General features: G+C 34.0%; 5 protein-coding genes across 25 annotated transcripts; 1 reads left to right on the forward strand and 4 right to left on the reverse strand.

Annotated features, from left to right (window-relative positions):
• Positions 1 to 13,705: 13,705 nt before the first annotated feature.
• LOC112295030 (uncharacterized) lies at positions 13,706 to 16,129 on the reverse strand. The gene is made up of 3 exons (XM_024546131.3): positions 15,374 to 16,129; positions 14,363 to 14,796; positions 13,706 to 14,008 (listed from the first exon to the last, which is right to left on the reverse strand). The coding sequence occupies exons 1-3, from the start codon at positions 15,836 to 15,838 to the stop codon at positions 13,861 to 13,863; spliced, it is 1,047 nt and encodes a 348-aa protein (XP_024401899.1). The 5' UTR covers positions 15,839 to 16,129; the 3' UTR covers positions 13,706 to 13,860.
• Positions 16,130 to 17,969: 1,840 nt separating this feature from the next.
• Positions 17,970 to 20,585, reverse strand: LOC112295031 (uncharacterized). 12 transcript variants are annotated; one of them, XM_073540693.2, is made up of 7 exons: positions 20,364 to 20,585; positions 20,087 to 20,198; positions 19,802 to 19,992; positions 19,590 to 19,665; positions 19,246 to 19,342; positions 18,662 to 18,946; positions 17,970 to 18,576 (listed from the first exon to the last, which is right to left on the reverse strand). In XM_073540693.2, the coding sequence occupies exons 1-3, from the start codon at positions 20,502 to 20,504 to the stop codon at positions 19,925 to 19,927; spliced, it is 321 nt and encodes a 106-aa protein (XP_073396794.1). In that variant the 5' UTR covers positions 20,505 to 20,585; the 3' UTR covers positions 17,970 to 18,576; positions 18,662 to 18,946; positions 19,246 to 19,342; positions 19,590 to 19,665; positions 19,802 to 19,924. The 12 variants fall into 12 exon arrangements, with proteins under 12 accessions (XP_073396794.1, XP_073396791.1, XP_073396793.1 ...); XM_073540690.2 differs by lacking the exons at positions 19,246 to 19,342; positions 19,590 to 19,665 and adding an exon at positions 19,107 to 19,245; XM_073540692.2 differs by lacking the exon at positions 19,590 to 19,665.
• Positions 20,586 to 21,472: 887 nt separating this feature from the next.
• LOC112295029 (putative xyloglucan 6-xylosyltransferase 5) lies at positions 21,473 to 24,049 on the reverse strand. Its single transcript, XM_024546130.3, has 2 exons — positions 22,550 to 24,049; positions 21,473 to 22,443 (listed from the first exon to the last, which is right to left on the reverse strand). Exons 1-2 carry the CDS (start codon positions 23,451 to 23,453, stop codon positions 21,944 to 21,946), a joined length of 1,404 nt encoding a protein of 467 aa, XP_024401898.1. The 5' UTR covers positions 23,454 to 24,049; the 3' UTR covers positions 21,473 to 21,943.
• Positions 24,050 to 28,795: 4,746 nt separating this feature from the next.
• LOC112295574 (conserved oligomeric Golgi complex subunit 1) lies at positions 28,796 to 34,005 on the reverse strand. 2 transcript variants are annotated; one of them, XM_090244500.1, is made up of 6 exons: positions 31,545 to 34,005; positions 31,191 to 31,385; positions 30,613 to 30,902; positions 30,240 to 30,422; positions 29,923 to 30,083; positions 28,796 to 29,472 (listed from the first exon to the last, which is right to left on the reverse strand). In XM_090244500.1, exons 1-5 carry the CDS (start codon positions 33,819 to 33,821, stop codon positions 30,035 to 30,037), a joined length of 2,994 nt encoding a protein of 997 aa, XP_090100626.1. In that variant the 5' UTR covers positions 33,822 to 34,005; the 3' UTR covers positions 28,796 to 29,472; positions 29,923 to 30,034. The 2 variants fall into 2 exon arrangements, with proteins under 2 accessions (XP_090100626.1, XP_073396796.2); XM_073540695.2 differs by having other exon boundaries at positions 29,923 to 30,089; positions 31,545 to 33,971.
• Positions 34,006 to 36,251: 2,246 nt separating this feature from the next.
• Positions 36,252 to 45,577, forward strand: LOC112295131 (uncharacterized). 9 transcript variants are annotated; one of them, XM_024546345.3, is made up of 23 exons: positions 36,255 to 36,782; positions 36,986 to 37,258; positions 37,485 to 37,549; positions 37,801 to 37,888; positions 38,048 to 38,133; positions 38,244 to 38,382; positions 38,604 to 38,704; positions 38,871 to 38,985; positions 39,178 to 39,240; positions 39,378 to 39,485; positions 39,813 to 39,889; positions 40,053 to 40,113; positions 40,299 to 40,440; positions 40,633 to 40,779; positions 40,948 to 41,854; positions 42,312 to 42,381; positions 42,562 to 42,780; positions 43,091 to 43,336; positions 43,492 to 43,722; positions 43,888 to 43,995; positions 44,151 to 44,288; positions 44,423 to 44,627; positions 44,802 to 44,999. In XM_024546345.3, exons 2-22 carry the CDS (start codon positions 37,130 to 37,132, stop codon positions 44,588 to 44,590), a joined length of 3,408 nt encoding a protein of 1,135 aa, XP_024402113.1. In that variant the 5' UTR covers positions 36,255 to 36,782; positions 36,986 to 37,129; the 3' UTR covers positions 44,591 to 44,627; positions 44,802 to 44,999. The 9 variants fall into 9 exon arrangements, with proteins under 9 accessions (XP_090100456.1, XP_024402113.1, XP_024402109.1 ...); XM_024546341.3 differs by having other exon boundaries at positions 36,258 to 36,782; positions 44,416 to 44,627; positions 44,802 to 45,577; XM_024546343.3 differs by having other exon boundaries at positions 36,258 to 36,782; positions 43,492 to 43,699; positions 43,883 to 43,995; positions 44,407 to 44,627; positions 44,802 to 45,577.
• Positions 45,578 to 71,796: the final 26,219 nt, after the last annotated feature.

Below are 71,796 nucleotides of genomic sequence, written 5' to 3' on the forward strand. Positions count from 1 at the left end.
CTATAGACATGTATAAAGACAAAGCAGCATCTATGAAGTTTTTAAGAAGCTTTCTACAAGATATTATCATATTTATTTACTTTGACTTATTTCTACCTATTCTTATTATCTAGATAATTATCAAGATAAATATGTATGTTTGTGGCAACATAGGATCTTTAGATTGTAAAAATTCTTTTTTCAACTTATATATATTTTAAATTTAGATATATAGTGATGGCTCTTTTTGAGAGTTTAGATATTTTGAATTTTTATGAAGTCCTTTTTTGAAGTTGCCTATGCTTATTGTACAACTTTCCATCATTGAGAGATCATCCACATAAAGTGATAAAAATTACTATATCTCATATGGTTCATATGTATAAATTTTAGTCACTTATTTTTTGATAAAAATCTAAATTTTTTAGAAATAAATCTATCTTTTCATATCATACATATCGCTTTTTCATTCCATATAATGCCTTTTGTAATCTACACACTTTTTTTTTTAGTACTTCAAAATCTTAAGGCTGAATAATGTAAACTACTTCTTTTAAGTTTCTATGTAAGAAACTATTACAAACATATTTATTTATCCCAATAGTTTCTTATATGATTAGGTAGAAGTAGGTAAATATAGATTAATTTCATAAAGTCTTCTAGAAAAGCTTTCTAAAAGCTTCATAGATATAGTTTTGACTTTAGGTGTATTTGTAGGTTAAAAACTTTGCCAATAAATTAACCATGTATTGGTAGCTTGTGTAATAAGTTAACTCTATATATTAGCTTGTGGAACAAGCTAACTATGTGGCACATACATAAATACCTTGCCTTACAAGTTAAGACATGTGGCTAGCAAAGTCAACACATGTTGGAGGTCCTATAGAATATCACCACATAGCTCTTAGTTAGAGAGTATATATGGGAGTAAGAGTAAAGCCTTCTTTACTCTTGTCAATGCCTTTCTATCTTAGTCTTATTTCAAGACTTTTTAGTTTTTTATTTTTATTTTTGGCAATATCCATTCTAGTTTAATATTACGTCATCTTTTGAATGACTTTTTAGTTCTCTTCAATGACTCAAGAGTGTATTGAGGATTTTCTTTCTTCAAGATTCATATCCTTGACAGTTTGACAAGAGTACTAATATAATGTTATTATCTTCTTTTAGGGGTGAGTGAATTATCTCACTTCTATTGTTGTATTTTGAAGGTTACAAACTATCCATCTTTAAACAAAAAATCTTGTTTTTTAATATTGATCTTTTTTTTAAAGAGAGCGGATTACCCCTTTTTGTGGAAATTTTTATTAAGGGTTGTAGATTACTTCTTTTAATTTAATTTTTTGGATTCATTTGAGTTGTCTATAGAAAAAAAGATTATGGATGCTATTCTTAGCAAAAGTAAGAATAGATTTGCAACTATTGCGGATCTTCATGAGCTTGTCAATACTCTTAAGACAAAAATTTCATGCATCATCAATGTCAACTATGAGAGTACTACTTCTATATCTATGGAAGAAGTCTAGAGTCTACATCGAGAAGTTGTGCACTTGAGGGAAACAAGTCGATCAGCCTCACAACCAAATTCAGGAGGTCTTGTTTTTACAAGCTTAAAAAAGGTAAGATTTAGTATGCTCGAGAAGTTTCATAGAATAAGATCAAAATTTTGAGGGTTTTTACAACAAGTTAAGTTCTACTTAAGATTACCTTGTTTTGAATATGTGGATGGATTTATTCAAGTTAGCTTCATAGGCACACTTCTATCTAGAAAAGATTTTTCTTGGTTTGTGCCTTTGATGGAAAAGAATTCACGACTTCTTTATAATTTAAATTCATTCTTAGAAGTATTTATGGTCACATTTGGAGAGAATGATTGGTAATAAGTAGTAAAAATCAAACTCTTATTTTTACGACAAGGATCACAATCAACCACCACATATGCTATTGAATTCCAAAACCTCACTTATTAGATGGACTTGAATGATAAATTACTTATTAATTAATTGTGATATGGATTAAAAGATAGCATCAAAGATTTTTTATTAACAATGCCAAAAGTAGAATCTTTTAAATAATTTATTACTCAAGCCATTGCATATGATAATTGATAATTTAAAAGGCATCAAGAACAAAGACTTGGCTAGAGAGGAACAAGTCAAGTAATGGCAGTAGCTCCTAAGTATTCTAAAACATATTCATCAAGGCCAGAATCAATGCAAATTGATATGATACGTTTTAAACCTCTCACGAAGCAGGAAAAGACTTGATGTTGCCTAGAGGCTTTGTGTTTATATTGTGGAGAAGCTAAGCATATTATTCAATATTGTCCAAAGAAGCAACGTAATTACAAAATGAGGAGCACAATTACCAAAGAAGATAATGTGTCAAAAAACAAGTTTTTTCAGCTACAATAGGGACCATGCGGCTGTAATCATGTATAACACCTAGTAAAGGTCTTATTCTCTTTTCAAATCCCTCACCTTATTTTATAATAGATGTATTTTTATGACCTAAAAATCACAAAGTCTTTGCTTTATTAGATTCAGAAGCCTCAATCTATTTTATAAACAAAGATTTTGTCAAAAATAAAAAAAATAACTTGAGTCAAGAAAATTAAATCCATACATGTAGAAGTCATAGATGGTCGTTTGTTGTCTTCTAGAAGTATTACCTATGAAACTTTTTCTTTAGAAGTAGTAATAAAAGATCATAACAACGTAGTAGTATTTAATGTAATAAGATCTTGTAATCTGATTATTTTAGGATTATCATAGCTAAAAAAATATAATCCTTAAATAGATTGGATTTCTCATAATCTTAAATTTTTTGGTAGTATAATCCAAGATTACATTAGTGAAATAGAAGTACATAAGTCTAGTACATCCAAACCTTTACTAGTAGATGCGAGAGCTTATATGCGTGTTGCAAAAGAAAGACCATCTTTTGTTATATATGCTACGTCCATTTTTAATGGTAGAAAAACGTCAAGTGGTATTCCTAGCCAATATCAAGAATTTTAAGACGTTTATGAAAAAAAAATATAAATATTCTTCCAGAGCATTGATCTTATGATTATTCAATTGATCTGCAAAAAAGAGCTCAACTACCATTCGGACCAATCTATAGCTTATTGCAGAATGAGTTGGCTACATTAAAGGAATATATTGATGAAAACTTGGCAAAGAACTTCATATGCCATTCTAAATCTCTAGTTGAGGCTCCTATCTTATTTGTGAAGAAGAAAGGCGGAACTTTCCAGATGTGTGTAGATTGTTAAGGACTCAATAAGATTACTATAAAAAATAGATATCTTTTGCGTTTGATTTTAGGACTACTTGACCAATTCAATCAAGCAAAGATCTATACCCAAATAGATCTACGATGAGCATAAAATTTAATTTGTATCAAAGGAGATAAATAGATGACTGCTTTTTGAATTAGGTATGGACATTTTGAATATAATGTCATGCTTTTTGGACTCACGAATGCATCGGCTTCTTTTCAACATCTTATGAATAATATTTTTTGTAAATTTTTGGATGATTTTATTGTTTGCTATTTAAACGACATTCTAATCTACTCTAAGAATACAAAAGAACTTGACAAATGAACTTCATGTTTGTCGTATGTTACAAAAACTTAGAGATGCAGGATTATATGCCAAGTTAAAAAAGTGTGTATTCCACACTACTCAAGTTGACTTTTTAGGGTACATCATTTCTAACAAAGGCCTTATGATGGATCCCAAGAAGGTCCAAACTATTATAGATTAGAAGATTCCAAGAACAGAACAAGATGTGCAATGCTATTTGAACTTTGTCAATTATTATCAAATCTTTATCAAAAACTTTTCTCAAGTTACAGCTCCACTTACACATTTGACTTATAAAGACAAACTTGAGTGGAATAAAGGAATCAAAGCATCATTTGTCACTTTAAAGAAAGAATTTACTTCTGTATTGATTTTGTATTGCGTCGACTTTTCTAAGGTATTCTTTATGGAAACAAATGCATTAGACTTTGCCTAATGTGCAATATTATAACAAATGGAAGCAGATGAAAAATTTCATCTAATAGCTTTTTATTCCAAGAAATTTTCAATAGCAGAGATTAATTATGAGATCCACGATAAAGAACTTCTTGCAATTCACGATTTATTTCAAGAATCGCCTCATTATCTAGAAGGCACTTCAAATCCAGTTATAGTATATTTTGATCACAAGAATTTTGAGTATTTCATGTCAGCTTGTATTTTGAATTGTCGCCAAGTCCGTTAGAGCATGTTATTATCAAGATTTGATTTTAAGATTATATATTGACTTGTAAAACAACAAGGTTTATTAGATACTCTTTTTAAATGCTCTTATCTTATATCAAAAGAAAGAGACATATCTTTTGATCAACAAAAAATAATCTTCTTGAAGCTAGAGCATTTTCATCTTCAAACAATGAAATCAACATTGACTATTGATTTGACTTTTGTCAAACAAATTCAATCAAGTATGTCCTCTGATCCTCTTATTTATGATATCAAGAATCTTTCTTCTAAGTCTCATGATATTTCCAAGTTCAAGTTCAAGAACAACCTTCTCTATTTTGAAAGACGTCTATATATTCTAGAAAGAGAAGCATGTTTATGTATTCTTCAAGCACGTCATGACTTTCTAGTAGTAGGAAATTTTGAATATAACAAGACTTTAGAACTTATATCTAAAGATTTTTGATGGCCGCAAATATAGAAGGCGGTGAAAGACTTTGTTTAATCATGTGACATTTGTTCAAGATTAAAAGCTCTTCGTCATCGATCCTACAGACTTTTCCAACCATTGCCTATACTTGAACAACTATGATCTTCCATTTCTATGGATTTTATTATAGATCTTCCAAGTTCAAATTCATATGACTCTATATTCATAATTGTAGATTGCTTCATCAAAATAGCACATTTTGTACCATGTACAAAATCTGTTTGAAGTGAAGAAATAGCTAAGCTTTTTATTGACAATAACTATTACTATCATGGATTACTAAAGGATATTATATCAAATAGGGAGACTCAATTTGTATCAAGATTTTTGAGAACTCTATTCAAGATTATAAAGGTGAATATAAAGCTCTCTTTGACTTTTCATCCTCAAACTTGTAGGTAAACAGAATGGGTGAATCAAATTTTGGAGCATTATTTGAGGTGAACTATCAACTATCATTAAGATGATTGGACAACTCTTTTGCCAATGACAAAGTTTGCATACAATAATTTGGTACATTCTTCTATTCAACAAATATTTTTTTTTGCCAATTATGATAATCATCCATGACTTGATACTTTTGATTTTTCAAAAGTTAATAATCTTATAACAAAAGATTTAGCAAATCATTTATCAGAGTTACATGCAACAATGAAGATACAATTAAAGAAAGCTCAAGAACAACAAAAGGCCAATATGGATGCCTATTGTAAGGAGCAACCATAATTCAATGTGGGTGACAAGGTATGGTTACTTTGTCACAATATCAAGACTACTGGTCCTTGTGATAAGTTGGATTAACATAGGTTGGAACCTTTTCCTATTTCTAAAAAAATCAATCTTATTGCTTATCAATTACATCTACCAAAGTCTATGAAGATCTACCCTATATTTCACATGTCCCTTCTTGAGTTATATAAGATACTGAATATCTTGGGAAGAAAAAAAATGCCACATCTTCCTATAGAAAAGGATAATAATCAAGAGTTCAAAGTGGAAAAAGTTTTAGACTCAAGGCGGCATGAAAATAGGTTGAAATATCTTGTTCATTGGTGCGGATGTGATATTAGTGAATGCACATAGGAGCAATCAAAGAATCTTGCAAATGCAACAAAGAAAGTTGAAGCCTTTCATCAATGACATCCATCAAAACCAAGATGAAGAATTGTAAAGTTCTATTAAAGATGATGACCGCTCCTCGTGGAACTTGTCCCTAGAAGGAAGGGAGGTAATATCATGAACATATACATTTACTTCAATAGTTACTTATATGATTAGGTAGAAGTAGGTAAATATAGAATAATTTCATAAAGTCTTCTAGAGAAGCTTTTTAGAAGCTTTGTAGATGCGGTTGTGACTTTAGATGTATTAATAAGTTAGAAACTTAGCCAACAAGTTAACCACGTATTGGTAGCTTGTATAATAAGTTAACTCTATATAGTAGCTTATGGAATAAGCTAACTATGTCACACATATATAGATAACTTACCTTGCAAGTTAAGACATATGATTAGCAAAGTCAACACATGGTAGAGATCCTATAGAATATCACCACATATCTCTTAGTTAGAAAGTATATGTGGAGGCAAGAGTGAAGCTTTCTTCACTCTTGTCAATGTCGTTTTAATCCTTAGTCTTGTTTCAAGACTTTTTAGTGTTCTTGTTTTTGACAATAGCCATTCTAGTTTAATATTACATCATCTTTTAAGTGACTTTCTGATTCTCTTCACTGACACAAAAGTGTATTGAGGATTTTCTTTCTTTAAGATTCATGTCCTTGACAAAAAGCTATTTTAATATCCATATGACAGAATTGCTAATTTTTTTGACTAGCAATAAAAACCATTGTCTTTATTGATGTTCATTTTAGTATTGGAAGAAAAGTTTCTTCATAATCTATGCCTTCTTTTTCTTCAAAACCTTATATGAATGATTGTACTTTGTATTTTTATAATATTCTATATGAGTTCAATTTAGCCTCATACATCCACTTTGTAGTAATTATAGACTTATTTGGTGGTAAGGGCATTAAAATTATGTACTATTTTTATAAATGGAGTTGGTATCTTCAATCATAGCAAACATCCATTTAAATTGAGTTGCGGTTTTGTTGAATAAAGTGGATTTTATTTGCAACAAAGTTAAGAATCTTACAAAATATTCCTTAAGCCAACCAAGATGGCATGTATGTTTTTCAATGGTGTGGTTGTTGATTTTGCCCTTGCAAGATTACTAGGTTGGATAAGATGAAAGAACTATGTTGTGTCTAAATTAGATGTTCAAAAAGATACATATTAATCAAAAAAATCCATAGTAGTTATGGTGGGCCAAAGTATATTCTTCATGTTGTGGTTTTCGTAGACTACAATGTTTGAAAGTGATACAATATTGGACAAAAAAAAATGGTTGATTGATATACTAAGATTATTATCAATATCCAAGTCTGACTACTATGTATTCTTATTGTCTAAAAAATAGCATAAAGAGGCTTGAAATGTTTGTATAGGTGTTGCCAATAATCGAATAATTATTTTTCAAAGTAAAAATATAGTAGACAATATTTGTTCTTCTTTTGTAGACTCCAAAAATTTAGATCTTTTTTAGTAGTTTTCAAGAAAAAAGAGTTAAAAAAATAATAATATATTTTTATAATTAGATAAATATATTAACAAAGATGTATCAACAAGAAGAATCTAAAAGAAGATATATAAAGAAATAAAATAAATATCAAAAAGAAATGACAAAATCATAGTAAGAAAGTATATATATTCAAGAACAAATTGGAATGACTATTACTAAAGACTAAAAATCTAGAGACTCTTACTCTTGAAACTAGATAAGAACTAAAAAGGAGTTTTTAAGAGTGAAGAAGGCTTTATTTTTATTTCTATATATACTATCTACCTAAGAGTTATATGGAAATGTTCTATAGGACTTCCAACTTATGTCAAATTTAAAAAATACATGTCTTAACATTCAAGGTAAGTTTCTTATATGTATGCCATATTATTAGCTAACAAGCTACTAATACGTATGACATGTGGCTAATTTTTTGGCCAAGTTTTTAACCTACTAATCTCTATAGACATGTATAAAGGTAAAATTACATCTATGAAGCTTTTAAAAAGCTTTTCTATAAGATATTATCAAACTAATGTATTTTTATCTATTTCTATCTATTTATATTACTTAAATAACTATTAGAGTAAATATGTTCATGACAAGATGTGGAGATAGTGCAACAAGGATTCATTGATAGTGCCAATGGATTTGGCTTGGCATTAACATGCACTTTGGTGAGTAATAAGAAAGAAGCAAATAGTAAGGTTAGTAAAGATTGTTTATAATTGAACTAAGAAATAGAATGGCCATTTGATTTTAATAATATGTAGTCTAAAATAGATTCAATATTGTCAAGGTTAAAAAAAAAAAATATTGAATGCAATATCTTTGTATATTATATTTTTTTTTCAAAAAGAAAAAAATAGATGCAATAAGCTTTGAAATAGTCATCATATTCAATTATATTTTCAAAGTTAGATCTAGATTGATTTTTTTTTTATTATGTATTCTAATATGCACATAGGATTAGCAATCAAAAACTTTGAGATAATATATTTTTGGCTTGACTCTAGTAAAAGCTTTCCCTAGAAGCAAGTGGTATTCTTTTACTTTAGTTGGAGTTTGATTGATTAAATAAAATATTTTTTTAGCTAATTCAATCTATAAGAAGCTGGATACTTTTTCAAATAATAGCATGCATCTTATTTTTTTTTAATATTGTCCAATTTTGTCACTCAGCAATACCATTTTGTTGAGGTGTATAAACTTATATAATCTGCCTTACTTTCCTATGAGATTTACAAAATATTTTAAAAGTACTTAAGATAAACTCCCTACTATTATTTATTTGTATAGATCTAATTTTGTGACTACTTTGTTTCTATATTATTTTTTAAAATTCAATAAACTTACTAATTATTTGTTGTTTCTTCTTAAGAAAGTAAATCCAATTTTTTTTTATGCAATCATCTACAAATATAAAGAAGTACCTACTTTTTGATAGAGAAATCACAAGCAATGGACTACAAAGATTGAAATAGATTAATTCCAACAACTTATTTGATCTTAATGCTTCACCTTTTGAAAATAGTTGTCTTATTTTTTTTACTTTGAACATAGTAACAACATGCTAATTTTTCCACTTCAAAGTTTGATAGTTCATAAATCAAGTCTTTTGAGTTTAATATAATTATTATTAAAAAACTAACATGATCAAAAAAATAGTGCCATAAGTAGGAGAGATAATTTGTATTAATTGAGCTTGATTTTTATTCAACTTAAAAATTATTTTTTATATTGAAAGTAGCTTCATGCTTCAAAATTTTAAGCCTATTTTTTAGGATTAACTTGTATAATTTTGACAATAGATCCTAATATTCAATAATAACAAATTGTCGTAGATTATTTTTGATTAATATAATATATTTATCCTTCATAAAAATAAAAATAAAATTATTGCTTTTAACATATTGCTATATAGATAGAAGATTTTTTTTTAATCCTAAAACATACAAAATATTTTTGAGGCTATTTATTTCTTTAGTAGAATCAAATAGAGTAATATTTTTTTAACCTTATATAGTATGTACTTTTTTATTTGCTATGGCTATCGATATATAATCTCTGTTCTTTTCTAATAACAAGAATACTTTCTAATTTCCAAATAAATATTTTACGATACGATTACCTATTATCAAATATTTATTATAGAAAGATACTATTGATAATATTTTCAATACAATCTAAATATTATCTAGAGTGGGATATTGTTCACCAAATATATCTTCCATATAATTTGCTCTTGATGAATAGTATCTAGAAGAAAGTGTTTTAATGGCTTGACAATGCATTGTTAAATAACAAGGTTTTTTACAATAATCACAAACTTGATTCTCTTGTGATTCAAATCTTTTTTGATGAAGTTGTTATAATGCCAAAGCTTTTAGATCCAAATACTAAGCATTATCAATTTTCCAAAGCATATTTAATTCTAAAAACCAAGGCTTCTTCATGAGGATTAGATAGTAAATTAATTTTAGTTTCTTCTATGTGTAGTATGCTAGCCAAGCTAACTAAGGTAGAAATGACCTTCTTTGCCTTTAGTATCCTTATAAAAGTTTCAAATCTAGTAAGCAATTTTTTTAGGATTTTATGAACTATCATTGTGTCTAAAGGTAACTCATCTATATTTTGAAAATTGATAATCAATTCATAATTAATTCATAAGCATATTATATGAAAGAGACAATCATATCATCAAACATTTTTAGATTTTTTTACTTATCTAGAATAACCATAGTATCAGCAATAATATATATTAAATACACATTTATTAAAAAAAATAATCTTATTTTAAGATCTGGGATGTCATATATATAAGGTTTTACCATTTTTGTAAAAAATAACCTAAGAAAATCCACTCCTCTAGTTTTTTTTATCTCTAAAGTTGATTTCTTTCTTGTGAGGTTGAAAATTTTGCTATGACTATTATAACATATATAAAGCTCTTTGGTATTTCGTTCCTTAATGTTCTTTTTTTATTCATGATTTTCTTCTCTACATCATTTTTTGATTGTTGAATATCATGAATTCTAGAAGAGTTTCTACTATTAGTCTATATTTTCTTTGGATGTAGTATTGATGTAGGCTTAAGTATTGAATTAATTATATTCCAAATGTCTTTTTTCTTGAGAACACTTCAAATCATGCTTTCTTGAAAATACTTCAAATCAGTTCTAAATAGCATCTTCAAGGCTACAATTACAAAGTCCATTATTCCTATATGTGCGAGACTTGTTATAACTCTACTAACTATTCTTGCAATTTATATAATATGCTATTGAATTCAAGAAGAATACTTTCATATGAAAAAAAAAAAAAAAAAAAAAAAAAAAAAAAAAACTATACAAACTACTTTGAGTCTATTTAGTTCTTAGATGGCCTATTCTAATACCATGATACAAAAAAAATAAAAAATAAAAAATAAAAAATAAATACTATCACAATAAAATGATTGCCATCAAAGATACACTATTAGAAAGTATTATTATAGATACACATCTCAAATAAATATTTTAATATAATCATTGCATCTTATACAACCATATTTAGATCTATAACAATCAACAAATTTAAATTGATATCCTATCACAAGGATGTATCATAAGATTTCTTAACAATTTATTCTTCTACACTACCATACATTGATGTATTCATCCATTCATATGTAGAAGTACAATGTTCAAAGTCCATAATATGTAAAAGTGGAAGAATTAATGTATTTTATTACTGGACTACAACAACACTACTAAAACTTCCATGAGAAATGTCTTTAAATCTCTCCACACAATACTATCAATGAACCTAATTCCATCATTAATATACCCATCATACTACTATATGGATTATATCCATTATGATAGATAATACTAGATGCAAGGTGTAATAAATCAACTCACAAATTGAATAAAAATTCTAAAGGCAACTAATACTATAGTAGATGTTGGAACATCATATGAAAGCTTAATATGGTGATTCTTGTGTTGGTCAATGTACAAGTTTACTAATTGGTATAATATGGATGTCCACTCCAAGATATCCAATTCCACATGTCCTCTGTCTCTCTCGTTTTCTTTCTATATCTATTTATTTGTGATTGTATCTATTTGTTTCTATCTATATCATTTTATTTTTATTTTTTTCATTGACAAGAGATATATCAATCTACATGGTGTCGTAGGATTATTTGAAGTCTTATCATTGGCTCTCTATTGCTACAGACGCTTCCATCTCCTAGATGCAATTAAATATTGATTTTTGAGTCTTATTTTTCTTCTCCTTATTTATTTTCATGTAAAAAAAGTGCTAACTTAGGATAAGCAGAAGTGAGCTTCTTCAATTTCATTTGCTCCTTTGCTTTTTTACTTTGTTTATTTTTTACTTATAGAATTTGTTATCTATTTGTTTGTATCAATAATTCTTTGGAAGTATATATATATATATATATATATATATATATGAAGTATTGCTAAAATCACCACAAATTTTTTTTACTACCACCACAATTTGCCATCCATCACCCATTATCATAGTTTTTGTTCTTTCAATCAAAATTTGCCAACAACTACATATTATTATGGTTTTTGTTCCTACTACCACAATCTGCTATCCACCACATATTACCATAGTTTTAGCTATTGCTACTACAATCTTATTGTTATATTATAATGCAGCTATAAGATTGTCATAGTAATAATAAATAATGATAATATTGATATTTTTAAAAGAAACTTAAGAATAGTTTTTAATGAAAATTATCTTCAAAAATTAAAAATTGATATTCAAAGAAGATCAATTATAAACCAAAATTGAAACCAGACCCTAAGACACAAAACCATGCACCAATGGCAATTTTTAGGTTTATTTGTTGATCAAAGATTGGAATATAAGATCAAATTGAAAAAAACTTCTTTAGTCATTAGTTTTAGGTGATGGGAATTTGTAATAACTTTATAAGAGCTTTACAAAGTCATAGTTGCTTTGCAACAACTTTGATTTTGTAAAATAAAAAGGATTTACATTTTTAAGCATTTTATGTAAATTGTAGTGGTTTTCTAACTAAGAATTTGAAGATTTGTGATTATAATTGTCTTAAATTTGTCTTGTAAGTTAAAACTTGATTAGATGAATAAATTAAAGGTTATCAAAATCAAGTGGGATGAAGTCTTGGAAATTGGATTTTATAAGGCTAATGAAATTTTTGAACATTTGAAATAATTTGTTTCTTAGATCAAGGTAAAATTTGACATACTAGTAAAAAACTTGGTTTTTAAAAATTGTGTAAGATTTGAGATCAATTGAATGGTGAACACAAGAGATATTGGTGATGAAAGATTGGGGTCAAGGTTGGAGAAGGAAGTTGGTTGATATTGGAGCAAATTATAAGATTTTTCTTCAAATTTGTAAGTTATATCTTCTTCAAATTTGTTGTTTATGTTGTAAACTAAAAGCTTGAAAGGTATAATTTTTTTGAGTCAAGAAAAATAATTAAATTATTAGTTATTAAGGATTTAAATCTACAAAAGATTTAATTTGGAACTTTTCAAAAATTTTGTTAAGATTTTTTTTAGAATTTGATTAAAGATTGGTTAGGATTAATTTAAAATTTAATTTAGATTAATTTAGGATTTTAATTAATATTTCTTTGAGATTTGTTCATTATTTTTTAAAATTTTGTTTTTAATAATTTTTGAATATTTATTTATAATTTTTACAGATTCTTTTAAGTTCTATGACTTCTTTAGAAATTCTTTAGGATTTATTTATGATTATTTTAAATTTTCCTTAAGATTTATTCAAAATTTGATTAAGATTTTATTAGAATTTATTTAGAATTTTATTAGAATTTTAAGATTCTTTTTCTTTTGCACAATCTTAATTTATCAAGATCCCAAAATACTGGGATTGCAGATTACTGCTGGGCTTGTGGGCTTCAACGAAGCGCTCCGCAGGGCCATGATAAGTGGGATGTGATTTCAACCGCATACAAAAAAGTCAACAACAATGAGTGGAATGGAAAAAAGTTTTACTGGATCATGTCGCCCGAGGAACGGAAAAGTGTTCAAACACCTCCGAGTTTCCAGAAAAAGATTTGCAATGCCTTACTGGGGTGGTGATTAACCTGGATCAAGCATGAGGATTCTAGTGAGCTTATCGTTGACACATCTGGACTTCTGGGCCATAAGGTATTTCCTTCAGTTCCTTTCGAACGTTGACGTGGTGATGGTGATGCTAGTCTTCATAGCTGTTAGAGATCGTCATATGAAATTAAACATACGTACAGAATGAGGTCTTGTGTCCATCTTAACACTTCAATCGTCAACACTACCTCGTCAAAAAAAACAGACATGAGCGAGTTCTCGAAAACCATCATGTATTCCCAGCCGAATTCTTCCCACTTAGTCTAGAATAGTATCTGCTTCATTGATTGAAAGACTCCCTTGAGCTTCCCGTGGCTGCCTAACAGGGAGGCATAAATATCCGTAAAGCCAAGAGGAGATTCTCAGAACTCTCAACTCGGTTGACTCTTGGATTTCTTAGGGGGAGGATTTCCACCAGATACTAATACATAAATATAGAAAGCCAACATGGCCCCACTTACTAGGCCTACAACTCCTGTGGGAAAGAACACTTTGTTTACACCGTATCGCCGGTAGTACCTGATCCCAAATAAATAAATAAATAAATAAAAGAATAAAAGCCTCATGATAAGAAACATAAACCTCTGAATGCAATCAAAAGAAACCTAGAGCATCTCTAACTCGCAGCACCAAAATCAGGCAATCAATAAATTGAGATATCCAACACTGGAGCAGAAAATGGGATTGCAACTCTCATGAAAAAAATAGAATGAAGTAGTGACTCTTCACAAAAAGCATTAATAAAAGAGGAAATTACCAAAACATGCTCTACTTTTGGAATCGTGTTTTATTCTCTTAACTAGATTGTGGATTGACTAAATTGATGATTTAACATGTCAAGATGTAACAAGAAATGCAGTAAGGCGAGCAAACCTGAGGAAGATAAAGGCAGTGATGGCTGCTTGGCCCTGAATGTATGTCATAGAAGACTCTCCATTTTTCCACTTCTTCAAGCTGGTCACACTCAAGTACAGGAGACCGCTTCCCAGAAGCACACCAAACCTTAAAGCTGAAGTCCCACCTGAGAGTATAAACCAAAGCAGACCACCAGCAGCGAGAAAAATCCCATAGGGGATACCTAAGCAGAAATCATGAATCTTAGAACCGCTCTTTCCAGATTTTGAATAGTGCGCATCGAGGGCTGATTCTGCAACTTCCTTCACTGGCTCCGGTCCATTCTCTGCAACATATGCCAGATTGTCTTTCTGCTTGTAAGCTGTTTCCTGTGCTGTTGCAGCAATCTTTTGTCGTGCTGCCTCTGCTTGCTCTAGAAGCTGATTTGTAATGTCTTTCAGCCTCTCCAGTTCCTAGAAAGACACAGAAGTTCACGTAAAGTTATTGACTACAATGCATCACGCATCCTTTGGCAGAGACGCTCCTAAACCCAGTTTGTACTTCAGGTATTCTAAACACAAAGAGGTTTCTGAGTTTCGAAGAATGTCTGGGATACTAGACTGTAAGCACAACAACGTTCCAACAGATTGAAAGCGGAAAGCCCTGGGATGCCGAATAACCTCTGCGATTATTGACCCTCCACATTTACAAAATTCTCATCAAATCAGGGTCACTGTGATTTGTAAAACGACAAAAAGGTGTTGCTGGGTAAGTCGGAGATGTAATGCAAAACCTGACCTAGCAAAGACCAAAGGTTACAACAAGCCCCAAGCGCCTTCTCGACAACTACCACACATTGGTTGACAAAACGCACACCCATACAGGATTCTGCAAATCCCCCAATACCTCAAGGAATAATTTTACTTTCAATTCTTTCTGCTTCACCACAAGATACCAGCAGAGAGTGAACCACTGATGCAAATTATAGAAAGAATTGTAGCGTACCCCGCTCTGCCAGTTCGAAAAGACAACAAATGAGCGACCACACACCTTATTGGGAATATCTTCGGCGGAGCTCGTAGCCTTCCCCGCCTCCCCTTTGACGTCGTCCACCGTGCTGCTAAACGATTGCTTTGACTCACCAAGCTCACTACCCGCCTTCTCCTTCAAATTCTTTGCGGAGCTTCCAATTGACTCCTTTGCACCATCAAACTCCTTCTCGGCATCATCGGCAGCCTTGTCAACACTGTAATCCAACGGCTCCTCCGGAGTCATCCCCACTCCAGAAGAAGAAGAAGAAGCTGCCACACTACTCCTCCTCCGCCATGTGAACCCCTTCAAAGCTCCATTCCCTTGTATTCTCCCCTGTACTCTCTGCACTCGCAGAGGCATCAGTCCCTCTAACCTGCCATGAAAACTTACGGCCTCACCGACGCCATTGGCGATGTCCGATCTCCCAACCCCGATCGCCATCGACCCAGGACACACAGATGACATCGCCCTCATGCACTCCATCTCTGCTCTCTCTCTCTCTCTCTCTCTCTCTCGCTCTCTCTCTCTGAGACTAAGAAAAATAAAACTCGACCAGAGTCGAAACCCAGTACCGAAAACCTGCAAAAATTACAAAACCCTAATCACACTAAACCCCTAACGCATCCAGCGTTCAGACACCCACAGCGTTGAGCTTACATCCCTCCTTCCTGACAGGCGCACGAGCACACAGAGACGGATTGCAGCAGCAGCAGGGAGGAGGAGGCGAGGCTGTGGTGTTGACTGCAACTACGACGACGACAACAACCCTCGCTTGCTGGCCCTAGCAACAAAACACAATGTGGTCCGTTCTAAATCGGGGTCCTGAGAGTGCTGCTGCTGGGCTCCACCATGGATTCTCCTCTCTTCTCGCAACTGCTTTGCTACTGTTGCTCTCTCGCTCTCTCGCTCTCTCGATGGCTCTGCCTCCTCCTCCATGAATCGGAAAATGATTAGTCTTATGCTCTTCAATCAAAATATATTTGGGGTCTTTGCAGAGGATACTGACTGTGTCACAAGGTTGGCATTGCACTTAGAATCTAAGTTTCTGCCCGCCCGCTCCCGCAGGGGTCCCGCTTGCCACGTCGGTATGGACCGATTGGTGAGCTGGATGCCACGTATTCGGGTCTAATAAAAAGTCGGCCATGATGCTTTCCTGAAACTTTATTGCGCGTCCACTTCTTTAAAGTGTGTGTGGGGGGGGGGGGATGTGCTCTGTAAAGGAGTGGTGGAATGTGATGCTTGTTTTTGGAATTTGATGATGATTTTTTTTTGTTTTTTGTTTTTTTGTTTTGTTTTTTTGTTTTTTGGTGTAAGTGCCTTCTCGAAGCTTCTTCTTTATTGAGAATGTTTCTGTTGATTTTTGTAGTGTGAATGTAAGATTTTATTGTAAGAAAATCAACAAAAGTTACATTGACTGTTAAAACATTCTTTAATATGAATTAAAAGAATTCTAATATAATGCTTCTTTCATTCAAAAAATTGCATTGGGCTGTTAAATACAACCAATTCTCAGAGGTTGACATAATCCTTTACGTACAATACATGCCACATTTGGCATCATTTGATACAAAGTACTCCTTTAGTTTTTTAGGGTATCAAATATGTCAAAATAAAAATAATGATTACATACCACAATTCAATATTTGATGTTTTTGAGAAACTTTCACAATGTATATTAATTTTTTCAATTTCAAATTTGTTACATTTTTTAAAACCATGATAGAATGAAATCTTTATTGTTTTCAATATTCAGACACCATAAATACAACTAATAAAATATGTCATTGATACTTTCATGCATATGTTTTTTGGCACCAATATTAAAACTTAGAATTAGTTATTGTAAAATCTCTTCATCATACATATAAAAATATTAAATATTATCATATTCAACATATCCTATGTGTCCTTTCTATATAAATGAAAATATTTGTCCACCTTGGTACTTCTATAGGTATTGGCTATTGCAATGTGAAAGGAGACAAACAAGAAAACTCTTATTCATTAACAATACATATCTTATGCACCTTAGATTGACTAGATGCTCCTTTATTGCTCACATTGCTTAAGAAATATGAAATTTGATAATTTCACATAAATTATAAAAATCTTGCATATTTTATAAAATCCCCATCTATTAAGATTATAAATTAAGCCAAGTAGATTTGTACATATTTTTAATGTTAGAATAAAAACCATATATATGTATATATTTCTTTGTTCCTTCATTGACTTAGTTTTTGTTGCTATGGAAGCAAATAAATTTTATTTGCCTTCTTGCACATTCATTGATAGCTTTATTTAAAATAATGATGATAACAAAAACATACTTTAATTAATTAATAAAAAAATATCTTTATTACTCATATATATGTTTTTGTATCTTTTTTACTTATAAAATATAATCAACAATATAGGCAATAAAAACTACATTAAAAATTTAAAAAATATGTTTTAAAATACATACACTAAAAATAGTCAAAATAATATAATATATTATAATATAATAATATTCATTTCTGTATTAAAAACAAAAAATATACTTTATAAACATATTTATACATTATGAATGATGCTTTCAGTTTTTTAATTTTTTTCTTGGAAATTAAATAACAATGGTTTTCATACGGTAGTTTTCTTTATTTTATCATTGAGATTTGTTTTTTTAACAAACCAGTGTTATTAAACATAATGCACTTTTTGTGTGCGAAAATTCTGAAAGTCATCTAAAAGTCTAAGACTCTACTGTGGACCCTTGATACTCTGCAATAACTCTACTTCAATTACAGTCTAACTTACTTCAACATTACAAGGAGAACACAATCCTATGTCTGAGTAACTGAAACTTAAACAATCGACTCCATTACATTAAACCAGATTCCCTTCTCATTCAACAACAATATTAACCATGAAGAACCATGTCTGTCACTTCATCAACTCGTTACGACGAAGCTTGGCCGAGCTGCGAGGAAGGTGGAGACTCAAAATGACGCCTACTTTACCACAAGACTGAAAGTGATTTTTACTAAATCTGAACATGCGTAAAGTCAAAGAAAATCAATGTTCCTCATGGCCAGGATAGAGGCTTCTAACTCCATAGCTATTTTGTTCCGAAGACAGGAAGCTTCTAAGCAATTGGCTGCGTGAGGCTTCAATTTCAGGCAGTTTATTTCATATCCATTATATCTCCCAAAGTGTCGCCCTCATGACGCATAGCTCTTCTGAACAAAACAAACGATTGATGTAAATAAAATAAAATGAGTGCAGGACTACAACCTTAAAATCAACATTTGAAAAAGATCAAACCTCTTGTCTACGGTTCACTCGTCGTGGAAGTCGACGAATCCGTAACAAACGGGTCACGAAAACGAAAAGGAGGTATAAATCCTGGCAGAGGAGGAAGGTCTGCCAAGGGAGGTAGTGCCCCTGGCAGAGGCAGAGGACGCGGCAGAGGATGCGGCAGAAAATGCGGCAGATGATGTGGCAGAAAATGCGGCAGAGGATGCGGCAGATGATGCGGTAGAGGAATTTTGGGCCTGAAGTGCTTTCTTGTTCCCATGGCATTCTCCCTTTCGCCACTCAACCCCTTTCCTGGGAGAGACATACACAGGAGCAATATGAAGACCAGCAAAACACATGTCCTAGGCGCCGCCATGCTGCTATAGCGTAAACACCCACACACCAAAGCCAAGAGCTACAAACGACGAACGACGGTAAGAGACGCTAGAGAAAAGGGAAAATAAATAATTACCAATGCCCTGGTCTCTCTTTATACTCCTCCTATTTTCTATATTCAGTCCCATCCACTTTCTACGTTGAGTGTCTCTACTTCATTGTTCCAACTCAACTTCATTTCTTGATGCCACTCCAGATCACTGTATTCAGCCCACCTGAACTCCACTTTTTCATGTCAAGCCCAACTGCAGATCGATCGCCATATTTAGCACAGCAGCACACTGATCCCGAATACAATCCATGTCAACAGAACTGCAGCAAGTGGACAATCAATCAAAATGAAAAGAAATGAGATACAACAAAGCAAAACACAAACCCTTTGAGAAGCTTTTGAATCAATCAAGATATCTTCACAATAATGCCCAACTAAATATCACCAGTGCAAAGCTGGCAGGTCTAATAGACAGAGAAGCATATTCATGCTGGAGAGACAACTAACAACAAGGTGTCGAACAAGTTCTAAATTCAAATCGAAAACAAATAAAAACTCAATGCAAACCTCAATCGTGGGCCTGTTTGCCCAATCTCATAGCCACATCAGAGAAGCTCTATAAACTGCAACAATTTCTCGGCATCTGAAAACAATTACTGGAATTTAAATTGAATTTCAAATCCAAAGCAGAATTTCAGTCTCATAAGCCAGGATCGTTTTACAAGGAATAAAGCCCTAAAAACAAACTAAAAAAACGACGTCTCCAAGGGTTCCATTACCTTAAGATGGGATTGGATTTGCAACGACGTAACTTCGTGCCAAGATAACCCGTTTCCGACGTGGTGGTATGAGCTACCTGTGGCGAAAGCGCAACATAGCTCGTACACACCGAAACAAGCGTTCTAAGCGTACTGCGTGCCAAGCGCAGGCAACCTCCCCAAAACGTGCCACCCTAATCCTCCATACAACCCTGCACACAGTAAAGGCTGGAAATGTTAAGCACCACCTGAATCCCAGGTCCATATCACTTCACCTCGATGATGAGAGCAACTTATCACACTGACCTGTTACTCCAACAGTTGACCTCATTCCAGAAGCCAATGTACCCGCGCCTTTTCCTTTCTTCGAATCAACAACAATGTTTAGTCCTGCATTGTCCCCTGCATTTGCAGACACCTGCTCCCAGAGATTATCACATGGACCACGAAATTCACACTCATAAAAAAACTAAAGCTCTATCCAACTTCCAAACTTAAAGGATTTCGTCACAATCCGCTATATCTCAAGAGAGTTAAAGCATTGTACTGATTCCAGCCAGGGTTTAGGGGTTTAGGGATATACCTGTTGGAGCGACTTCAATGTGTCTAGAGGGTAACAAACGCCAGCTTGAACGGCAACACCAACAGTTTTCGCTAGTCCGTGCCGCCCCACCAAGGCTCGCCGAGGACCTTGCTGTTTGAATTTCGTTTTCCTCATCGCCATTGCTCAAACTGCCTCACGAGCCATGGACAACAACAAACAAACAGAACAAACACGCTGCTGAGGCCTTTCCTTCTCCGCTCTTTTTGAGGGAAATTCATGAACGGAGGTGGATTCCACCCGAAACGGTCGTCTTCACCCCACCCGGTTTTACACAGAATTTGCTCTCACGAGTTCCCACCTACTTTTGCACTAGTTTAGAAAGCAGGGATAGTTTAGAAAACTCAACACTTCTCGTATTCAAATTTTATGAGTAAACACGCTTAATAAAAATTTGTGTCTCAAAAATAGTATTCCTATTTTTCTTTTCTTCTCTTTTTTCAGCGCACAAACTCAACCATTTTCAATTGAGTATGTAATGCAAAGTCATTCAAAACGTATAAGTTACAAAGTGTAAGAAACATATTATACTTTTCTTTTTAGAATTAATTAAGTTATTATATACATGTACTTTTCCTGTGGTGTATGGTTACTATATAAATGTATAAATTTTAGAATCAAGGTATAAAAAATAAATATTGTCTCATCTGCTATCTGCATGCTTCACAATTGGCTTCACCATAGACTTCGATGATGACGATCAGAGTAAATGCAAAGGAACTCTAAGTCTGAAATGGATGCAAATGTGACGATTCGTAATCTAGATGCAACGCACAATCAAACCTTGAATGAAAACGGTTGCTCCGATTCCGGTCGGGGCTGGTTGTGCGTCGGCGAATACAGCGTTGTACAACATTCATCTCAGATTTGGATGTGCGCTGCGTCTAGATATCGAATCGTCAAAGTTGCATCCATTCTAGACTCAGAGTTCCTTTGCATTTTTGCTCTGATCTTTATCATCGAACTGTATGGTGATGCCAATTGCAAAGTATGCAGAAACTATGCAAAATCGGTTTCGTCGAGACAAAGAAATTGATATTAGAAGAACACAGAATCTCTGTGTGTATCATCATCTCCATCGAAGAAGAGCGTACTGGAGCTGCACATGCAAGTTGTTTTATTTTGTAATACTCCTCTCAGAAGATGCTCTTCGATGAGGGGAACCCAAAAACCCAAGTGGACCTTTGCCCAAGAATTACAGTATGTTGGATTGCAGAGAATGGTTGGGAGTGAGAAAGACCTCGAGAGGAGTGTGGATTTCGTCGCAAGGTACACAGTCCTGTACAGATTGCACTGGGTCTGGCTTGCCGGAAGCTCTCAACGAAGCGCGTCAGGCTAAATTACGGTTCTGCTTATCGACAAATCTACAGAGCACTGCGATCGCCGTGGCTCGGGATAGAATTGACGACCCGAAAACACGTGCAATACATGAATGGAGCATCGCAATAACAACGAGCAACCGCTTTTATCCTTGGCGTGAAGATCTAGTGTATGTCATGTTTAGGGCATTCGCCTCAAACTAAGTGAAAGTTTTTGATTGTGAAGGTGCTCAGCGAGTCGCTTCAATGCTGCAGGAGATCCTTAGCTTGGTGTTTAGGGGCGGTGCTGTTTTGAGGTTTCTCCAGCGCGGGTAGAGTTTCCTCTAGCAAGCCCAATGGATCAGGGGAATCTTTGCGAATGCGCTGCGTCTTGAAGGACCCAAGAGAACGATGGGTGTACCCGTATTTCTCAAGCACCTGGTTATCTGCAAAATTGAAAGCTCGCTCCATCTGTGCGAGACACTCGTCCAATTTGGTAGTCACAGCTTCCTGGCAGGGTTTGCATCCTACGAAGTGCGTCACCAAGGGCCACCGGTCGTCCCCGAACCCTGGCCGGCTCTTACTCATCAAATCCTCGTATTTGTAAACTAAGTACTTCCAGTAACCGTGGAGATAGAACTCCCATTCAATGTGCGTCTTCAGCTTCCATTTCGGATCATCGAAGAGCAGGAGATAGACAAGGGCGGACTGGTCGTCGGCTTCGAAATCGGGACGATCAACCAACTTCGCCGTCAGCATTTTCCCTGCGACCAAAACCCGCTAGAAGGATCGTCAGTAAAAGATACTGCAATTGTAGAAGAAATAAGTAAATTGTAGGCAGCACCCTCAGAGAAGAAGAGAAAACTGAACCTGCTTTAACCCTGGTTTCTCCTTCGGGTCCAAACGGCGCCCACGCATCGAGCAAATCTAAAGACCACTGACAGTTCCTGATGAGGAAGCTCCCAGTGTTCAAAGCAATCCACCGTTGCTCTTCGTACAAGAGATTATGAAACCCGTGGACGACTAGATTCTTCCCCTCATACTTGTGCATGGGCATCTCGAAGGTCATGTCTGTGAAGACAGCGTCACTGTCCATCCACCATATCCACTCCACGTCGGGGTGATTCACCATCAGCTTTCGCAGCAGCGGAAGCTTGGCCCAAAACGAGGTCATGTCGTTGTCAAACATGGCCATGTTGTAAAAAATCTCGAGACCATGGATACGGGCGTAGTCAATCCTGTTCTTCAAGAACTTCAAATAGTAGAAGTCGCCCATGGGATTGCCGCAAGGCCCAGGCTGCGATCCCGAGACCAGCAGCAACTTGGGCTTGCCAGTGCGAGTCTTATTCATCCCAGGATTCATCGTGTTCCAAAACTTCCGTTGCGCGTCCCAGTCAGAGATTTTTGGGCCTAGAGTGTAAGGTGTCTTGGGATCCCACTTCTCGTGCTGCACAGATTTACGAGAAGTCAATGCTTCCTCACCGCCAGAGCTGCTGCTATCACCTTCTTCAACCTGGGCCAGCATTCGCGCCCTTGCGGAGGACCTCACACGCACACGTTCCACCTCGGAATCAGTGATGCTGTCTGGCAGGGTAGGTCCGGCCTGCATGGTCCCTCGCAACACCAGAATGGTGATCAACCCGCACAGAATGGTAACCTTGAAGGTATTCACCGTCTTCATCATCCTACGACCCTTGGGCGTCGTCAGGAAACGGCTCGGACTGTAGGATTGCAGTTTGAACTGGAAAGCGTCGGTAGAAAGTTGGCGACTCATGGTGTCCGAAGTCGGTTACAAATGTGAATCTCTGCTGAAGAGAGATCGCTCACAACCGTGCTAATCTGTCATTGCAAGGTCCAGCTCTAGAATCTGATCAACTCTACAAACATAAATGAGAGAACAGGTCGGCAACACAACAATGGGTAGAGTTATACTCGGTAAGGCAAGTTCCACAAATTCCACAACAATGGACTCCCTCGTTGAGCAGGTTTTTGCTTCAAATTATCATCAATCTCCGGTTTCTACATAAGTAGTCGAAACCAGCTACAGACAAAAACCGACTCCTAAGCGCGATCGATCGCGACCAAGTCACTCAAACCCCAGAGTGCCGACCAGTCGAAGAAAGCTTGCTTGCGATAAATACTCAAGTGTACAGCTGTTAACGACAATATGGGAAGGACATCTATCTTACATCAAACGCGCTACATTTGCTTTAAATCCTCTCCGTCCAGTAGACCTCCACTGGTCACGAAATTCAGCGAACCGTGAGCTGAATCCAGAAGCACGAAGACCCCCGGAGCCGGAAAACCGACGTCAAGCAATAAATGCAATCTCAGACTATAGACTTTAACAGTGGGAGACCCAGCATTAAACAAGACAAGCGGACGGCCGAGATCGCATTTAATGGCGACGTAGTGACGAGCTTTTGTTGGGAGGAGTTGGGCGTGTGCTGCGACAAAATGAGCTGCATGGGCTTGATGGTAGGACTTGGGGGCTGTCGGGTGGAAGCGGTAGAACGCGCGCCGTCACCTATACCTAGTGGCCCTGAGTGAGTATCCTCGGCGAAATATGAGTTTATTATCGGCTCATCTCATCATTTTTAAATTGCAACCCCCGCTGTCTTTGTTTTGAATATCCCCACGTAGAGTAAGAATGTTTACTGCCTAGCTATCACCAGCGTGCAAAGTCGCTAACGGGCGGTCTTTGACTTGACCATACAAGGTACAGAGGTGAGTCCAGCAGCTCCGGAGCGCACCCTCCCATCCACTGTGCACCACAGCTCTGGACGAATCGAGGGCTCTGGAGAAAGCCGGTGTGAACCATACGGTGAAGGAAAGTGGTGATCTACAGTACTCGATGGAAACTCTGTAGGCTTTACCACGCCGATGGTGGCGGCACCAGTTTAGTTGCAGGAACCTGATCATTCGTTGCGGAGGTGATTCTGTCGACCGCACCTTTGTCCTTCTCCACTGTTTTTGACCAGGTGGGTGGAACGATGCAGTGTCAAAACCACCGTTTCTCTCTCATCGCGCAACGGAGGTGTGAGATTCCTGGGACGTGCCTAATCAGCGCCCATTACAAGAGATTCCATGATATGCTAACCAGTGTATAATTGGCACGAAAACCAGTGGTAATGTCAAGTGTCATGCAGTTGTCAACTTACAGGTTGATAATTGAAGCTTTGAAGCAAACACCCACATTAAGAAACTGTACAAAACAGTATAACCTTTGTATTCTATATACGAGGTGATAGAATCTTTTACTGTGTACGTATTATAGTTCGTAGAGGGAGATCTCAATTTTAATTTTAATTTTTCGTGTGTGTAGACCCTCCAGAGAAACCTGCCGCGCACTAATACCCAATAATCATCAACTTTTGGGATTTAAGTTTACTTGGCACGATGAGTTAACCTGGATGATTGGTGATTACCCTCTTCTGTTCTCCGTAGGTTAAACGAGGGACGCCATTCAGCGACATGAATCATTGAGAAAGCCTCCGATCCCCCCCCCCCACAAAATATTTGCTGCTTCTCTTGAATCTCTTTTCTTGTCAGAGTCACCGGAAAGCCTCATGTTTCTGTAGCTTCTTTGCCAAAAGAGGAAATGGATGGTCTACCCTACCGGGCAGCTGTCACCAGGACAAGGTGTTCTGTATCCCACGGGATTCGACAGAAATCTTGACAATGTCGTGGATGCTGCTGATACAAGCCGATCGTCCGGAGAATACCCAGCCATGACCATTTCTGCTAACTCAGTAGAGGGTTGCTTAATATCGTATCTCGATAACGGGCTGCAATTTTCCAAAAATGTAGCAAGAATGTTATCCTCCTGTGCTTACAGTTGTACACCTGTATAATGGCGATTTCACCCCTTGACATGGAATAGCCGCTGATCCGCCCCCCTACATTGGAACAAGCGTGCAAAGTTAAGGTTTCTAAGTTAGTCTTTCTGCAATCACACGAAGAAGCATCGTCGACTTTTCAGGGGCGCTTTAAATTTTTTGAAGCGGCTCACCAGCAGCTTCGGGGGAAGACTGGTGACTTCGTTAGGCACAGGACTCATCTCCATCTCAATTAAGCCGCCACACTTTTCACTGCCCACGCATTTGGAGGCTCTCGCGTCCTGGGTAAAGTCAACCGCATGGAGAGAGTGAATCTTTAGCTGTTAAAAATAGAAGGGCAAGAATTGCTGAGGATTGTTGAACAAGGACGTATTCTACTGGTGGGTAGAGTTCGGACATCGGTCTGAGTGCCGACGTGGAAGCTGGTTCTTCGAATATACAACACTTTGCTGAAATAATGCTGGTTCCACAAGAAGTTTGCCAAAACATTCAAGACCCGATGTAGAGTCTACCGATGGGTTTGATGTCGGAGTGACAATGACAAAGGCACTAGCCTCCAACGTCTTGAAAATGTACTTAACTTTTCTCAGGTTTGTGCAATACTTCTGATACTAAAGATGTTGAAGAAAGTTCGGGCAAGAGGCTCGACGGGGGGCACCCGAACTTACTGAACCGTAGCTTTGTATCCATTTGATCAAGAATCACTGATCACTAGTCGAAGCCTACAGGGAGCGTGCATTGCGAGGAGAATTGAACTGCTGCCTTAGACGACTGCCTCATCCATTGTGAGAAGTCCAAGCCATCCACAATCAGCTTGTCGGAGGTGGTTAGGATCTTTTCTAGTAGCTGCCGTCGAATAGGCCAGAAGCAAACGGGTCCAACACTTAAGAATGATGCAGATGTGGAGAAACTAGAAGGTTACACAAGTACAAACTAGAGCCTATCTCACAGAGGAGTGTGAGTGAATAATTTCGGTTGGGTACTAGTTACGACCAGTAATTGGAGAAACCCTGCCGTGAATAGCTCCATTGCAGACGATTAAAGAACGATCAAGTACAGTTAAGGCTTCACCATCCATACGCGTCTCTTGTCCTCCAGCCTCTTCTACAAACTGTTTCATAAGATCATTGTGAATGATTTTTCCAGTATCTTGAGTTCAACAGCGCAGATCTAAAGGTGAAGACACTGCTACAGGCCACTCTCATTTGTCGCAAGGCTTGTTTGAAATACACGGTATAGAGCACTTTTAATGTACCAGAGGGTTGAGCAGCATATAAAATGTACACATTCTCGGTAATAAAGTTATTTGATCAAAGTTTTAATCTTCATGACGTCAAATCACAACACATAAGTATGAAGAGGATAGAATCTATGAAAATTAAAGTAACGTATACAAATAGCCAGAATATCACAAGATGGAGCCCCCCGCAGTGCTTCGACGTCCCAGGCGAAGTCAAGCGCGAAATTTCTCTCGAAAATCACAACTCAAATAATGAAAAATAAAAAATCAAGATACATGATTCACGTACCTGGTTGGTATCTGATAATTGAAGGGATCAAAGTTGGTTTTCCAGGCTGTGTCATAGTCAGAATCAAATCCAGTCACAAATAGAGATCTATCCACCTATCTCGCAAACCCATTTAACCCCAACAAAAGGGTTCAAATATATTCAGTCAGGGTAAAACGAACTTCCACTGTAACGATATCCTAAGTGTCCATTCAACAGAAAATTATCAAGTTAACCTGATAACAGAATAGAACTGAAAGTAGAAAACTTTGCAACTTGCAAAAAGTTTCATGATATTTCTAGTCCAGTTATCAAAACATTGAAGGCGTTCTCAAAGGTACCATGTCTTTGCTGCAAACATGGATACGATGCCGGCTACATTATGCTCCCCCTCCTGCGATGTTAAGTAGCAGATACTGCCTGATACATTAACAGTAATAGAGTTGAAGCGTTGCAAACATAGCCATGTACAAATTAGCCCATCATCACCATGCCGGTTTACCGCTTTGAGGAAGATTACGAGTATTTAGCCACATTATAGTTCTTACAGAAAAGAATCAACGTCACAAGCCACAAACCACAAACCACAAACAGACACTAGAGAACTGTTGTCAGTGAATTATACCCTCAAGTGAAGTTGGCAAAGGAGATCACGGCAGACTGGTAGGGGTTGCCTGAAGATGCCTTGAATTCCTCTATCGCTCATGCAAAAATTTCTCCAGCAAACTCCACCTACAAACATCACACGGTTTCTCAATCATAAATATTGTCATCTTCAGAAGTTTTCCAAGGAATAAAAAACAAACAAACAAAAAAAGAAAAAGTGAAGAGTCCTAGATAAAAACGATGCAAAACTTCAAACGTCGAAATGCACATGCTTCAATGCTAGCATGACAGCACAAGAGACGTGGCGAGAAGAATGTAGCCACGTCAAAGCAGCACTCACCACCAAGGCAGCAAGCACTCACCACCCCAATAAAGTACGGCGATAGAGACAGCAAAGCAAGGATGACAATGAGCAAAATTTGTCATGTCATTTGTAGCCATGAAGCAAACAGACACAAATTCAAAAGACATGTCTGGAACGTGATTCATAGAAGAGAACAATCTCAGTAAAAATCTATGTCAGATATTGTTTCATACAACATGAAATTTATACAACCTTGAGCCGGAGCACAATGTTATGAGTACATGCTAGTATCTCCCAATCACCCCCCTTATCATAAGAAAACCCCATCGCCTTCACCAGGGTTTCATTCAATTTTGTATTTCGATAATTTGAACTTCCTCCTAACAAACATGTTAAGAAAGTTAGTCAGATGGTACAAGCGAAATGAGAATAAGTGACCACATATGACATATCCAAAGAAACTATGCACCACAAATACTTGTAAATTAGATATCCGATAAAGCCGTCCTCCTACCCCAGAATAAGCTGAACCCGAAATTTCTCCCAAAGGGCTTCTAAGATTGCAAGCTCTGTAATACGATATGTGCTGTAGATCATACTCTCAGGACTCACTTCCACTTAAACTTTCTAACAAATGGAGGGGGGCAACGAGCTCAAATACGGTGCGAGAAAAAAATAGCATGAACCAAATTCCTGCGAAGATTTCCATTAATCCTAGTTACACAATCATTTATCTCATTAACGCTTGATTCTTCAACTATCTCATGAGTTCGCTATGATGTCATTTTTAATATCAATCTGAAGGTCAGCGCATAAAGCTAGGCTTCAGCATAATTGCACATATTGTATACCAGAACCATGAATCGGAAAATGATTAGTCTTATGTTCTTCAATCAAAATATATTTGGGGTCTTTGCAGAGGATACTGACTGTGTCACAAGGTTGGCCTTGCACTTAGAATCTATGTTTCATGGTTTGTCAACTGCAGCCAAGATAACCTGCATTGCGATTAGAATCGTAATATTTCACGATTAATCCAGTGATCCACTACTTATAAACGTCCCCCAAAACACGTGGACATTTCCACAAAACATCAATAACAATTTCATTTCTGCCAGTAACCCTCCAAATCCTAGTGTCTTTCAATCTCCAAATCCTAGTGTCTTTCAATTTCCTTCATGCTGAGCATCCGGAATTTGTTATCGACATATACATGCTCCTAATATAGAACATCTGAAGATGCACCCCGACTGAAGTTCCAGGATTTGTGCAGTCTCATGCAGGGAACCTTAGTGAAAGGATGCACATGAAACAATTCCCTTCACGAGGCGATACTTCCTGTAACACCTAGTAATAAATTGTGTTATGGGAATCTTGTTTCATTGCACTTCCAATGGAGGAGAAAAGTCCCGCTGCTTGCGCTGGTAGCATATCACCAAACGTAGAAATAGCTGCAGCAGATTTGTCTTTGAAGCGATTCACTTGTCCATCACTGAGTAGCTTCCCAAGCGTTCCCTCTCCAAGCTTGGTTCCCACCTGCACATTCCGTTGAGCCGAGTTAACTTAAAGACACTTGCAGAATGAAACGTTTTGAAGGGGTTGTCTAATTTCCAAAACGCAATTTATATCCAGTGGTCGGCTTCAAAAAGATTTTTGTATGTAGACGACAGCAGGTTGGAAGTTTCCTCCTGCTTGAAATCTGTAATTTCGATCAGGCCTTCGAAGATTCAAAGGAGTTAACTGATTTAAATCAATTTCACCTTAAGGTGCTTACTAGATATCTCTTCCTGTTCATTCAAATGAAGAAATATAATGACCTCGCACAAACTACATAAAATTCAAATAACCAGATCCTTCTTATTCACTTCCTGACCAATGGTTAAGATACAATTAGATTTTGAAATCAATTAGACGCTACTTCTTGAGTTCCTAGTGACATCACACAGTATCTAAGCAAATGAGCACACATACAGAACAGTTACTTACTCCCATGAGTTGCTGCAGCAGCTTGGCAGATCCTTGAGAATTCTGAGATGGTGAATCGGACAAGGAAAATGTAGAGACATCATCGCTGCGCACTGTTGCCCTCCAGATCGCATCATTCTCTTCTTGTGATTGGGTTCGTCGAGACCTCATTGGGGATGCTCCTGTAACTGAAAACAATGCATTAATGATCTGTCCTTTTGCAATACAGTTTCACAGCCCTCAGTAACGGCACAAAGGGGTGAAACCCACATCTTGGGAACTACGAAAAGAGTAAAACTGAAGGATTGTGCAATTAATACAACGTGATTAGTGTATACCTGATAGGAAGGTAAGTAAAACGTGGGACAGTTGCAGACATGTTGAGTGTGTTAGAGTCTCCAGTAGACATAAGTTTCTGTGGAACATCGGTATGAAGACGTTTCAGCTGGATGAGGGATCCAAAAAGCACTGCACAACTTCGATAATATCGCCGCTCTTGCTCCCACAAGTACGACTCATACCTGCAGGACACATCTCGAAGTTTACGAGATGAGCATTTCCACGAAAAAACAGTAGATGAGAATTAACGGCAAATGCATGGCAACCTAAAAGCCAGTAAAGACTCTGAATTTTTTAGCTGTTATGGTAACAAAACCTTCCAAAAAGCAATTAAAGTCTTGAAAACAAAAAGTCTGAGACGAGTAAACTCACGTAGCCCAATCAATAGGATCAATGCGATTATGTAAATCATTTAGCAATTTGTCGACCCATCTCTTACGGCCAATGTCTGCTTTCAAACTCGTAGCTTTCTTCAATGCAGAGGAAGGAGTCAGATCCTCAGTCCCAATTACACTTAAGCTTTCTATACGAACCTCTTCACCTCCTGAAAGTACATCTGCTAGAAACTTAAGGTCAAAAAGGAGCTGCAGCAAGCCTTTCTCTGACACACGCGAGTTCATGAACGAGAGATGAGACATGAACTTCTCATATATTATCAAAACCTGCCTCCACAATTTCGAGACATCAATCAGGGTAAGTACCGTTTCCAACAATCAACATTTAAACAATGAACTGACATTACACAGCATGCTGTTGGTCTGTTATCAATCTGGTTTCAATGATAAAAACATGCCATACTGAGGATCATGATAATAGAATTGAGTAATGCTCTAACGAAAAAGTTCGCACAAGTATTAAAATTTGCGAGAAATATTAAAATCAAGCATTCATTAATCGTATGTAGGATTTAGGGAGCGGTGGCATTTGTGAGATAACCAGTAAAAGCTTACCTTCTCTAAAAGTTCCCAAGCAAACAACTCCAAAACAGCTCTATCTAGAACATGGTCACCAATCCGATGGATCTTTTGGCAACCAGCGAACAAGAATGCAACGACGTAAGGTGACGGCATAGCTGGCACTGATATATGCGCGTCCACTTCTTCGGCTTCGTCTCCAATGGACTTGATTACAGTCTCTTCCCATCCCTTCAGAACAACAAGTGGAATTGAATTAAGCTGATGAAATGACGTAGAAAAGTTATATTTCAAATGATCAATGTACACCTCAACCATGATTTGGCATAATAAAAAAGCTTAAAGGAATTGCATGTTTATAGCTCAGAGGTGAGAAACATACGAATTTACCTTGAGAGGTGTGAGAGTCGACAAGCATTCATCTAGATGCAGATCTCTCAAGAGATTGCCAGACAAATTATCAGTGCTCCAACGAATCCAAATCTGGTGGGCAGCAATGCTCTGCTGTCTTAATCCACTTCGCAATTCCCGCAATTTTGCTCCTCCATCATCAGAAGTTGGCAGTGACGTATCTCTGACTCCTCTTCTGGAAGACCGCTTTACAGAACCCTCAAAACTAGAGTTTGTCTCAGACCACAATGATTGCCTCGTCATTTGGTACGGAACCTTGGTTGAGGTTTGACGAAGAGGAGTGTTCCATGATGAGGACCCCAAAAGGGAAGGCAGAGAAGTAGAATGCTCTCCTAATGCTGCAGAAAGTCGTCCCAGGAATAAAGCTTGTTCAAACACCTTGGAAGTATTTCCTGTCTTGGATGCGTGAATGTTGATACCACTTTTACTGACAGGTCTACTATGCGAATTGACTTCCAACACTTGTTTTGGACTCTCCACACTCAGATTCAATGCTTCCGTAGCTGCTTTTGCCATATTTTCCGAAAGCTTCAAAAGCCGAGTTTCAATGACCAAGGTTGTAGAAGATACCCACCTGAAACATTGTTCCTGTAGATAGGGCGCTACTAAATCAGTTCTTACCTGCATGTGAGGCCCTTGCAAAAAGCTTACTAAGTCCTGAAGTATCAAATTCAGACTTTCGTCTACTTTGTGCCTCACATTCGTGACTTCTGGAGTGAAGAAGAATCGGGCGTCACCATCCCACTCAGTCTCTACATTGCCAGATTTCCAATGTAGCTTTCCGTCGTAATTAGGATCCAACTCTTGGAGAACGATTCTACTTGCATCTGCCGTTGACACTTGCTTCTTCTTAGTGCCTTCTACGGCAGCAGTTGGTCCTATTACCTCTAGGCAATTATCGATCATCTCCTTCACGTTGATTTTCTCGAAACCCCCGTTTATAATCACCTTCATTTGGTTGGTAAACAATTCCTCAAATAACTTGTCCCATAGATTTGTGGGAGCCTTCAAAAGGAGCTCACATAAACAGTCCCATGGAGAGTCTATGAATTTTCCAAAAGTGCCTTGCAGCCAGTCAAGGCTCTCTGCTAATGCATCCTGTTTATTCATACCATCGCGTACCAGGCTCTCGACATCAGCCAATCCCTTACCCGTTTTTAGCAGCGCTATCAGTGGTCGCGATTCTACAGCAATTTCTTCAGCGCAATCCTTAAGCCACCACACGCAGGCATCCGAAATGTATGATCCTGTCAAAGAGACCATGCTGCTCTCGAGCTTCTCTCTATATTTCTTCCACGCCGCCACTTCCATTTCGGGATTAGGGATACCTCCAAAGAGCTGTGAACCGGGCGGAGCTGCCAGGACAGTACTGTAAAGCAGGGGCATCTTTCCAGTCGAAACCTCCAAAAACAACACCCCGATTTGGCACACGGAGGTCTGAATCATATGCATCAACTTGCAAAGGGAAGTCGCTACATCCGTCGCAATATCAATCCCTTCTCTATTATCCCCAGAATTCCTACCCTGCACCCAAGCACGCAGGTGCGACCTTAACCACAACTTGCACGATTCCAGAGACAGAGCGAAGACCTGCGAGGAATTAAGCTCATCAATGATGCCGCAAGCGGCCAAAGCAACCGCATAATTTACAAGACTCAATCCCGGCTCCTGCAATCTATCCTTGCTACGCTTCGAAATTTGCCCACGAAACCTCTCAATCAAGGTCCATTGCTGGCGCAGCAGCGGAAATCTCCCAAGCAGCTCCTCCTTTGCTCCAATCCCAGTTAAAATCGAGTGCACTTCCTTGGCTCTCAAGTACCGCTCCGCACCCTCCAAATACATATGCTCGTCCAGACACCCCCAGATTTTTTCTGGCGTATCCACGAGATACTTAACCCTAGAGCCAACTTCGTACAGGCTCCCTCTCCTCTTTCGCTCGATATCCGCAGCAGGTGTCAAGACATTCACAGTCACACTCCGCTTCAAATCCTCGAATCCCCCCTCCATCTTGCCAATGTTGGCCACTACTGCCTGACATGACTGCTTAATGAGCGAAATCGAATCCGCAGACTCGATCAAGTCGCGATAACTGGCACCCACGAGTTGCCGCAGCTCCTCTTTCTTCTCCTCGATCTCATCGCGCGTGTGAGCTTCCACTTCACGGATCTCTACGACCGTCCTAGTCTCGAACAATGCCTCCGCATTCCGCACATTGGCATCCTCATTGCTCTTAGCTTGGAACCTGCCCCCTCTCATCTTCACCCCCTTCCCTTCTCCTCCTCTACAATCAATTCCTCACCGCATCAAAACTTCATCACACCTTCTCTCGCATTCACTGCTCCTCCACCCTTACTCTCTCCCGCTCCCGATCCATCCCCAAGACCATAACAATTAAACCCGAAACAACAGAACAAGAACTCTACGAGCCTACAAATTACATACCAAACTCTTCAGAACACTGCGATAGAAGTGGATCAACAACAACGTGCTACATTGTAGCCAGGAATGCATCGTTGGTCAACGATTCTGTGAACTATTGAGGTCAGAGAGAAAGAGAATACGCTGCTACGCAAAGATGTGTATAACATCGGTGAGTGTTAGACAAGCAGTAGCATTAGGCTAGAATTCTTGTACAGTAGCGTAGAGTTTCCATGCCGAGGGACACACTGGCACACACAGCACCTGCCGACTCCACAACGGAAGATGAATAAATGGATGAATGAATGACTGAATAAATGAATGATGGAACAGACGTGTAAATATATGGATGATATCAGTGGATGAATAGATTGCCGTGGTGGCGGATGAATAGGTTGAGGGATGGATGGAACGATGTGCGTGATGGATGGATAGAATTCGGTGCATATGTGGATGGATGAACTTGCTCAATGTGTTTTTCATTCGTGATCCAGAACAGATTCTGGATTATTCTGGATTTGTATTACTTCGCTCACGTCTACAGTCCAACGAAACTTAGATACGTATGATTTGTTATTAATCTTACTTAGGTGATATGTGTGTTGTCTCTAACAGTTTTTTCAGAGTGACAAAAACCAAAAAGTCAACATAAATAACGTAAAAAAAAACCTAATAAAGTAATCATTTACATTTCTTCAATGTTGTTGACAAAGACAATTTTTATTTACCTCAATAGCTTAAATAGCTAGAATATAAAATTTTAGATTAAACTACAATTGTTGTGGTAATTTTGGCTTTATTATATTTGAAAAAAAGGATATTGATTGTATTTGGAGAAGTGTGTTGTGAAAGGACAACACATGTTTTTATATTGTGAAAGGACAACATATGTTTTTGGCCAATAAGAAGACTTCTTTATCTCAACCAATTGACTAAAAAAATACTTCTTTATCTCTTTGTCATATAATTAAGCTCTCATATCATCTAGGTATAATCATTATAATTATTGGTGGATAATTTTATTAATTTTACCTTAAAATAATAATAATAATAATAATAATAAGGTAAGATGAAAGTATAGGTGCTTGTCTTTAATGATTATTACTTTGTCAATGCATCAAGAAATATAATTTTAAAACTATTATTATATAATCACATGTTCAAACAAAACAAAATTCAATAATTTGCAAAGCATCCTACAAGCTAAATTAGTAGTATATATATATATATATATATATATATATAGTGGATTACAATTTAAATCTTGTATTATTCATGATGATTTTAAAATTTTCTAATTATAGATAAATATGATTTAAGTATAGACAAATTATTAGAAAATATATAATGTTGATGAAATAAGAATCTCTCTTTAGAAGCTTTGGTTGAAGCCATTTATGTTGGAGTAAAAGTTAAAAAACATGCATGTATATAAAATGTATATATATATATACTTATGTATATATATATATATATATATATATATAAGTATGTAAGTAATTAACAATATTAGCTTAAAATGATAATATTGTTGCTATCAATAAGTAAGTTATTTAAATATATTTTTTTAAAATTGAAATCTTATTTTAGTATAGATATAATCATTATAGAATATACAGTGTATAATTGAAATGTATACTAAATACAATACCATAGTAAAGTTTAATAGAATACCTCCAATAAAATTGGAATTCAACATTAGATGCTACATCACATTCTGAAGAAATATTACTACAGGTCAAGGTATTTGCAATGGTTCTTGTTTGGTTGTTATAAATCTTACAAATTATATTATTATAACAAGATTACAAACAACATACTACAGAAGAAAATCAAATTTTCTTTCAAAAATATTATTGTTTAAATTTCAGCAATGGCCGTTCCTAGTAAAACAACCACATGCTAAGACCACTAATACATCTCAAAGCCAATAATTGCAAAATAAAAGTATATACCTTTAAACCTCAATGCTTATCCATTATCAATTCTATGTAACTCTATCTTGATGTACGTATCTAAAAGGCATTGAAGTTATTTATTCAAATAATAATAAAAATAAAATACTATTACTAACATATCTTAAAATCTTACTTAAATAATAAATTTATATACAAATTTAGAAGAAATAAGTAATATTATTAAATATTCACAAAAACTAATATAACTTAACCATACATTTTTGCAAATGTACACTCATTCATATCTACATATATTAAAGAATATTCATTTAGAAATCATAATAATTTATTAGCTCTTATTTGTGTGCATATTTCCATTTATAAATTTAAGTATACACATTAATAACTTTCTATGTGTTTGTGTGCATATTTCCACTGATATATTTAAGTATACATATTAATATCTTTCTATGTATTTGTGTATCTATCTATCTATCTACCAAAACACAAGAGGGGCCAAGAGGCGAAAAGGATACAAATGAGTCTCTCTTGCTACAAAGTGGAAATGTGCCACTATCACAACTTCCTTTTGAGGAGTGATACACCACATCAACATGTCGGAGGAGAAGGAAAATGTGGGTTCTGGAAGGGAATGGGTACTTTTGGGAGCAATGAAACTAACAGACACTGTCCCACTTATCTGATCAAAAACTATGGAATCCATCACAAGACCATTGTTCAGAACTGAACCAGACAGACAGAGATGACGGTGGCACAGGTGGAGGGCCGTTGCTCACATTGCCAACTGACATGCAAGAATCAGTTGTGATGGTTTAGCAACCATGACATGCTGCCAAGCAAGCTCCAGTCCATGACATGCTCCCACCCAAGCACATACTTTGTACGTCTTTTTTGTTCTGTCAATTTTGCAGTTTGCTATGCGAAGAATTTGGGGTCATGTTGCTTGTTTGCCCCAAATCGGCAACATCAGTTATGCTCGACATGAACGTTGCAATGAGCAGATTCTTGATCAGTTTGAGTGATGGTGCATCTTGCTGCTTTACAGTGCGTGGGACTCACACTCGTAGTGTGGTTGTTTTCCAGTGTTCATGTTCGAGACCTTGATGGCGAGTCAGTATTCGAATTGAGCACAAGTTTGTGGAGTAAGTCGGTTGCAAATGTAGAAACTCTTCATGTGCTCTGTCTCAAGCGGACTGAGGAACGAGAAGATTGGATCGGTTAGTCATCATGAGCAGCGACCTGAAGCCTGGTTTTGTGCGCCAGGAAGTGGCCAGTGAGTGTGTGTATGAAGATAGAAGCAGTAATCCTGCAAGCGCCAAGGCCATCCCCTTTGCAGTGGTCTCATGCTCCAGCCAGGTATGCTCTCGCTACAAAAGATTTTTTTTCGTTTGGGGTTTTTTTGTTCCGTTACATGAGAGATGTAGGGTTCTTGAATCGGCAAACGGAATTTGTGGTCCATATGCAGAGAAATGAAACATCGTTGTTCATAATGGGTTACAAATTCAGGCAATTTATTTAACTCTAACCTCCTTGTAGTTGTTCTATTTTGACACTCTGAGCTCCCCCAAACGCCATGACCCAGGATGAAGACTTCCCTGTAAGTGAGCTGAACAATGATGCGTTAGGTCGAGGTTGGCAAAGCTCAAGGTGTGTCACCCAGGCCCTCTTCTTCTACAAATTCATATTTTTCGCCTTCACACCAATTTATGGGAATTTTAATTTATTTCGTTACAAATTCATGGTGAAGAGCAAGTTTTTTCTTTCTCAACGCAAGGCGATCCTCTTCTTTGCGTGGATCTTAGCAACCATAAATTCATACCAGTGCTGGACCTGGATTTCCTACACCTAATTCTATTTTCTGGCATGCGTTACATTTTGAAATGCCCATTTTGTTGCAGATTCTGCTTATTCCCTCAAGAAATAGTATTGGAGTTGCAGCATCCATCACGAATCATTAACATGCAGTTGCTCTGTCACGAATTTATGGTAACTTCGTCCAGAAATGGAAATTCGGAGCTCTGATTACTTTTTACGCGCATAGCTTGGTCTGCAAATGCTGTTGCATAAAAAGATGGTAAATTATTTGGGTTACATAAACTGCTTTCTACAGGGTTTAAAATTATTTGGATTGCAACGAGCATGCAGATCCCCTCTAAAGTGGAGATCTTTGTGAGCATGATTAATCCACATGTTCACAGTAGCGACACAGTTGGGCAGATGAAGCGCCTTGGGTAAACACGTCTGCTATAAACTAAGTGATTACATGTTTGGCCAATCACCAATATAATCTTTGTTTGTCTTCGCTCTTCTACAGCTCTGACATTTTGTGAGTGACTTTCAGATACTTCTCATTAGATCCAAATGATCGAAGCAACCATCAGGCAAGAGAACTTAAGAGCGTTTATGTGGACTCTTCAGCAGCAACCATAAGATTACTTCTACACAACTGCTACACCAATAAATTGAATATCTTCAATCAGGTACTCTTCATTCCCTTGAACGAGTAAAATATAGTACGGCTCCTTGTTTCCAGCAAAGTTTACCTTGAAACAACCTTGATTCATTTTCTTGTGTATGCTACCAATTAGCATGGAAGCGTTATGGGCTGAGGCACAGTGATAGATTCTTCAACTTTGCTCATGACTGATCATCAATAAAATCTAATCATCCTATATGCGGAAGGTTTTTGGGGGTTCTGCAGGTGGGTTTAATGGCCGTCATCATTACGGGTGAACATCTTGGAGGTCAGCAGGGCGAGTATTTCAACCAGCATGAAGTTACAAAGTCTTCTCTCATATCCACGTATGGTCTCATTCATCAATTTGTTCCTCAAGTTACTTCTTGTAATGCTTATTAAGAAATAAACGATTATCTTAGGTCATAGGGTTTTGCATGGACGTTGTAAACTTGAAGATGGCAATCGCAGAAAAATCAACCTTTTTATGAAAGGCAGTAAGTATGTATCCAGCATTCAGGTTGCACGCACGAAGGGGATGGATACCAGAGTTTCGGCTCCAAGTTCAAAAGCAGTTGCTTTTGACTTTGCTGAAGTGGATATTGCCTCAGGAGCTCGTCTTCGTCAGGTGCAGTCAGTCTATATAACACTCTCCCCACACTGTAGCTTTAGTTTGTCATATTCTAGTTTTTGTAATCAGTACATCAGCTTTTGCTCACTAACTTGAGAATTCTTTAGTAATGCTTTTGAGGTTAATCAGTATGTATTTGTGGCTTGACTGCCCCTGAATTGTGCATTTATGCCAATTGGTTTCCGCCAGTTGTTTCAAGATAAAGTCGCCGCAGTTGGAAATGAAGACTATGACGAAGCCAAGCGTTTGAAGGTAGAAGTTTCGCTTCGTCCACTTTACGGACCAATCGCCTCGCTCTACGACATATATGGTTATAAACATTTGTCTGCGTGCTTGATCGTAAGCTTTTTAGAAGACTTTTTCAGCATACCGTTCGGAAAAACCTGCAGAAATTGATTGAGAAGTTGAAAGAGCTGGGAAAGAAACTGAAGCAGTTTGAGCGTCGGAAGTTTGCAGCCGTTGAAGTGGAGGACTATGACACTGCAAAGCTCTGCAAGGTAAGCTTTTTCTAGTTATACTTAATCTCCAGATTTGCACCGCAATTTCGGACTATTACATAAGTGTATTTCTCATTCCTACTTAAAATCTTACATGGTATATTTTACGTAACTTTGTATGCACTTGAACTTTAACATGGCTCCTGCACTCAGGAGCTTGAAGAAGTTCTGGGTTCTCTTTTGCTTGGGTACTTTTTAGAAGAGCTGAGATATATCTGTTCTTTATTTGGTTAGTTTTTATGTTAGCGTCATTGCGATCCTCGTTCTGTGTAAGATATGCTTGTATCAAAAATCTAGCTGTAGCGTTTCGTGTGTTGTTGTGAGTAGATGGAAATGGAACGGTTGCAACGCGATGAGGGTTTACTTGATCATGAACATATAGTCAGACCTAAATTTTCAGACAGGTTCTCATCTATGAGTCATTTACAAGATTTTACATATGTATTTATACGAAGGGAATTTGTATCGGCAGCTGCTATGATATTGTATTAAGGGTCCTGATGTTGAAGGAAGCCATTTAAAGGGCGCCAGGTGTATAGCAAATCATATTAGATATGCCTTTCACAGGTTAGAGAGCGGGATTGCCACAAAATTACCAGACAACTTGCAAGAACGATCGTCGTGTGAGGTGAGTTTCGGAATGCATCCCAGCTAAAAGACCATAATTTCCAGCTGTCAATGCCTCAGTTATGGACAACCTTATGCAGATTCCGTTACTGCTTTGTCAATCAAGGATTCGCAACGACAAATTGAAACTCATCTACGCAATCAAATTCAAATTTATACAATGTTGAAACTGTCTGATGCTTTTAGGAGACGAAAGAAATATGGATGCAAACAGTGAAAGATTTGAACAATGCCGTCAAACTAAACAGACGTCTTGAAGATCATGAAAATTTGGCATCCTGCGATGGGATATTAGATTTCAAACCTGCTTATTCTTCTTTTAAGATTCGTAAGTTTTATACCTCCTGACATATTTCTTTTGAATGTCATGAATGATATATAACAACACTCTAGGATGAAGTTTGCTGTAATTTATCTCCTTTTTATGAGATTTACCCCAGATTTCTTTTGAAGTCATAATGGGATGTACTATGTATAGTACAGGTTTCTCATTAATCTTGTGACTTCTTGTGCTGGGCAGAAGAAAGGGATTTTGAAGTGATCTCAACCTCCTCAGTCCTGTCAAATGAAAAGCCAAAAGAAGTTATTCCGGAGATCCTTCCATGGTATCAGGACCACAGCATCCTCAATACCTCAGAGATTTCTCCTCCGCCTACTGTGAGTCAAGGTAATCTTACTTGCTTAAATTCCCTGAGAAAAAAAAAGTTACTATACACTTGCGAATTCTATTTTTGAATGTTCATACTTTCAAAACTCTAGCCCTTCGTTAATTAATTCCTATTCTGGTCGGTGTTGTGATTGACTCCTCCATTGTGCGCTGGAATCATATCATCAGCTCTACGAGCGATATCCTCCCGCACTTTGCCACCTTTGATGAAGCTGCAGAATGTGATCAGTTGTTCACCAACTCCTCTGATATGTGGAACAAATGAAAACGGATTTTCAGATAAATACTTGCCGGGAGTTAACGTTGCATCATCAGATATGCGACAATCAGTACCTACATCTGCAAAGCTAATCGCTTCGTCAATGTCGTCATCAACATTTTGTGCTACTAATACAACCCCTCCGGCTGATCTTTCAGCGAATGTTCTCACTCACCTACAGCAGGAGTTACCTGTTGCTACAAGTCCATCGCTGTTAACATCCTCGCTAGTATCGACGTCCAACTTCAATGAGGCTTCATTCACGCCACGTTTGGCGCCACTGAAGCTACACCTGGCCACCTCTCCAACAGGATTGCTCAATTCTAGTAACCATGAACCTGCGACCACTACTACAACCACTGGAACTCAATACCAACCTGAAATGCCACCACATCCGTCACTATTGCCAACCTCACCAATGCAGGAGGAGTCTGTTTTATGCGCTTGCCCAAGTACAACACCAAGGGTTTCCGTGGATTCAAATGCTGATCATAACTCTGAGGGCTTGTTCAGCTCAACACCTGAATCTCAACAGTACCATGAGGCAAATACGACGCTGATGGTTCAAGAGCAAACATTGCCTGTTCACAATGGAGACGTTCCGAGCTCTGTTACAGCTACTGGGAATGAGTTAGTACCAGAACCACTAGCAGACAACGTGAAAATGGAAGCTGGACCTTTATTATCTGTCATGGACTTTCACCATGTGGAATGCTTGTTCAGCAAGCATTGGCAATTGCGAGATAAAGCTCTTCAGTTTCTTATTGATGAAGTGTCCGCAAATAAATTGTTGGAGGAACCTGGCCCTTCCTTCAGGTACGTTTGATCTGATTGCAGCTAAAAGTTGCGCACTCCAGATCGGATTATTAGTATGGAAGCGATAGTTTTTTTTGGGTCAAATTTCTATGGTTGAAGAAGCAAGTTAAAGTATGTCGTTCATTTCAGAATCGTTCTAGAGTCTCGTTGATCTCCTGCGCGAGCTGTGAAAACATCACAGTTTTAGGTCCGTAGAGGCCATTATAAGAGTTATCTGAGGCTGGTTGGCACTTTCTACTCAACCTAGACTGATTTGGGAACATCCAAGCAAAGATCAGAGACCTAAAGGAACTTGAAATAGTAATGGAAGAGGATACATTCCTGTGAGTAAGATAAGATAGAATGAGGGTATGTTGAGACCTACCGCGAGCCAAAAATTTCTAGTTATAAGTGCGCACGACGAATTGACAAGAGAATGTGATATGAAATGACGATGGCTTGAAATGTTTTTGTTTAGAATGATGAACAAAGTCCTACTTCGGACACTCAATGACAGAGTTGCTAATGTATTCAACACGTCTCTGCAGGTCAGAACCCTGCCCATGCTTGTGGTAGTTAATCGAACATTAGCCTACTAGTGACCTGTATATAAGAATTTCCAAATACTATTTTCTACCGAGAATTGCACTTTACTGTTTCTTTTCCTATAATTCTCGACTCCGTCGAAGTTTTCTCGTGTGTTGCTTATCACTGCTTGCAATGTGCAGCTTTTACGCGCCGTCATAACAACTTACACATCGACAGTCCCACATCGAGACCTACACATTGCATCAAGTGGATTTACAGTTATTCTTCTTGAGAAACTCGGGGACCTCAATGCTCGGACGAAGGAAGGATCCTTCGAGACACTGATGTTTCTCGCATCCAGAAAGGAAATAGGAATCATGGTGCTCTCTGGGCCTCTGCTCAAACTGCCGAAAAATCAGGTCATTCTTATTTCCTTTTCCATTATCTGTTTAACTTGTATAGTTTTACAGGAACCAGACGTTGAGTTAAAATGGGAGAGGACATTTTAGTCGTGAAGGCACATGGAAATTATATCACACGGCTGTGATTTGTTGATGGTTTTTAAATGTGTGTGATATTCTTTATGAGTATTAGTAACAATTAGAAAGACTTCACAAAGAAACTTGGAGGTATAGGGGTCAACCATGTCTGTCTTATCTTCCACTTGCATCCAAAACAATTCATATCATGAATTCCGGAATTTAGTTTTGGAATAAATTTCCTAAATAGGCCAATTGGAGGCCAGTTTTGGGCCGGTTGCAACTGCTTCAACATGCCGTACCCCTCTATGGAATACAACCTCCTAATGGGACTGGCTTTCCTTCGGATGCTCTCATGAATTTTGTCATCCAAGCCTTCAACAACCCGAATGGGGAAGTTAGAAACCAGGCAATCAAGGTGACGACGGAGGTCTACAGATCTATAGGGCCTTCTGTGGACAAGTACCTCAAGGGCATCAAGCCTCTGATTAAAGAGGTGTGCTTTGCTCCATCGGGATTTTCTTGACCGCTAAATAGAAAGTTTGATGAGTGAATCTGTTTGATGCACTTTCGAGATCATTGAGGAAAATTCTAGTAACGGGAGTAGACAAAGTAGTTACCTGAAACGTTCAAGGCATGACTATTTTACAGATTTTAACATCCAATTTTGAGAAAGTGGTCTGCGAATTCAAGAACGAGGAAGGAAAAGATAGATCATTTACCCCAGACGAGCCTGGAAAGTCCCAGAGTGCTGGACCTAGTAGTGGTGGACTCCGACCTATGATTCAGGATCATATTGAGGAACTCGAATCTGGTGATAAGGGGAATAAACCCACTGCCTCTGCCAGCATGTCAAAAGGTTCTGCAATCATATCTGCGCTGGTAGGTGGCAGCTTGATTTTGTTCTTAACCTGATTTCTTGGTCTAAAAGCTTTCGAACCATATTTTGTTCCTTTTTCCATCATTTGAGTTCTGAAGAATGTCTGAATTGATACTCTTTCATGTAGAAATTTACAGTTTCTTTGCTTTTCTGTGATGGCAGAGCAGTCGGGGCAGCTGGAGCAGAAAATTGAAGAGCCTGAGACTCCGATAACTTCGAGGGAGTTTCCTTTAAAAGGATCACCAGACTACTACCATGCCAATTCATACACGAAGGTTTTTCACGTCTTGAGCCGCTTCTAAAAATGTGATGGTCTTCAAATGTTTGCTTGTGCGAATCCAAGGATATGGAAATCACTCGAAAGAGACGAAGATAAGTAAAAATCTAGCACGTTGAAGTGTTGACCTTGGAGTCTTCTGGTTGGCTGCAGGAAACTAAGTGGGAGCACATCCAAAAAAACGCATTGTTGGTTGAAGTAAATGAAGATTTGACGGAATCGGAAGCTGCATATGATTATCACTCAGTGCAAACTCACTCATCAGATGAGGTGGCTTCCCCTGACACCCAGGTAAATCGCATATTTGCCCCTAGTACTTTCAATTTTGAGGACAACAGTAACTATCTTACAGATTGTCTACCGCAATGTGGAAAAGCTCATTAATGTGATTAATTCGACCCTGACACAGAATGCACAGAATGCAGACAATTCTTCCGTGGACAAAGACGAAAATGTGGACTCGTGCTTGTTCTGTGGCAAACAGGACGCTCGTTTCAAGGAAGGCGATAACTTGGATCTCCACTTTTGTGAGCAGTGTCCCATGCTTGCAAGCTGCAGTAGTTGCGGGCAGATTGTTGAGATATCATCATTGAAGGATCACTACTTGTTTGAGTGCGTGTCAGGAAGGAGGTAAGAATATCACTTATTTAACTCCTTCTCGTCCTGAGTTTGGCTAAGAGGAAGTCCGTTGTAAGATCAATTTTGTCCCTCGAAATCTATTACCTTTTGTCTCAAATTCTTCACCAGTACTCAGCTTTCATTCAGTGGCATAAGAAAATCTCGTCCTTCAAACGTGTGCTACAGGTATGTTGAATGTCAAAAGTGCTACCTAGCTATTCCAGAGCTGCGACTCGCAGCGCATCACAAGAGCAAGGACTGTAAGATGAGTAAACAACACAAACTTTTAAGGTGTCCACTCTGCTATCGAACAGTGCATCCTAGTGACAAAGGCTGGCGTGAGCATATTCTGCAACAGCCTGGCTGCCTTCGAAACCCCAGGACGTCGATTTATGCAAGTTGAACTGCTGCGCCATAAATTCTGAACTTCCCAGTGAAAAACGGAACTGAAGTCTGAGTCAGTTGACTGCATGAGGTCGGTGACTGTCTAGTGTATGACCCTTTGGATCGTCGGTGGGCTGAACTGATCCACAACGGAGTTCATGGATCCACCGACGGATTAGTAAAAACTCCAAGCTCTAAAAACTGTCGTTCAAATGATGTGCAGTGGTGATCAACTGTTCAGAAGACTGTTATGGATCATATATGTTTGTGTGTGTATATATGTATGTATATATATTCATACTGGGTTAGGTTTCAAGTCCTCATTTTGCAGGATGTACCCACTCAAATCTTACATGGAAACCTCACAAGAGGCACATGGTCTCATTTCTTCCGTTTCTGCACATAAATCGAGTTCGAGGCAGATCCTTTCACAATTTTTGCCACTTGGATCAGTGTCGGAGATGTATTCGCCGTCTTGAGATGTAGCTTCATCACGGTGTCTGATAAATGAGCTCCTTCTAATGTGACTGTCGAAGTGGATTTTTAAGCAGCTAAATGCAACTAAAGTTCATTTCAAATTATAAGTCAATTTTGACTTGGGATTCTGCTACTTCTGCTATTAGTACGTATGCAATTAGTTCCTTAAGTATTAAAGAAACATTATTTAATGACTATGATATTAATGATATAAATTATAAATTTCTAATTTATTTAGGAAAATTTGCATTGGAGACGTTAAATAAAGGTACTGAAGTAAAATAAAAATAAAAATAAAAAACCTATCAACAAAAAAACGAGTGACTTAAACTAATACATTGTTATATGTCACCAATTCTATCAAATAAACTTATTTTTTGATCATGCCAAATAAGCTTTTAATTATGCCAAGTTATATTCAAAAACTAATGATTTAAAAAAAATCTAAATACTGAAAATTAAGAATTTAAATTCAAGAAATCTACCATATAAACTAGATTTAAAATAAACCTTAGAAACATTAGCAAGCTTCCCTATTGACTAAGAGGTTATGTATATATTATGTGAAGTTTTAAGTGAGTTAAATTTGAAATCTCATAACTTGACAAAGACTTCACATTAATAGAGATAGAATTTTTGCATTTAAAGAAAATTTTGAAAAGTAACATTTTTAATGCCAAAGACGTTGTAATATTTAGGAATTTGTTTTGATTAATACTTAAAATAAACTATATTAAAAATACGTATTATTTGAGTTTATGGTAAAAATTATTATGCTAATTTTTTCCTAGATATTAGAATATGGCATGTAAGACACTAGAGTATAGAAAATAAACCATTGAGTGCACCATGTAAGAACCATGCATGATTTTGGTATCTAAAAGTAATTTTTTTACATAATCTTGCTTATATTAGATCAATCAATTATCATATATTAAGTTTTAGGTTTTAAAGAAACACAGTTTTTCTACATGCAAAGAATGAACTTAAGGTGGTGGTTTACGAAGACAATGTCTTTATTATCTTGTTGGTTTCAAAAATTTATATCATTAATATAATAAAATATAATTTATATTTATATTAACATTATAATTTAGAAACATTAGAATAAAAAAGGTTCTTATAAATATACTCATCTTGCTAATAAAAGCCCAAATATACCAAAATTTATTAATTTGTTTAAGTCCTGAGTTTTTATTTTATTTTATTTTTTATTTCATTAATATAAAATGATTTATACCAATTTATTTTAAATTCAAATGCAAGACAAAAGTCTTATGAAATTCTCCTGAAAATGGCAACTTAATTTTTTTTTTCTTTTACGATTTATTTTTTTAAAATTACATAGTAACTAAGATTTTACTGACCTATGGTATCAAATAAAGTGACTTAATAGGTGGTTTCATTTTGTATTACTATCTAAATAAAAATATTTAGAATTTTTTAACCACAATAAAAACTTAATATGCCAATAGAAAATCTCTTTTCAACAAATATGTTTTTATTAATGGCTTCATTTAATGAAAAAATACTTAAACATCTTTGAATACTAATAGAATCATGTGCCTTAATTTTGGTTAAGACCTGACTTTATCATAGCTTTAGATTAAAAAAATCTAAGACATGTTATCATAGGCTTTAAAACAAATTAATTTCAAAAATAATAGTGATTATTTAAAGATTTAAGTCTAATTAATTTTTTTGTAATGTAAAAATATCATACAAAATAAATTCTAAATAAAAAAATTATTATGGTTAAGATGGATAATTTCTATTAAAACCAACTAAATATCTTTTTTGTAATATAATTTTATATGTTTTTTATGAAGTATTTAATAATATAATAGGTCTTTCATTTCTATGGTTTACCCTTTTTCTATCTTTCTATACAAGTACTATAAGGCCTCTAATGACTTTGTAAGAAAAATGATCTTTATTTGTTGAATCTCTTATAAATTTTGAAGTTGGGCCTTGAGTTGATAAACTTTATATGTCCATCCAAAGCATGCATATTTTTAATTTTTTAATTTTTGTATATTTCTTATATTCATAAATATTAACCACATCTATTAAATCATAAAAGAATTAATAAAAATAATCTATATTGTACAATTATTTAGAAATGTTTCTATATTATCTATTAATGTTTTTAGTAGAGAGCTATATTACATTATATAAACTTCCAAAATTATTACATTTGTGGCTACAATTGGTTTTCTTTGTGCTTGTGCTTCTCTGACTTCTTTTGATGTTTAAAGCATAGTTAATAATTCATTTGTAAATTGTTAGTATAACAATTTGGTAGAGAGCTATTTTTACATGCAAATTTTTATATAACACATGTTATGTGTTGTTTGATCTTTGATGCGACTATCTTTTGTATATTACTATAAGTTCTTTTTGACTATCTTAGAGTTTTTTCATAACCTCATGTGAAATAATAAATAATCTCTTTTGCACAATTTCTATTTATATATTCATGACTTCTATAGTATTATTTCTTATCTCTTTAATTTCATTTGTTTTTATTTTTATTAGCTATTATAATTAATAGATAATTTATTATATCTTAATTAAATTAATCCATAATTTTACTTAATTCTTGTCAAAACCTTGCAATCTTTGACGTTACAATTAATAATTAGACAAAATCAATATTAAATAGATAAATTTTTATTTTTAATCAAAAATTCTTTTTGTTTATAGGTAATTAGATTAGTAACAATTACTTTCAATCTATAATTTTTACTTGATTAAAATGTTGAATTGAATCTTAGATTAATTTTTTCATCACTTTTTTAAATCGTTTCTAAAATCTTTTCTAAATAGACTACTACTTATAGAGTCATTTTTTATAATTCCTTAAAAAACTCTTTTAGTATAATTTAAGTAGAGATTTTTTCAAATTTGATGCTTTTTAATATGTTAAAGTTTTGTAATCTATTTGGATCAAATTTAGAATTTTAATGTTGAATTATAAATTTTTTTAACAAAATATTGTATAATATTAAATTAATATAAATTATTTAACATGAATTACAAATATTTTTAAATTATGATATCCTTTGCTAAGTTTCTTTCAAGTATGATCCTTTTTCCTACAATATTTCTCAATTTACTCAACTTTACAACAAAACTATCCTTTGCCAAGTTTTGGATGAAATTTACTTCCAATAAAACACACAATCATTACGTTGTTTTTCAAAATCACTATATTTACTCTTGCTTTCACTTTGTCTACCTCTACTACTTGTGGATCTATCTTCAATAGAAACCTAACATAATTTCTATATAAAAAAATAAAATAAAATAAAACAAAAATCTCACCTATAATCTTTTGCATTGGTGCAAAAATCCGAATTGTTCTTAAAGACTTGTTCATCAACTTGATTTAACATCAAATTTGAGATTTCTTTCATTAAAAAGAATTGCATATTGGTGTACCCTTGCTTCTCTCTCCCTCTCTCCCTCCCTCCCTCCCAGCATCAGTAATGCTCGTGAATTCACCTTAAAATCCTAATAAAATACTTTTCTTTTCATTCTATTTTTCACGTTTTCTTTGTTCATTCTAAGCTAACAATTCGTTATGAGTGCAGTCTAAACTCTACTACATTATTCCAACACTGTAATCACACTCACAAAAAACTTTTGATCAAAATTTGACAACCATCCATCACACTCTATCAATGAGAATTTCATTACAATCAACAGAAGAACGCAAGCGCTGACCTTGTGCTGGTCCCTCTACTTTGACCTTGTGCTGCAGAACAAAGCTCTACAAGCTCGGATCGAGCTCACCCTTTACAATTCCCTCATTGTCGCCGAATTCATCCCATGCAATAATCGACTTCTGAGATTTCGTGAACGTTGAAAGCCATTTTTTGTTTTCTTCCGACGTGCTATGTTCCCCTCCATCAGCACCCACATCTCAAGATTCACTTTTTATGGATTCTTCATCCTCCCACACGATGACCGAATTACAGGTGCATGATATGCATAGAACGGCGATAGATGTGAGCAGTTACAGTGCCATGACGTGAAGAATTCAGAAAGACCTCGAGCACATCAATTCTGTGAACCGTATCCCTGATTCTTATCGAGTAGCGGTCCGATCACTTCTAACCCCTACATGACTCCTGGTAAGAATCTTTCCACATGCTTTTCCGTCTCTGTAACTAGATATTAGAAAATACAAAAATTAAAGAGAAACTGGGAGGAGATAGAGATGACATAAACTAATAATGTCTCTCCATCGCTAGCCATTCTCGACCCACATTCCCATTTGGAGGATAATTTGAGAAGTTGGGAACCTGACGACAATTTGTTCTAGAAGTGAGGAAAGCATTCTTGTTCGATACCATTGACTAAAAAAATACAGTACTTTCCGGATCGGAAATTGTCGTCCCTAGACGTAATTGCAATACCGAGGTGAGGATTAAGCCTAAAATGTCATGCGCATGAATCTGATCAAACGCCATCCGCGTGCAGGATTGAAATAAGTACACTTGATTCAACCCTGCTTCATCTTGCATTGCCAGAATTTGAGGCGGCAACTCCACGATGCTGTCTACACTGTTTGACGGTTCAATCCCATTGCTCTTTCACAAAAGTCCTATTCTAGATAGCCTCCGAATTCACAAAGTTTCTAACAAATTTACTTATCAAAACTACAATAAATAACAAATAAATAGAAACCTGATCTGGAATCATATAATAAGTTCGATCTGATAAAAGTCCAGGGAAACTAACGAAACGATTGTATCTGGGAATGGGAGATGGGTGTGTATTACCATGCACACACTCTATTGTGAACATCGACGACCAAGTTCTGAAAAATCTTGCTGACGACTACCCGAGACTTTGGAATGTTGACCACTGCTGTCCTTGTGAGCCTACTATTAGAATCATATTAGTAACCCTTGTGAACCTATTATTAGAATTAGATTAGTAACCATGTACTTGATTACATTTTTCTTATTAATTAACCTTGGGTTTTTCCAAAATATATTTAGTCAATCACAGAGGTTGCAACTCCTTAACATGGGTGGTGTGACTGTTCAATGTGATAGAGTACACTACAATTGCATTGTAGTGATTAGATAGTATTAAAAAGATAGTTTGTTAAGTGCCACAAGTTGTTTGATGAAATGGTATTGCACAACAATGTGTTTGGTGCAATTGTGAAACTTGGTTGTGCCAATGAGGGCAAGAAAAAATTGGTTGTTGTGGAAGATTAGTGATGGAGCATTAAGGTCCTAGCAAAGATTATGGATTGAGTGGCAAAATCAAACCTCAAAGGCGGGTATAGCCATGGCTATATATTCCACCTTTGTATTTGACAAGACAATGGTTTTCTATCACGAGGAGGCCAAATTACTTGTCACCATGGGAGAGAACAAAATAATACCCAAAAGTAGATTGGCCCTAGTCAACATTGTTAGCCAAATCTAACAAGCAGTCAAAGTTTAGAATTGGATATTTGGCAATATTTGTTGTAATAGCCAAAAGAGCCTCAAATATATTCAAATGTATGTTTACATGATGTAATGTGAGTTAATCTAAGATTATGCATGTTTTGAACTAAGAGAGTAATTGTGATCAATAAGTTGAGACAAATACAAAATCATATCTAGTTTAGAAATATGATTATGTTTGTATAAGAAAAGTCAACATATTATATTTTTGCTTAGGAGGCAGTTGAATTATAAATAGCAAAGAACTTGGTGTTGGAAGCAATGGACATAGATAATGATCAAGCATTATAGAATCTAAATTCTAAGACTTTTTGCATGAAATATTAGGATTTAGATGATATGGAGTTACACTTGGTGAAGATTTTGAGTAATTTGGAGAATAAACAAGTAGTGAGCTTTGCTAACATAGACACCAACAAATAACTATGGAATTGAGTTTTGATATGTTGAAAAAGAAAAAATTTATTACATTCAATTAACGTGTTGCTGTCAAGAACAAGAACTCGATGAAAAGGCAATTCAGACAAGTGAGCCTTCACTCAAAGAAAGGTAACAAAATATAAATAAACAAGTATGTATATTGAAAGAGAAATTGGAATGGCTATTGCCAAAAGACAGGAAAACTAAAGACCCTTGAAACTAGACTAAAAGCAAGAAATGAGTTGACAAGAGTGAAGAAGACTTCACTCTTGTCTCTATATATACTATTTAACTAAGGGCTACGTGGTGACATTCTATAGGACCTCCAATATGTGTTGACTTTGTAGGACACATGCCTTGACTTACAAGGCAAGTTTTTCTACGTGTGGGCCACATAGTTAGCTTGATCTTCAAGCTAACAACGTGTGTGGCACATGGCCAACTTATTGACCATGTTTCTAATCCAAAAAGTCAATTAAAGACACCTATGAAGTCAAAGCAGCATCTATGAAGCTTCTAGAAAGCTTCCATATTAAATACTATAGAATTAACTTACTTTTACCTATTTTTACTTACTTCCACCTATTTATATATGTAATTACTAGCTTACATGAGTATGTTCGTGACATGACTCCCCCTTCTAGGGACAAGTTCTACAAGGAGCGGTCATCATATGTTGAGGAAATCTATGATGCGACGAATTATATTTGCCACATACTCTGATCTTTGTTCTCTTCAAAGATGATTGATAGGGCCTCTCAACCATCGATAGTATCCCATACCAGGGCGGGAAGACCACCCAGTTATTTGATCATTGTTGAGGCCTTCATAACTTCCTTCAAATAGAATATTTGGAACACCATCAAGAGTTGTTTCTACCTCTAGCAAAATCACCAAATATCAAGAGTCCCTTCTCAAATCATGATACCAAACGCGTTGTATCTTGCCATCTATTCGAGGAAGAACATGTCATTCTTGAAGATCTTCATCTCGATTGTGTTGTCTTGAAGGTTGTAACAATCGTAATGTCTCATCCGACAGGTCAACAAATGAAGGCTCTTGAGTCGAATCCATTGGTTGTTGGTTCTCCATCTCCTGAGCCTCACAACTACAAAGAAGCTACGAATAAGGATTGAAAGTAGAATGTTATCTTCCCTAGATGTTGTTTCATTTACAAAGAAGGTTTTCATCTTGATTTTGATGGATGTCTTCGATGAAAAGCCTCCACCGCCTTTGCTGCATTTGCAAGATTCTTTATTGGCTCCCATGTACGTTCACTAATATCATATCCATGCCACTGGACAAGATATTTCAATTTATTTTGGTGCCGCCTTGAATCTAAGACTTCTTCTACTTCAAATTCTTCATTATTGTCCACTTCTATAGGAGGAGGTGGAACTTGTTGTCTTCTTGGTATGTCCACTATCTTGTATGGTTCAAGAAGAGACACGTGGAATACTGAATGGATTTTCATTGACTCTGGTAGATGTAAACGATATGCAACTGGATTGATTTGTGCAGAAATAGAAAATGGTCCCAGCCTTCGATAGTCCAACTTGTCACAAAGATGAGTGGTCTTGATATTGCGATGAAGTAGCCATACCTTATCACCCAAGTGGAATGGTGGTTGTTCCTTTTGATAGACATCCGCATTGATCTTTTGTTGTTCTTGAGCCTCTTTTAACTACCCCTTCATCGTTGTATGTAGCTCTGATAAATGAATTGCCAAATCTTTCGCAGTAGGATTATCAACTTTTGAAAAGTCAAAAGTATCAAGTCGTGGATGATAACCATAATTAGTAAAGAAAGGTGTTTGTTTTGTAGAAGAATGTACCGTGTTATTGTAAGCAAACTCTGCCAATGGCAAAACAGTTCTCCAATCATCTTGTTCGTAATTAATGGTACATCTTAAATATTGCTCCAAAACTTGATTAATACGCTCCATTTATCCATCAGTCTGAGGATGGAATGTCGAAGACAGTTTTATATCCACTTTAAGAATCTTGAAAAGAGTCCGCCAAAATCTTGATATAAATTGAGTTCCCCTATTTGATATAATATCCTTGGATAATCCATGATAGCGATAGATATTATCAAGAAAGAACTTAGTTGTTTCTTCACCTGTGATAGATTTTGTATATAGTACAAAATGTGCCATCTTGGTAAAACGATCTATTATCACAAATATAGAGTCATAAGAACCTGAGATTGGAAGATCCGTGATGAAGTCTATAGAAATAGAAGATCATGGTTGTTCTGGAATGGGTAATGGCTGAAGAAGTCCAAAAGGTCGATGACGAGGAGTTTTTGATCTTGAGCAAACATCACATGATTGTACAAAAACTTTGACTACCTTCCACATTTGAGGCCACTAAAAATTCTTAGATATCAACTCCAAAGTCTTATTATATCCAAAATGTCCTGCTGTTGGGAAGTCGTGACGAGCTTAAAGAATACGTAAACGTGCTTCTCCTTCTGGAACATATAGGCGTCCTTCGAAATAGAGTAGGTTGTTCTTGAATTCAAATTTAGAAAGATCATGAGATTTAGAAGAATTATTCTTGATATCATGAACAAGAGGGTCTAAAGACATACTTAATTGGACTTATTTAAGAAAATTTAAATCAACAGTCAATGTTGATTTTATTGCTCGAAGATGAAATTGCTTCGGCTTCAAGAGAACCATTCTTTGTTGCTCAAAAGCTGCATCTCCTTCTTTTGGTGTAAGATAAGAACGTTTGGACAAGGCATTGGACAAACCTTGTTGTTTTCCTGGCCGATAAGTGATGATGAACTCGAATCTTCATAAAGTCACACTCCAACAAGCTTGACGACAATTTAATACGCGTGTTGGCATAAAATACTCGAGGTTCTTATAATCCATATATACGATGACTGGACTGGAAGCGCCTTCTAGATAATGACAACATTCTTGAAAAGAATCCACAATTGCAAGAAGTTCTTTGTCGTGGATCTCATAATCGATTTCTACTGTTGAGAATTTTTTTGAATGAAAGGCTACTGGATGAAGTTTGTCATTTGTTCCCATTTGTGATAAAACTGCACCCAGAGCAAAGTCCGATGCATCTGTTTCCATAAAGAATGCTTTGAAAAAATCAACACGATACAAGATTGGTGCAGAAACAAACACTGTCTTCAAAGATTCAAAAGCAACTTCTGCTTCTTGATTCCATTAGAGTTTGTCTTTACAAGTCAAACATGTAAGTGGAACTGCAACTCGAAAGAAGTCCTTGATGAAGATCTGATAGTAGTTGACAAATCTCAAAAAGCATTGGACATCTCTTATCGTTTTAGGGATCTTTTAATCTATAATAGTTTTAACTTTCTTAGGATCCATCATAAGTCCATCATTTGAAATGATGTAACCTAAGAAATCAACTTGAGTAATGTGGAATACACACTTTTCTATCTTGGCATAGAGTCCTACATCTCTTAATTTTTGTAACACACAACGAACATGAAGTTTATATTCTTTTGGATTCTTAGAATAGATCAAGATGTCGTCTAAATAACAGACCACAAAATCGTCCAAAAACTCTCGAAAAACATCATTCATTAGATGTTGAAAAGTTGCTGGTGCATTTGTAAGTCCAAAAGGCATGACATTGTATTCAAAATATCCATACCTAGTTCGAAACACAGTCTTCCATTCATCTCCTTCTTTGATGTGTACTAGATTGTATGCTCCCCGGAGATCTATTTTTGTATAGATCTTAGCTTGATTCAGTTGATCAAGAAGTCTAGATATTAAAGGCAGTGGATACCTGTTCTTGATGGTAATCTTGTTGAGTCCTCGATAATCAACACACATCCACAATGATCCATCTTTTTTCTTCACAAATAGAATTGGAGCTCTTGTCGGAGATTTAGAATGGCGTATGAAATTCTTGGCTAGATTTTCTTCAATATACTCCTTGAATTTAGTCAATTCATTTTGTGATAAACTGTAGATTGGTCCGAATGGCAGTTGTACTCCTTCTTGAAGGTCAATTGAGCAATCATAGGGACAATGTTCCAGGAGTATATCTGCATTCTTTTTTTCGAATACATCTTGAAATTCTTGATATTGGCTTGGAATGCCACTTGAAGTCTTTCCACCAGTAGAAAGAGGTGTGGCATAAATAATATATGGTGATTCTTTTATAATAGCATGTAAGAAAGCTTCTACACCTATAAATAGGGGTTTAATTAAACTGGACTTATGACTCTCTACTTGATTAACTACACTGTTAGTTATACTTTTAGAGAAAGCAAGAGTTCGAGAAATCCAATCTATTTGAGGGTTGTATTTTTCTAACCACGATAAATCTAAAATGACTAGATTAGAGGAAGATCTAATGATATTAAATACTACAAAGCTATTATGACCATTGATTATTACTTCTATAGGAAGAGTTTCGTGAGTAATATCTCCAGAAGACAATGGACGATCATCTATGACTTCTACATGAACAGGTTTAGTTTTCTTTACTAAAGATATGCTATGTCTTTTAGTAAATTCTTCATCTAAAAAACATGCCGAGGCTCCTGAATCTAACAAGGCAGAGACTTTGTAATATTTAGGTTCTAAAATAACATTTAATGTAAAAAAAAAGAGAGGATTCTAAGGAGAGAATAAGACCTTTACTAGATGTTGTGCAAGGTTCTAGCCACACGATCCCTATTGTAGCTAGACAAACTCGTTTTCTGACATATTGTCTTCTTTTACAGCCATACTCTTCATTTTGTGATTGCGTCATTTTTTTGGACAATGTTGAGCAATGTGCTTTGGTTCTCCAGAATATAAATATAATTCTTTTTGATGATGACGAGTCTTTTCTTGCTTAGTAAGAGGTTTGAAACGTACTGCATCAATTTGCATATCATCTACTTCCAAATGTATGTGTTGAAGAGGTGTTGGTGTTGCCATTGAATTATAGTAATGTTGAGGTCGACTTATACGATTCTTAATTCGAAATTCAAAAAGGCGATTGTCGCACTTCACAGCAAAGTCTATTGCTTAACTCAATGTTTGAGGATCAAGTAAGTTGAGCATTAATTTTTTTACCTCATATTCTAATCCATAGAGAAATTGGCTAATAAGTGCAGCATCATCCCACTTGATATCAGTTACAAGTTGTCAAAATTGTGAAGCGTAGAATATTTCTGATCGATTTTCTTCTCGTAAAATATAAATCTTATTGGTTGCAACACGAATTACATCATGTTCTCCATACATGGATCGAAACTTTGCTAGAAAAGCCTCTAAATTATCCAATATTGGATCTCGTTGTTCAAGAAAAGATGAAAACTATGATAGTACTAAACCTGAAAGAAGCATACCAATGAATCTAACTTGCGATCCTGGAGTTGGATAGCTTTGGGGTTGAAATTCAATCATAAGTTACACTTGATTAATAAATCCTCGAAACTTGGATCTGGTGCCATCAAACTTCTCGGATAGGGCAATTCTTGGTTCTCTAACAGTGGAAGGGCGTTCCACCATAGGAAGAAGGACATGGTTTGGTGCAGATGTTGAAGCAGCTCCAACTATTTCTATATCTTCACTTCTTGCCAATCTTGTTGCTCCTTGTAGTGGTAAATTGAGTTGATGCATCGCAAGCATTAACTCTCTCAATTGCACTTACATTTGTGCCATTGCACTCTTCATTTCAACAAGTTCTGCCATGATAATACTTAGAAAAGAAAAGATGTCTAATATCACTCAAGACAAATAGAAGGGAGGACTTGAGAACAAAAAAAATACTAAGGACAATATCAATTTAGAAGAGGGTAATCTGCAACTTCTAATATGCTTATATCTTATAAAAAAAAAGGGATAATCCACTCTTTATCAAGATTAGACAAAGCTCTGATATTATAGGTATATGCTTGTCAATCTATCAAGGACAAGAACTCGATGAAAAAGCAATTCAGACAAGTGAGCCTTCACTCAAAGAAAGGTAACAAAATATAAATAAACAAGTATGTATATTGAAAGAGAAATTGGAATGGCTATTGCCAAAAGACAAGAAAACTAAAGACCCTTAAAACTAGACTAAAAGCAAGAAATGAGTTGACAAGAGTGAAGAAGACTTCACTCTTGTCTCTATATATACTATTTAACTAAAGGCTACGTGGTGACATTCTATAAGACCTCCAATATGTGTTGACTTTGTAGGACACATGCCTTGACTTACAAGGCAAGTTTTTCTACGTGTGGGCCACATAGTTAGCTTGATCTTCAAGCTAACAACATGTGTGGCACATGGCCAACTTATTGACCATGTTTCTAATCCAAAAAGTCAATCAAAGACACCTATGAAGTCAAAGCAGCGTCTATGAAGCTTTTAGAAAGCTTCCATGTTAAATATTATAGAATTAACTTACTTTTATCTATTTTTACTTACTTCCACCTATTTGTATATGTAATTACTAGCTTATATGAGTATGTCTGTGATAGTTGCCCACATAGAAAATTAAGATTCCAAAGGCTGGGCCTTTTGAAGGTAATAAATATTTTTATTTATTATTGAGTTGAAAAATCTAAAAGAACTTATAAATATATCGATGGCCTTAGACTATTCTTAAGAAGATTGTTTTATTTTAAACAATGTTTTGTATAGTTGATAGACCATGTCATGTTGTGGAGAGATTTCTCCTTATATGGCTTCTATATAAATTTCTTTATAAAAGAATCTATTGAATGATGTATTTTTGACATCCATTTGATGGATGTAAAGATTCTATTTAGTAATAATGGCAAGAATAAGGAACACCAATTGGATACAAACCACAAGAGCAAAAGTTTTAATGAAGTTGAGACTAAAAACCTCATTGAAATTGTAAGCAATAAGATGGGCTTTAAATTGATCAATTTGGCCATTGGATTTGATCCTGAACTTGAAGATCCAACAACAAGTAATTAAACAATGGTCAAAGAAAAGCTCAATAAAATTTTAACTTTTATTAGCTTAATATGAGTTTAATTCTTTAACAATTGTTTGATACTACTATTTAGCTTCTAGAGATTGGAGAGCCTACTTATGATTAAAGACATAAATTTTAAAGAATCAAAGGTCAACACATTCTTATGTTACTCAAGAAAGAATAGATAGTCACTCAAAGATGGTATAATATTGAATTAGAATAGCTATTACCAATGCCAAAAAAACTAGAGTCTCTTGAAATAGAATTAGAAATAAGAAAATTATTAACAAGAGTAAAGATGGCTTTACTTTTACTTTTATATATACTATCTAGTTAAGAGCTATATAGCAATGTTCTATGAAACCTCTAATACATGTCCAACTTGCAAGACATGTGTCTAATTTGTAAGATAAGTTTTTTTATATGTGAGTCACATGGTTAACTTCTACCACAAGCTATGAGTATGTCGCTAACTTAATAGCTCAATTTTTAATCTACTAATCAACTTCAAACACATTTAAAGTAAAATACATGTCTATAAAGCTTCTAATAAGCTTTTCTATAAGATATTATTAAATTTATAAAATTTAATTTATTTCTATTTATTTTTATTATCTAGTTAATTATTAGAATAAATATATATGTCTCTGATATTATACATCCTTTTAGGAATGTATTCCATGAGAAGCACTAATCTCATATTAAAGATAACTAAGATACAATAAATTATATTTATGACATACTATAATCTTTATTTCTTTCAAAGGTGATTGATAGGTCTTCTTAGCCATCTATAATGTCTCATTTCTAGGTGAAAAGACTACCTTAATATTTGATTGTTGTTGAACCTTTGTAACTTCTTTCAAATGAAATATTTGTAAGATCATTAAGAAATGTTCCTACTTCCATTAAAATCACCAAATATTGGGAGTTTTTTTCCAAGGTTGTGATTCTAAACTCATTATATCTTGCCATCTATTCAAAGAAGAATATGTCATTCTTGAGGATCTTTATCTTTACTATGTCATCTTGAAAGTTGTGACAATTGTAATATCTCTTCTGACAAGTTAGCAAATCATAGCTCTCAAATTGAATCTATAAGTTGTTAGTATCTATGTCTTTAGCATCGCAAATATACAAAAACTACAAACAAAGATAGAAAGTAGAATGTAATCTTTTTTAAACCTTGTTCTTTTATTGCAAAACATTTCTATCCTTAATCTTGATTTAATAGATGTCATTGATGAAATACTTTGATCTTATTTTATGCATTTATAAGATTCTTATTTGGCTTTTATGTACATTTATTAATATCATATCTATACCAATGAACAAGATATTTTAGTTGAAATTAACACTACCTTGAATCTAAGACTTCTTCTACCTTGAATTCTTGATTATTATTTACTTCTATAAAAGAAGGTGGCATTTATCTTTTTTTTAGAATATTCACTATCTTATATGGCTAAAAGAAAGATATATAAAACATGGGATGGATCTTCATAGATTTTAATAGGTATAATTGATATATAATTAAATTAATCTATTCACTTATAAAAAATCATCTAAGTCTATAATAATCCAACTTGCCATAGGAATGAATAATCTTAATATTAGAACAAAATAACCATATTTTGTTGCTAATATAGAATTGAGGTTGTTCTTTGCGATAGGCATCTAATGTCATGTGGTAACATGACTATATAGTAAAAGAAGAAAAGAAAGATTATATTATAGAAGAGCTTAAATAAAAAAAATACTTTAGCAAGTTATCTTAGAAATATAGATAATAAACAAGTAGATAATAAAAATTAATAAACACTAATATTACCTTTTTAAAGAAAAAACTTCTATATATTTTATAATTATTAAAAGAAAATCATAATAAATAAATTATATTTGATATACTTCTATTCCGTTTCATTACACACTTTTAATCTATTATTATTAAGTTATAAGAATTGTAGAATAAAATTCATGAAGATATAGATATTTTTTTTACAGAAAAAAGTAAGAGCTTTGAAGACTGGGTTAAAGAAGACAAAGACAAGATGAGGTTCATAAAGATATATATGTTTCTCAATATAAGTTTTTTGAAGACTAGGTTGAAAAAGACAAAGATATGATTGATAAATATATTGAAGATAAATTTAAAGTTGAATTGTATGACCTTGATTTTGATAAAAATAAGAATTCAAAATATTTGAGACAAGTACATGGATAATTCTTATGTAAAAATATAGAAAGAATATTTTATAATTTTTAAGATGTGAAAACTTAAGTATTCATTTGACAACCATGCTAAATATATGTCACTATCCTTAGTAATTAAATTCATAAAACTTACAAAATCAACAAAGTTTACTCAGTAAAGATGAGTAATATTCTTGAATGGAACTTACTAACTTTATTACAAGTATTAAAAACCATAAAAAAATATTGGGCAATAACCAATATGATACTAACTATTAGATACATCAAAGTTGGATTATCCAAATTTAAGGATAAGAAAGATTTAGACATTTGCATTAGGAAATTTAATAATATTTGTCAAATTAAGAAAGAAATAGCAAATGAGGATAAGTTGGCACTTTTTTCAATAACATTTAAAAATGGATACTTGAAAGGTATATTTGATATCTTATAAGATACTTTACTTCTTGGAAAGAACTTAAAGATGCATATATTAATTGTTTTTGGGAAAAAAAAGAGTGATGGAAAAGTTATTGATAGTCTTTCACATCTCAAATAAAAAAAATGGTTAAGATATGGAAGAATTATTTGAAAGAGTAATATAGATAGCTAATAAAAAAAATTCTTCAACTCTATGACCTATTTAAGAAGACATGGTTCTTAAATGGAGTAAAAAGAGAAGTAAGAAAATATGTAGCTGTATTATCAATAGACACATTAGAAGAAGCTTAATAGTTAGCAAGGAAGGTTGAACTAAGTATATATAGGAATAAAATAATCCTATGATACAAAATTTAGAGATTTGAGTGAAGATTCAAATAAAAAAGAGAAATAATAATAATAATAATTTAAGGAAATTTAAGGAATAGATGGTTCAATTGACTATTAGATTGAAGCAATTTAGGATAGATGTTGTTTGTTGGAAATACAATAATTAAGAGTATTTTTTTTTTTAAGTATCACTTAAAAATTTGCACAAATTATAACACATGCATGCATCAACTAATGATTGTATTTATAATTAACATTATAGAGATAAAAAATTTGTAATTAAATAATATGAAAAGAAAAAGAAGCTATGAAAAATTTTTATTTATTAATCAAGATAGAAGTCAAAGACCTCCAAATTAAAAAAATTATAGGAAAAAGATTCTATAAGAAATAATAATTATAGAAGAAAAAAATATCCTTTTAAAAAAATATATAGACTTAATTATTATGAGGATAGTTTACAGCCAAGATATGAAAGAAGATATGAAAGAGATAGGAATATCAATTCACTAAGAAGAGATTATGTGAATCAAGCATGAAAGAATAATAATCCTAAGTATTATTATTGGCATCAAAATGGATGTATAAAAGTGAATTATTAACTATACTTTAAACATCAAAAAAAATTCAAAGAAGCACAAGTACAAAAAAAACTAATTGTAGCCACAAATATAATAATTTTGGATGTTTATATAATAATCAAAGGTCAAAGAGATAAAAATAGAATTGAAAATAAAAGATCAAGGAATAATAATAGTAATAAAGAAGAAAAAATAGAAGTAGGACTCAAGTCAAGTTTATTAACTTAAATAAATTACAAGAAAAAGTCTGTCAATAATAAGCAAATAAAGAAAAGATATACAAAGATGTAAATAAAAAAGTATAATAATTATAAAATAAATAAATAAATAAATTTTAGAAACAAATTCACTTAAAGAAGTCAAAGAAGTATTATAAAAATACTAAAAAAATAATTAATAAAAAAGAAGAGATTGAATGAATAATAGAAAATATATTTTGATAGATAAAAATAAATATATCTATAGAATAAATATTACAGTTAGTTCTACATTGCAAAAAGAAGATTATGGAGGCATTTCTTCCTAAAAGTAATATTACTTTTAACTAAGTATATCAAAAGCTTATGTTAAAAGTCAAGATTATGACACAAAAATATTTATAATAATTGTAAAAATTAAAAATCAAATTATACAAGATATATTATTAGATGAATATTTAGGAGTAAATATTATCATAAGTAAATTGTATAAAAATTTGGATTATAATTAGATTAGATTAGGACCTTTTATAATATAAATGATTGATCAATAAAAAATAATTTCAATGGAAATCATTGAAGATTTATAAATATAATTTTAAAAAATTATTTATAATATTAAAGTAATAGTTCTAGAAATAGAAAAAAATCAAAGATATTCTATATTAGTAGATCAATCATGGTTTAAAAAAGTAAGATCTAAATAAGATTGGACTAAAAAATATTTACCATTTTAAAAAAAATTAGAGAATAAAAAATAAGCATGTAAACATTTCTATATCTTCCACCATCAAAACATCTTACACATTTGGAATATTATGATTGAGAAGGAGGATTGATTAATGAAGAAGAATAAATTTTTTATCAAGCCATACCTTTGTTATATCTTGTAGCTAACATTGAATTATTTTGACTAAAAGAAATGTTAAAATATGATTGTAATTTAATGGAAATAGTATCTTAGAATGATACTAAATCTAAGAAAAAACATAAAGAAAAAACATAATAAATCAATAGAATTAGTGGAAAAATTAATAAAGTATCTTGATCATTTTTATAAATCAAGAATAGAAGCAAGAGAATTAGATGCAACCCCAACAATATTGGCAGTTAAGAAAAAATCTATCAATAGTTGGATCATAAGTGAGAAAGACTAAGTAAATGAAGTGAATCTGAAAACTAAAGCTCAACCTAAAACAATGAAGATAAAAAAGCAAAAAAAATGAGAGATATAAAGAGGAATTAATAAAATTAATAAAAGAATATAAAGATATTTTTAGACAGAGTTATGAAGATTTAAAAGATGTGCCTGTTCATATTTATGAGCATTGAATTGAACTTGAATTCAATGCATGACAAATTTAATAAGCAAGATATTATATGAATCCAACTTATGCTGCAAAATTAAAGGAAGAAACTGATAAATTACTTAAGATAAGATTTATTTATCCCATCAATCAAACAAAATGGTTATCTTTAATAGTTATTGTTCCTAAAAAAAATTAAAAACTTTAGATTTCTATTGATTATAGAAAACTTAATAGAGTCACAAAAATAGATCTTTTTTCATTATTTTTTATTGATAAAATATTTGAAATAGTAGCTGGTCATGAACTTTATTTAATATTAGATGGATTTAGTGGTTATAATCAAATTCCAATGGCTATAAAAGATTAGCTTAAAACTTTTTTTATTACAAAATGGAGATAATTTGCATATTGAGTAATGCCTTTTGGATTGAAAAATACACTTGCCACATTTCAAAGACAATTATATATATTTTTTTAGAATATTTGAATAATTTCATGCAAGTTTTATTTGGGTGATTTTAACTTGTATAGAATTCAAATTAAACATATAGAGCATCTACAAAAATATCTTTAGAGATGTCAAGAATATGGAATTAGTCTTAACTCAAAAAAATGCATCTTTGTAGTCACTTCAAATGTATTATTAAATCATATTGTTTGCAAAGAAGGACTAGTTATGAATCTAATAAAGATACAAGCTATAGTTGCTTTACTACCACCAAAGAATCTTAAAAGAATGTATAAATTCATGGATTCCACTAGTTATTACTAAAGATTTGTACATAATTTTATAAATTTATCACAACCTTTGACAAACTTAATAAAATCTAATATTAAGTATGTACAGACCGCCAAATTTCAACAAGCTTTTGATGTTTTAAAAATAACATTAATAACTACTCTAATTTTAATCACTATATTAGAATAAAACCCCTATGTACATTGTGATGCTTCAAATGAAGCAATTGATAGTATTTTGGTTCAAAATATTATTGGGAAATTAGACTCATCAATTTATTATGCAAGTTGATTACTAAATTAAGTTATAAAAATTTATAGTACCACAAAAAAAGCATTGGCAATAGTTTATTCAGGTCAAAAAAATTGATACTATTTATAGGAAAATTATTTTATACTATATTTATCATCAAGCATTATTGTATTTAATTAATAGACCAATATTTTCAGGAAGAATAGCAAGACATTTGTTACTATTACAAGAATATGATTTTGAAATTGTTTATAAATCAAAATGTCAACATGTAATGGCAGATCATTTGTTTAGAATAGCCATTGAGGAAGCACCTATGGGTTTAATAGATACTTTTTTAGACATAAATTTATTTATGATCCAAATTAATTTGAAAAAAGTACAAAAATCATTAATATTCATAGTTTGACAAATATCTTTTATTTATTTTTAAAGAATGGATGACTTATTACAACTACTTTAGTTAATGTCAGACAACAAATTACAATACAAATTCAATATTTTTATTTAGAAAAAGAAAATTAATTAATAAAAATTTGTTCACATAGAATAAAATGAGTTTATTTAGCAAGTCCTATCACAAATTCTATTATTGTTGAAGCTCATGAAGGACTTCTTAGAAGTCATTTTTTGCAATTATAACTTTACATAAAACTCTTATTGATTTATTTTGGTGTACAATATTAAGATAAGCTATACATAATTATTGCAAACAATGTGATGTTTATTAACAAATAATGACTAAATCAAACAAATATAAAATCCTTCTACATTCAATATTACTACTAGAAGTATTTCAGCAATGGAGAATTGATTTATTAGACTAATAGATCCACCAATTAATTTAACAAGGAATCAATATATTATAAGTGCAAATAATTATACAACCAAATAGATAGAAGCAAAAGAATTAAAAGTTAACACAGCTAAATCAATAATAAAGTTCTTATATGAAGAAATTTTAATATATTATTGATGTCTTATTATATTAATAAGTGATTAAGAGATATATTTTACTAATAAAATAATTCAATTATTAATGAAAAAATTTATAATTCAACATCAAAAATCCACAACTTACTAGCTTCAAAAAAATAGACAAGTTGAATTGACTAATAAAGTTCTTAAAGCTATGTTAACTAAAATAATTAATGTAAATCAAACAGATTAAAATATTAAATATTTTTTGGTATTTTGAATATATTGTATAGCATATAAAGTAATAACTAAGCTTTTTTTTTTTTTTTTTTTTTTTTTGAAATTATGGCACAGAAGTGCTTTTGCCTATCAAGTACATAAATAAAATAAAAAAGATAGCTCAAGTTTTTAATAGTCTTCATCAAGTTTGTGAAATGGATTTACAAAGGATAGAAGCTTAAGAAAATATAATAAGAGCTCAATTACAACAAAAATTCTGACATGAACATACTTATCAATTGGGTAAAAATAGTGACCAAGCCATTAAATGGATTCTTGAAAGAAAATCACAATATGTTAATCAACATGGATGGTGAAACATTACACAACAACAAAACCAAAAAAGTCTTAAAAAACTTAATAAATATAAAGAAGATCAATTAGTTTTATTGTTAAAAAAACTTCAACAAGAAAAAGAGGATAATTTTAATATAAGTGGATGAAATCTTATGTTGTTAGTTTGATTTATTTTAATGGAATTCTGGATTTAATGTTACTTGACAATATCATGGTTAGAATTGATATAAATAAAATCAAACCATATAATGAAATAGAAGAAGAACCATCTATTTTTTCATTTTTGGTGAATATTTCACAAAATAAGGAATATAATACACAACAAATAATTGAAGAAAATTCTTATAAAGATGGAAATATTCAACTAGTATTATACATGACTGATTGTTAAGGATAATTCATAAACACAAGTCAAATATTACTACTATTAAAAAATCCAATTTAATGCTTACAAAATTCAATGAAAGAATTAAAAATTCTTAATTATTGGATATATATGACTTCAACAAAATTATAAAATGATTTATTCATTTTAGTGGTATTTTTGGATAGAAAAAAATAATTGAAAATACCAATAGACAAAGAATTAATTTACTTCATAATAATTTTGTGAAATTAAAAAAATAATAATAAAAACATGGTTAAAACAAATTAGAACTATAATATAACCATTATAATTATTATATTTTTGTTAGAATGGTTATAATTAAATAATTATAAGTCAAATGGTTATAATTAAAATAGTTATAACCACAACGGTTACAATTTAAGCAATTATAACCAAAATAGTTGTAATAAGACTAATATTTTTTAAAATACAAATAGAAGTCATTCATAAATATGTAAAGATTATACTAAATTTTCTATAAAAATATTTCTATTTTATTTTTTGTATATTTTTAGCAATGGTTGCAAATAGAGGCCAAGAAGTTCTTGGTAGGAAAGAAGCTATAGAATTCCAATTTGGAACTGTTAAATAGAACCAATGGATTGATAAGGAAAAAGAGTTGTTGGATAGAATGGAGTTAAATTTTTTTTTATAGGAAGTCAATTGAAAAAAAAAAAAATAAAAAAAAATAAAACAAAAACACAAACACAAACAAGTGTGGTGAAAAAAACTTTACTCAACATGAAGAAAGATCACAATGGAAGCATTATTGAGGGAACAAATTATAATTTTGTGCCTTCCAAATACAATGCTTTGTACAAAATTACATTTGTTTTCACAGGATGTACAATAGTTTAATTTATGTTAAGCACAAAATTGTACTTTATCCTTGTGTTGAAAAAAGCAATAATAAGGCTAATACTTTAAACATATCTACTTGCAAGTTTGAGGCTACAAGTCATATTATTTGTTTTCTATGTACTATATTATATTTTTAGAGGCAAACTACTCATGCTCTTATCTATTCTTATAATTGCCACTATAATAATAGAAAAGTGTTCAAGTGTGGAAAATAAAGAGATTGATAAGACAAAAAGAACAGAATATTTTCCAATGACATTACCAACATATAAGGAGGTTTTAACCATTGTGCTTGAAAAAGCACATACACACAAAAAAAGAAAAAAAGAAAAAAAAAGATATTAACAATAGGAAGAAAAAAAGACAAGTTATAGAAAGGAATGCATTTGGCATTGTAATTCCTATAGTGCATACAAAAATCCAAAAAAAAAAAAAAAAAAAAAAAAAAAAACACACAGTGATGGAAAGAAGACACATTGTAATACTAAAGAAGATAAAACTTGTGAAATCCAGGTCAAAGATCATGTATGATAGATAATTACTAAACAACATCTAATGGACCTAGCTGTGGCAATAACAATGAAGACTTTATTCCATTGAATGAAGGAAGAAACACAATAGGTTCCCATATGAGTAGAGTAACAACAATTGAGAACAATAGAGAAAAGAATATAGATTTGATAACTACAAAAGAAGAAAAAATACCAAGACTAATGAAGTATTTCACAAAAAAAGGTAATGAGGTTAAAAGAAGAAAAAATCAAAATTTTAAGGAAGAAGGTGATAGAAAAATTTCTAAAGGTAGTGAAGATTTTGATGTCCAATCTAGTTATTTAAGAAATGAAGAAGCTATTGCTACATTGAAAATATTAGTTGAAAAGAAAAAAAGAAGTAAATGAAGTATATAGGTAATACTTAGCAACTACTAAATAAAAGAGAAATTTAAATAAGTTATTAGCACTTCAAATGTTAAAACTACAAAAAAATGACATAATGAATATTTTAGATAGCTCAAGAATAGATGATGGTTTTAGAGCCAAGCAAGTTCAATAATTATTTGATCATATAAATAGTTTGAAGGCAAAAGACATTGTGCAAGAAAGTGCAAAAAAATACAAAGAAAAGGTTCATGAAGCAACAAAAGAAATTATGTCAAAGAAAGAAGAGAAATTATGATCTATTTTTGAAGATTTATGACCACTTTCTCTTCCTAAGGTACCATATATTGTAGAGGAAATGACAAATCCAAAAACTAACAATGAAATCAAAGTACCAAGTGATAGCATGGTATCATTTAAAAGCAAGGTACTAATCAACTGCAAGATACAAAGCAACTACAAGACATCAATTGATGGCAAAGTAATAATTCATTGCAATGTACCAATTGACAACAAAGTACCAACTTGTGAGTCACCAAATCAACTCATAGATTGTTTTAGGACAAAAGAATGTAATAGGAGTATTAATTGTCAAGTGTTAGTAGAAAAGGAATAGAAAAAAAATTAAAAATAAATAAAATAGTATTAGTATATAACATTTAATTAAGTGTAAAAATCTAGTAGGAATTAGCATGTAGAAGGCATCTTAGAAGGCATTACATTAATATCTTTTTAGTCTCTCAAGAATATTCTCAAGAAATTTAGCATAATTGAGATTCTAGTAGTATAGGGCCTATATATGGTATAAATATGGTATATCTTTGGTATGAGCTACAATGTATAGAATACGATACATGATAGGATTAATACAATCTAAATTCATATGTTATACGGTACTGATATCATATGTGTTCTGTACTGATATAATGTATATGGACCGTATAGTATTGGGCATACTTATACTATATTACATCCAAACAAGGCTATGTCCAGCTGGATTGTGTATGCCCGGGTATAGGGCTGGCGGATATCGAGCACTGGGCGTCGGTCCGGTCGCTGACCACTACCTTTGGGGCGGAGGTGCTATTGATATGGGTCCGGCTTGGACCCCGCCGACCTCCCTTCTTTTCGTTTTGATTTTTCTTGTATGAGCTCCAACGGCTTCGGAATCTTGTGGATGCTCTTCCTATTTGTGATCTTAAGCTATTGTACTTTGGAAGGAGCTACTACGGGTTGCAAATGCCAGTGTATATGCATAGAATTATCAATACGCATTCTGCACGTAGGCAAGCTCAGTGGTTCATTGGTAGTGGTGTCTAGCGAGGTTGGAGCTTGGTTGGAGCTTGGTTGGCGGAAATTCTTAGTTTAGCATTGAAGTAGGCAAGTGAAGTTCACAAAGGAGGAGAAAGTTAAGAGCCGTGGTGGAAGTTTGCTTCAACGCATTGCACTTGCACTCCAATATTGACCTAGAAATATCTCTAGAAAAATAGTGGATTTCATTGTCCTCTGATATTACATACCTTTGTATTTATCGCAGACAACCATTTTCAAGCTAAGCATTAGTGGAATCCAAAATTACAAAAAGATCTTATAGTTGATCTTGATATGTAAGATTTTTCTACAATGAAAAGATATTGGATGGAATTTGTCATTTGTTCCTATTTGTCACAATACCACATCCAAAGCAAAATTCAATAAGCTTGTTTCTACAAAGAATGCCTTAGGGTTACAAAAATCAGGTCTAATGTATTATTTCTACATATATAAATTTGGTTTTTATTGACTAAGGATATTTCTTGTTTATTAACAAAGTCTTTATCTATAAAAACAAGTTGAAGCTCTTAAATCTAACATGACAAAGATTTTGTGATTTTTTGGTCCTAAACAAACTTCTATTGTAAAGTGAGGTGAAAGATCTGAAGAAAGAGTATGACCTTTATTAGGTATTTTACAAGATTCTAATGGCACAATGTGAATTAAAATAAATCTCTACTAGTTGGAAGTCTATCTTAATTCATAATAATTTATTTATTTAATGATTCTTATAATTTTTAATTATTATTTAATTAATATTAAATAAATTCTATAACTTTTTGATTATGAATTAAATAAATCCTTCTAATAGGTGATTTATTCAAATTCAAAACTATTAATCAATTTATAAATTGATTATATAAAATACCCTTTTATTTTTTATTAAAATCTTTAATTTTCTAATTAGTTAAAATTCATTCTCATACATCCATAGCAAAAATGCAAGCCACTTAAAAATACAAAAATCACACATACATGAAAAAAAATTATTTTTTTATTTTATTCTAATTTGACTTTATTTTATCTAATAATAATTATTATCCAATTTTAAAATTTTATCCAAAAATAATTTTTCAATTGCAAATGAGTTTTTATTCATAAATAAAATTTCATTTATATATAGAAATTCATCTATTTTAAACCAAGTTCATCTATCAAATTTTATTCCATTTGACCTAACTTCATTGAAACAATCTCATTTATTATATGACCTAAAATTATGAAGATTTATTGTTGATTGATCAAATATTTAATTATAAAAATTTAAGCTACAAGCAATTGATTAAAAAAATCTCACAAAATATAAGGGTGTCAATGATGGGTCTAGATAAGGAAGAGAAACCTATTTAATCTTGATTAATTCTAAAGCTTCATTGTGGCAAACCTCTTGTGGTTGACAATGGTATGTTGCTGAAATTCTTAGTATCTCTGATGTCTACTTGGTCGTAATATTCTTCTACTATTATTTAAACCAGATAGTACGATGGTACAAATAAGCTCACAATCATCAACTAATTCAATTATATTCTATAAATAGAATGAATATAAGGCATCAAGAAATGGTGCCTTAGAATTGTTACTTTGTATGGCTCTTTGAATGTACTCAATGGAAATATTAGCTTCTGCCATTGATACTTTTAAGCTAAATCTCAAAAATCAAATGTATTAGATATATCAAATAATAGAGCACTCTAAGCTCCTTATTTAATATCTAGATTACTTGATCAGATGTTGAATTACTAAAAATAAAATAAAATAAAATAAAAAATGATGATCTAAGCTGTAGTAACTGATGATGGTTGAATAGAATTGAAGTCATAGGAGTAGAATCCATGGAAGTAGATTCAAGCCAAACAAAGGTGTATAATTAGATGTTATTGATTGGTTGCCTTAATTGCTCATGTTTATATTACCTTCTACTTGAAGAATTTTTCTTTTGTATTTTTGATAATTTACTATCACTAATGATGGAAGAATCTTTTGAAAAAAAATAGAAAAAGAACAAACTAATTTGGCTAATGTAAAAGTACTTCCTACTATTACTAATGCAAGGTTGCTAAGGCCAAGAATATGCAACTAAGTTTAGAATAAAACAAAGAACACTATTAAATTTTGCCTCTAGTTTCTCTTCAAAAGATTCAAAAATATTTTACCTTCAAGTATTGCTACAATTTGACCACTAGACAAAATAAAATCAAGCCAATTGCTGCATCACCAATATCCAAATCTAGATTCCATCATCACATTGAATCCAAGTATGTATCAACTTTGAGGATCTTTGGTTACTATAAGATATTTAAGAGCACGTTCTAATGATACTTTATTAACACCAAAAACTCTAAAATGGAATGAATCATTACAATGTAATCTTTGATTCTTTGGAACAACACAATAGACTTTCAAAGAAGAGTCAATCCTACAAAACAGAAAGCAAATCCACCATTGTAGCCTTGCAAAATTGTAAAGAGGCAAGGCTTTAATAAGATTGCAACTTTGCCACAACACAAATCATTGGTAC

The sequence above is a fragment of the Physcomitrium patens genome, chromosome 18 (genome assembly GCF_059467195.1).
Source record: "Physcomitrium patens ecotype Gransden chromosome 18, ASM5946719v1, whole genome shotgun sequence".
Classification (NCBI taxonomy): domain Eukaryota; kingdom Viridiplantae; phylum Streptophyta; class Bryopsida; order Funariales; family Funariaceae; genus Physcomitrium; species Physcomitrium patens.

Bases quoted from the DNA above. Each gene is read 5' to 3' on its own strand.
- LOC112295030 (XM_024546131.3), bottom strand. From the start codon at position 15,838: ATGGAGTGCATGAGGGCGATGTCATCTGTGTGTCCTGGGTCGATGGCG. The intron at 14,797-15,373 runs GTGTGTGGTCGC...GTGTCTTTCTAG, and splicing joins CCGAAGATATTCCCAATAAG to GAACTGGAGAGGCTGAAAGA. The intron at 14,009-14,362 runs GTTTGCTCGCCT...ATTTGGGATCAG, and splicing joins ACTGCCTTTATCTTCCTCAG to GTACTACCGGCGATACGGTG.
- LOC112295131 (XM_024546340.3), top strand. From the start codon at position 37,130: ATGAGCAGCGACCTGAAGCCTGGTTTTGTGCGCCAGGAAGTGGCCAGT. The intron at 37,889-38,047 runs GTAACTTCGTCC...ACGAGCATGCAG, and splicing joins TGCTCTGTCACGAATTTATG to ATCCCCTCTAAAGTGGAGAT. The intron at 44,289-44,406 runs GTAAATCGCATA...ACCCTGACACAG, and splicing joins TGGCTTCCCCTGACACCCAG to AATGCACAGAATGCAGACAA.
- LOC112295031 (XM_073540684.2), bottom strand. From the start codon at position 19,158: ATGGGACTGAATATAGAAAATAGGAGGAGTATAAAGAGAGACCAGGGC. The intron at 18,947-19,106 runs GTAATTATTTAT...TGTCTCTCCCAG, and splicing joins AAAGAGAGACCAGGGCATTG to GAAAGGGGTTGAGTGGCGAA.
- LOC112295029 (XM_024546130.3), bottom strand. From the start codon at position 23,453: ATGAGTCGCCAACTTTCTACCGACGCTTTCCAGTTCAAACTGCAATCC. The intron at 22,444-22,549 runs GTTCAGTTTTCT...TTTTGGTCGCAG, and splicing joins AGAAACCAGGGTTAAAGCAG to GGAAAATGCTGACGGCGAAG.
- LOC112295574 (XM_073540695.2), bottom strand. From the start codon at position 33,821: ATGAGAGGGGGCAGGTTCCAAGCTAAGAGCAATGAGGATGCCAATGTG. The intron at 31,386-31,544 runs GTAAATTCGTAT...GTTGTTCTGAAG, and splicing joins CGACTCTCACACCTCTCAAG to GGATGGGAAGAGACTGTAAT. The intron at 30,903-31,190 runs GTAAGCTTTTAC...TTGTGGAGGCAG, and splicing joins CTTGGGAACTTTTAGAGAAG to GTTTTGATAATATATGAGAA.